At 46.4% G+C, this 68,321-nt stretch overlaps 2 protein-coding genes across 2 annotated transcripts; both read left to right on the plus strand.

The window, feature by feature from the left end:
* Positions 1–11,153: 11,153 nt before the first annotated feature.
* Positions 11,154–20,144, plus strand: myct1b (myc target 1b). Its single transcript, XM_056295809.1, has 2 exons — positions 11,154–11,297; positions 18,653–20,144. The coding sequence occupies exons 1-2, from the start codon at positions 11,243–11,245 to the stop codon at positions 19,141–19,143; spliced, it is 546 nt and encodes a 181-aa protein (XP_056151784.1). The 5' UTR covers positions 11,154–11,242; the 3' UTR covers positions 19,144–20,144.
* Positions 20,145–22,696: 2,552 nt separating this feature from the next.
* Positions 22,697–59,319, plus strand: LOC130126669 (tubby-related protein 4-like). The gene is made up of 17 exons (XM_056296280.1): positions 22,697–22,833; positions 28,083–28,352; positions 29,535–29,663; positions 30,000–30,161; positions 31,772–31,963; positions 32,027–32,171; positions 36,998–37,164; positions 37,722–37,946; positions 48,476–48,710; positions 49,061–49,202; positions 49,413–49,557; positions 50,550–50,643; positions 50,731–50,874; positions 51,314–51,756; positions 51,955–53,008; positions 53,087–54,588; positions 59,203–59,319. Exons 1-17 carry the CDS (start codon positions 22,816–22,818, stop codon positions 59,317–59,319), a joined length of 5,184 nt encoding a protein of 1,727 aa, XP_056152255.1. The 5' UTR covers positions 22,697–22,815.
* The last annotated feature ends 9,002 nt before the right edge of the window (positions 59,320–68,321 follow it).

The following is a 68,321-nucleotide window of genomic DNA, read 5'->3' on the forward strand; positions in this document are numbered from 1 at the left end:
AACAACGTTCCTACCAGATACCTATCTACTGGTTAACAAAGTTCCTAACAGATACCTATCTACTGGTTAACAAGGTTCCTAACAGATATCCATCCACTGGTTAACAACGTTCCTACCAGATACCTATCTACTGGTTAACAAAGTTCCTAACAGATATCCATCCAGTGGTTAACAAAGTTCCTAACAGATACCTATCCACTGGTTAACAAAGTTCCTAACAGATACTTATCTATTGGTTAACAAAGTTCCTAACAGATACCTATCTCCTGGTTAACAAAGTTCCTAACAGATATCCATCCACTGGTTAACAACGTTCCTAACAGATACCTATCTACTGGTTAACAAAGTTCCTAACAGATATCCATCCACTGGTTAACAAAGTTCCCAACAGATACCTATCCACTGGTTAACAACGTTCCTACCAGATACCTATCTACTGGTTAACAAAGTTCCTAACAGATACCTATCTACTGGTTAACAAGGTTCCTAACAGATATCCATCCACTGGTTAACAACGTTCCTACCAGATACCTATCTACTGGTTAACAAAGTTCCTAACAGATATCCATCCAGTGGTTAACAAAGTTCCTAACAGATACCTATCCACTGGTTAACAAAGTTCCTAACAGATACTTATCTATTGGTTAACAAAGTTCCTAACAGATACCTATCTCCTGGTTAACAAAGTTCCTAACAGATATCCATCCACTGGTTAACAACGTTCCTAACAGATACCTATCTACTGGTTAACAAAGTTCCTAACAGATATCCATCCACTGGTTAACAAAGTTCCCAACAGATACCTATCTACTGGTTAACAACGTTCCTACCAGATACCTATCTACTGGTTAACAAAGTTCCTAACAGATACCTATCTACTGGTTAACAAGGTTCCTAACAGATACCTATCCACTGGTTAACAAGGTTCCTAACAGATACCTATCTACTGGTTAACAAAGTTCCTAACAGATATCCATCCACTGGTTAACAAAGTTCCCAACAGATACCTATCCACTGGTTAACAACGTTCCTACCAGATACCTATCTACTGGTTAACAAAGTTCCTAACAGATACCTATCTACTGGTTAACAAAGTTCCTAACAGATATCCATCCACTGGTTAACAAAGTTCCCAACAGATATGTAATAACCTCAAAGAATGAAATAGTGAGATTAAGGTAATGGGTAAACTAGGAATATGTTTACTTTGGTAACCGGCAAACACATACAGGGCATGATCTTACTATTCGCTGGCCTAGAGTGTTCTGACTTCCTTACTAAGTAACCCTGTGCTCCACCCAGTGGTGGAACTAGAATATAACATTCCCTCCCACTTAAGATAAAACATAAGAATTGTAAGCAAAGCAAAACAAAACAAAAAACCCTCTCACATGGCCTATACCTTCTATATCTCCTTCTGGTTGATTTGAACTAAACAGTCACCATTTACCATGCAATTCACTAACAATGACGCCACCTTAAAACAGGTATTATCGCCACATGTAGTTAACAGGTAAGTATCTCCACAGATAGCTTTGGTAAATATCACCAGGTACACATCATTTATTGTCTGTTCTACAGTGCAAAGTCTTTCAGGTGGCTTGGCAGCTTTGTGAGTCTTTTTGTACGTCGGACACTTTGAGTGGTATCACTTCCCCCTTTCACTTGTGCGGTATCTGGTGGCTGCCTCTGGGCACTGACCTGAGTTTCTGACTCAGAGCTTGGATTTCCTTCAGTGGGTTGTGGTTGCCCAGGGAGATCCACCGGTTGTGGTGACACCATGACGGCAGTACCGAGAGCGTGGGTGCTGGGCTCCTCAAATACATCCAGCCCTTCTGCTGTCTCTTCATGCCTGGACAGGATCTGGTCCACATGTCGGCAGACCACTCTACAATCTCCCAGCATGACCTTATATGAGACAGGACCTGTTTCTGACACAATGAATCCTGGGACCCACCTAGATCCGTGGCTGAAATTCCTTGTCATGACAGCGTCTCCTGCCCCGAACCCTCTATTTGATGTGGCCACCCCCTTACCACATATTCATGTACTCTGGCTAGTACTGGATCTTTACTTGTCGGTGCCTTTACCTGTTCCGCTGTCACTGGTGTTGTGTCCATTTCCTCAAACATCAGCACTCTGTCCTCTGGCGCTGTGGTGATGGGCAGTCGGCTTAAAGCATCTGCGTTGCCGTGGTCTTTCCCCACCTTGTAGACAATGGCATATTCATATGCCCTCAAGCTCACTGCCCACCTGTGTACTTGTGGTGACACCATGTGTGGAACAGCCTTTACTGCACTGAACAGGGAGCGCAGTAGTTTATGGTCTGTGCAAATGGTGAACTTACGACCATAGATGTATTTGTGGAACTTCTGCACCCCAAACATTACTGCTAAACCCTCTTCATCCAATTGGGAGTAATTCCTTTCCGCCAGTGTCAGAGTTCTGGACATAAACCCTATCGGTCTCTCTGTTCCATCTCTAATTTTGTGAAACAGCACCGCCCCGACCCCATAGGGTGATGCATCCCATGAGAGGATGAGCGCTTTCTCTCTGTCGTAGTGCACTAGCAACCTGGATGACTGCATGAGTTTCTCTGACCGTTTCAATGCGTCCTCCTGGTCTTTTCCCCACTCCCAGCGTGTGTCTTTTCTCAGGAGTGAGTGGAGTGGTACTAACACCGTTTACAAGTTTGGCAGAAACCTGTTGTAGTAGTTCAGCAGTCCCGGATATGCCCTCAACTCTGTCACATTAGTTGGTGCCGGTGCATCCTCGATTGCTTCTACTTTGTTATTTTAGTGGGTGGAGTCCTGTTGCACCCACTCTGTGACCCAGGAATTCCGCCTCTGTTCCTATGAAGGAGCATTTGGTCCTCTTTAGACGCAGGCCTGCAGCATCCAGTCTGTGCAGCACTTCTGCCAACGTCTCCAGGTGTTGTTGGTCATTGCAGCCTGTCAGGAGGATATCATCTAAATACACTGCCACATTTGAAACCCCCTGAAGCACTGATTCGATAGTTCGTTGGAAGATATCTGGGCTGGACGACACTGCGAAAGGTAAGCGTGTGTATGTAAACAGCCCCTTGTGTGTTTATGGTCACCAGCTTCTTTGCTTCCTCATCTAATGGAATTTGTAAGTATGCATGGCTCATGTCTAGCTTTGTGGATTTCTTTCCTCCCATGACTGCGACTCGCTCTCAAAAGCAGCGACCGTTCCCACCGTGGCCATGTCCCGTCTCAGGTAGTGGTAGCCACGCACTAGCTAGCCAACTTCACTCGGTGCTGAAACATCCAGGAACACCGAATATCCTTGTTTTTCCAGGATTCCGTTTACCTCGTCGCCAGATGTGATAACCTCGAAGAATTAAATAATGAGACCAAGGTAATGGGTAAACTATGAATATGTTTATTTTGGTAACCGGCAAACACATACAGGGCATGATCTTACTCTTCGCTGGCCTAGACTGTTCTGACTTCCTTACTAAGTAACCCTATGCTCCACCTCGTGGTTGAACTAGAATAAAACAAGATATATATCTGCTGGTTAACAAAGTTCCTAACAGATATCTATGTACTGGTTAACAAAGTTCCTGACAGATATCTATCTACTGGTTAACAAAGTTCCTAACAGATACCTATCTACTGGTTAACAAAGTTCCTAACAGATATCTATCCACTGGTTAACAGAGCTCTATCTACTGGTTAACAAAGTTCCTATTAGAGCTCTATCCTCTGGTTAACAAAGTTCCTATCAGAGCTCTACCTACTGGTTAATAAAGTTCCTAACAGAGCTCTATCTACTGGTTAACAAAGTTCCTAACAGATACCTATCTACTGGTTAACAAAGTTCCTAACAGTTAACTATCCACTGGTTAACAAAGTTCCTAACAGATACCTATGTACTGGTTAACAGAGTTCCTAACAGATATACATCCACTGGTTAACAGAGTTCCTAACAGATACCTATCCACTGGTTAACAAAGTTCCTAACAGATACCTATCTACTGGTTAACAAAGTTCCTAACAGATATACATCCACTGGTTAACAGAGTTCCTAACAGATACTTATCTACTGGTTAACAAACTTCCTAACAGATATCTATCCACTGGTTAACAGAGTTCCTAACAGATATCTATCTACTGGTTAACAGAGCTTTATCCACTGGTTAACAAAGTTCCTATTAGAGCTCTATCCTCTGGTTAATAAAGTTCCTAACAGAGCTCTATCTACTGGTTAACAAAGGTCCTAACAGAGCTCTATCCTCTGGTTAACAAAGTTCGTATCAGAGCTCTATCTACTGGTTAACAAAGGTCCTAACAGAGCTCTATATACTGGTTAGCAAAGGTCCTAACGGAGCTATATCCTCTGGTTAACAAAGCTCCTATCAGAGCTCTATCCACTGGTTAACAAAGGTCCTACCAGAGCTCTATCCTCTGGTTAACAAAGTTCCTATCAGAGCTCTATCCTCTGGTTAACAAAGTTCCTAACAGAGCTCTATCTACTGGTTAACAAAGGTCCTACCAGAGCTCTATTTACTGGTTAACAAAGGTCCTACCAGAGCTCGATCTACTGGTTAACAAAGTTCCTAACAGAGCTCTATCTACTGGCTAACAAAGGTCCTACCAGAGCTCTATCTACTGGTTAACAAAGGCCCTATCAGAGCTCTATCTACTGGTTAACACATTTCCTACCAGAGCTCTATCTACTGGTTAACAAAGTTCCTGTCAGAGCTCTATCTACTGGTTAACAAAGGTCCTACCAGAGCTCTATCTACTGGTTAACAAAGTTCCTATCAGAGCTCTATCTACTGGTTAACAAAGGTCCTACCAGAGCTCTATCTACTGGTTAACAAAGTTCCTATCAGAGCTCTATCCTCTGGTTAACAAAGTTCCTATCAGAGCTCTATCCTCTGGTTAACAAAGGTCCTACCAGAGCTCTATCCACTGGTTAACAGAGTTCCTAACAGATATCTATCTACTGGTTAACAGAGCTCTATCCACTGGTTAACAAAGTTCCTATCAGAGCTCTATCTACTGGTTAACAAAGTTCCTATCAGAGCTCTATCTACTGGTTAACGAAGTTCCTATCAGAGCTCTATCCTCTGGTTAACAAAGGTCCTACCAGAGCTCTATCTACTGGTTAACAAAGGTCCTACCAGAGCTCTATCTACTGGTTAACAAAGTTCAAGACATTTCTTTTGACATCACTCATCGCTGTTATGTTGTCAAGTCATGTATAGCAGGATTCAAGAAGGATGTCGATGCAAACTGCACTTTTTGTGACCTGCACCCAGAGACGGTCCTGCACTTGTTTTGGACTTGTGGACACACTCGGAGTCCGTGGCATCTGTCGTTTCGTACTGGACTGTATCTTTGGTGCTTTTGTACTTTGCTTGAAGGATGTCTTGGTTGGTTTTACAAGCTATAAACGGGAGTGAGAAAATGAATATTTCTGTGTAATCTCGTCGTATTGCTTGCGTAGTTTCCTATCCATACATGTAGGGTGTTAAGAATTAAACTCTATTGTTGTACCTTTAAAAAGGAACCGAGTCCCGCATTACGACATTATCTACGTCATGCAATAGAAAAGCGGTGAAAACCTTACAGTTATGCTCCAAATTTAACATATTAGTATAATTTAATATATAGAAATTATTTTTGATGTGTTTTTACTGCACCCCTTCATTGTTGTAATTGTGTTAAACTTTGTTTGTAACCCCTGGCGCTGTATATTTGTTTGTTTGTTGTTCCTCTTACTGTTATATGTATTTTGTACTTCTGATATTGAATTTAAAGAAAAGAAAAGAAAAGAGAGATGCAGACACCATGACAGTGGTCATGTGACGGAAGGGCTGAGTGAAGCTGTGTAAAACAGTCCGGACTCTCCCCGGTCCGAGTCTACCCATATCTCGCTCCGGAACCACGGCTAACCTCCGTTTGGACGTGCATGTAAATATAGTACATTACACAGTCCGCTACTTTCTGCCTATACTAACTCAATGTTTGTGACCAGCGGTAAAGTACAATTACAACAAGCACAAATACTTCATTACGTTTATTTAGACTGTGAAATATATATTACACAGTCTAAATAGACGTAATGATGTATTTGTGCTTGTACTTTACCGCTGGTCACACATGTTGAGTCAGCAGAAAGTAACTAAGTAGTCTAACGTGCACGGACAAGTAGACCAGCCGAACGGGTCGGGCCCTTTCGTCGACGTTGTCGCCCGCGGTGCAGAAGATACGGGTTCGCGTCCCGGCTGTGTGGGTTCCCGAGAGCCCCGCCCGCCCGCCTCCAATTCACTACCGCCGCATTCGGGACGCGAACCTGTGTCTCCCTGTGCCTTCCTACTGCAGTGGGTGGTGTACATGTGCTGAAGCTGTGGCGGTGCCGCTCCCATGAGGTCTGAAGCCGTTTCTACCATCCTTCTCAGGTGTTTGTGGTCCTGTTCAGTCAGGTTGCCGAGCCATACCAGCGTGCTCCCAGTAAGGATGCTCTGAGTGGTGGTCTGGGAGAAACTGACCGGGGGTTTTGTGGACAGTCTGAATTCTCAAGACACCTCAGAAAGCACGGTCTCTGTTGTGCCTCGTAATGACACAGCTGGTGTTGAGAGACCAGGAGAGGGGGTCTGAGAACTGAAGGCCTCCGGATCTGAAGTCTGAAGACGTCTTACAGGTAGTGCTGTGAGAAGGACCAGTCTTCCAAGTATTTATCTTTACTCTGGATAACTACATACATTTTACTGCCATTACTTCTCTTCTTTTGCTAGGTGAAAGTCTGAATGTGGTTCTTTTACTGCAGTATTTATTCATGATGGCGTGCTTGCTGATATAAGAGCTTTCTCCACCATTGGCTATCATGTGTATTCGCAAAAAGAAGGGAAGTAAACAGTGTATTTACATGTGTACATATGCACATGTGTACATGTGTACATGTGTTCATGTGTACATGATTCATGTGTTCATTTGTACATGTGTTCATGTGTACATGTGTTCATGTATACATGTGTTCATGTGCTTATGTTTACATGTGTACATGTGTTCATGTGTACATGTGTTCATGTATACATGTGTTCATGTGTACATGTGTTCATGTATACATGTGTTCATGTGTTCATTTGTACATGTGTTAATGTGTACATGTGTTCATGTATACATGTGTTCATGTGCTTATGTTTACATGTGTACATGTGTACATGTGTTCATGTATACATGTGTTCATGTGTTCATTTGTACATGTGTTAATGTGTACATGTGTTCATGTATACATGTGTTCATGTGTTCATTTGTACATGTGTTAATGTGTACATGTGTTCATGTATACATGTGTTCATGTGCTTATGTTTACATGTGTACATGTGTTAATGTGTACATGTGTTCATGTATACATGTGTTCATGTGCTTATGTTTACATGTGTACATGTGTTAATGTATACATGTGTTCATGTATACATGTGTTAATGTATACATGTGTTCATGTGTTTGTATGTGTGCGTTCATCTGTATGTGTTCATGTGTTCATGTATACACGTGTTTGTGTACATGTATACGTGTTCATATGTTCATGTGTGCACTTGTTTGTGTACATGTATACACGTGTTCATGTGTTCATCTGTATATGTATACATGTGTTCATGTGTACGTGTTCATCTGTATATGTGTACATGTGTTCATGTATACACGTGTTCATGTGTTCATGTGTATGTGTTCATGTGTATATGTGCACATGTGTTCATTTATACACGTGTTCATGTGTATGTGTTCATCTGTATATGTGTATATGTGTTCATCTGTATGTGTACATGTGTACATGTGTTCATGTATACACGTGTTCATGTGTATGTGTTCATCTGTAATGTGTACATGTGTACATGTGTTCCTCTGTTTATGTGTACATGTATTCATGTAAACACGTGTTCATGTGTTCGTTTTTACGTTTTTATCTGTATATGTGTACATGTGTTCATTTGTACATGTGTTCATGTGTTCATGTATACACGTGTTCATGTATACATGTGTTCATGTGTACATGTATACATGTGTTCAGGTGTTCGTGTGTTCGTGTGTACGTGTTCATCTGCATATGTGTACATGTGTTCATGTATAGTACATGTGTACACGTGTTTGTGTGTACATCTACACGTGCTGATGTGTTCGTGTGTACGTGTTCATCCGTATATGTGTTCATGTGTTCATGTGTACATGTGTTCATGTGTACATGTGTACATGTGTACATGTGTTCATGTGTTCATGTGTACATGTGTTCATGTGTACATGTGTGTACATGCGTTGAGTGTTAATGCCCGTTGGTTGACCTGCGACACGTGTTAATGGATTCATCGGTCTCGCGCTGTACAGTTCACCATCTCTGTTACCGTGGATAATAGCGTGTGTGCGCGCGCGTGCGCGTGTGTGTTTCCATCCTCTTCTTCCTTCTAATCTCGAGCTGATCCAATTGATTGACACTTTGGGGAATCTGCATTGAAAGCGCCACAGCGCCCCCTGCTGTTACGTCCTCGTACTAGTTTGGCTTCGCCTCAGACGGAGTTGACTTGTTTCACCTGAACACAGTAAATGAGCTCGTGCACATCATGCCGCTGTCGTCCTGGTGACCTCTGACCCTACAGCATGGAGTTATAACGATAATGAGCGAACAGGATCGTATCATTATTATTGTTGTTGTAACGCTTTGGCCGGTATCATGATCATTACCCGCATACGCAGCGTTATAACTGCTACTGTGACAAGCTGTGTGAAATGTCCGCTGAGCAGTTCAGCTGACGGTACCGGTCGGCCTGAAAACCCGGAGAGGAACCGGGAAGGCTTCAACAATGGAAGGAAATGCCCAGAGACGCTGGACGTCCTGCAGAGGACTGAAGTGAAGCCAAACGGCCGAGCGGCTGTGGTTCCTCATCTCCTCCTGCTGCTCCTCATCTCCTCCTGCTGCTCCTGGCCCCTCATCTCCTCCTGCTGCTCCTCATCTCCTCCTGCTGCCGCTGGTTCCTCATCCCCTCCTGCTGGTTCTGGCTCCTTATCTCCTCCTGTTGCTCCTGAAGCTCCTCATCTCCTCCTGTTGCTTTTGAAGCTCCTCATCTCCTCCTGCTGCTCCTGGCTCCTCATCTCTTCATTGTTCTCCTGGCTCTTCCTCTCCTCCTGCTTCTGGCTCCTCATCTCCTCCTGCTTCTCCTGGCTCCTCATCTCTGCCTCCTGCTCCTGGCTCCTCATCTTCTCTAGCTGGCTCTGGCTCCTTATCTCCAACCTGTTGCTCCTGAAGCTCTTCACCTCCTCCAACTTCTCCTCGCTCCTCATCTCCCCCTGTTGCTTTTGAAGCTCCTCATCTCCTCCTGTTGCTCCTGGTTCCTCATCTCTTCCTGCTTCTCCTGGCTCCTCACCTCCTCCTGCTTCTCTTTGCTCCTCATCTCCTCCTGCTTCTCTTGGCTCCTCGTTCTCCTGGCGTGTCGTCTCTTCCTCCTGCTCCTGGCTCCTCATCTCCTCTTGCTGGTTCTGCCTCCTCATCCTCCCCCTGTTGCTCCTGAAGCTCTTCATCTCCTCCAACTACTCCTGGCTCCTCATCTCCCCCTGTTGCTTTTGAAGCTCCTCATCTCCTCCTGCTTCTCCTGGCTCTTCCTCTCCTCCTGCTTCTTCTGGCTCCTCATCTCCTCCTGCTTCTCCTGGCTCCTCATCTCCTCCTGCTTCTCCTGGGTCCTCATCTCCTACTCCTCCTGCTGTTGGCTCCTCATTGCCTCCTACTTCTCCTGGCTCCTCATCTCTTCCTCCTGCTCCTGGCTCCTCATCTCCTCCTGCTGCTTCTGGCTCCTTATCTCCTCCTGTTGCTCCTGAAGCTCTTCATCTCCTCAAACTTCTCCTGGCTCCTCATCTCCCCCTGTTACTTTTGAAGCTCCTCATCTCCTCCTGCTGCTTCTGGCTCTTCATATCCTCCTGCTGCTCCTGGTTCCTCATCTCCTCGTTGTTCTACTGGCTCTTCCTCTCCTCCTGCTTCTCCTGGCTCCTCATCGCCTCCTGCTTCTCCTGGCTCCCCATCTCTTCCTGCTGCTCCTGGCTCCTCATCTCCTCTTGCTTCTCCTGGGTCCTCATCTCCTCCTCCTCCTGCTGTTGGCTCCCCATTGCCTCCTACTTCTCCTGGCTCCTCATCTCTTCCTGCTGGTTCTGGCTCCTTATCTCCTCCTGTTTCTCCTGGCTCCTTATCTCCTCCTGCTCCAGCTCCTAGCTCCTCATCGCCTCCTGCTTCTCCTGGCTCCTCATCTCCTTTTGCTGGTTCTGGCTCTTTATCCCCTCCTGTTGCTCCTGAAGCTCTTCATCTCCTCCAACTGCTCCTGGCTCCTCATCTCCCCCTGTTGCTTTTGAAGCTCCTCATCTCCTCCTGCTTCTCCTGGGTCCTCATCTCCTCCTCCTCCTGCTGTTGGCTCCTCATTGCCTCCTACTTCTCCTGGCTCCTCATCTCTTGCTGCTGGTTCTGGCTCCTTATCTCCTCCTGTTTCCCCTGGCTCCTTATCTCCTCCTGCTCCAGCTCCTAGCTCCTCATCGCCTCCTGCTTCTCCTGGCTCCTCATCTCCTCTTGCTGGTTCTGGCTCCTTATCCCCTCCTGTTGCTCCTGAAGCTCTTCATCTCCTCCAACTTCTCCTGGCTCCTCATCTCCCGCTGTTGCTTTTGAAGCTCATCATCTCCTCCTGCTGCTCCTGGTTCCTCATCTCCTCCTACTTCTCCTGGCTCCTCACCTCCTCCTGCTTCTCTTTGCTCCTCATCTGCTCCTGCTTCTCTTGGCTCCTCACCTCCTCCTTGTTCTCCTGGGTTCTCGCCCCTCCCGCTGCTTCTGGCTCCTTATATCCACCTGCTTATCCTTGCTCCTCCTGCTTCTCCTGGCTCCTCATCTCCTCCTGCTGCTCCCGGCTCCTCATCTCCTCCTGCTGCTCCTGAAGCTGCTGTGATCAGCTGTCACATGAAACACACCACGTGTCCATAAGCAGACTGCTGGTTACAAACAGGGAGCCAAGTGTCCATTGTTGGAGGTTATTGATGGGGAGGAAATGATGCAACAGGAAGCGGGCCTGTTTCCCAGAGGCCTGCGTGTCCTGTACAGATAAGGACACCGGCCCATGTCAAGACGAGGGGAGGGAGGGAGGAAGCGGCGCAGCTCCGCTTCCTGCCTGTACGGGGGAGAACCGCTGCTGCTCCCTCCGTGCGCCGGTCTACACTCTGCGTGCTGGTGTAATGGTGGCAACATGGCGCACAACGAAACACATCCGTTCTGGGAACTGCTCAACTCCTTCAACCTGGGTGAGTGATTCTGTCTCGCTTCTTCACCGTTTCTGCTCCGCGGTGCTCCGTCAGGTCGGCCGCGGATGTAGACCACATGGTGCTGCGGTCCTGCGGGGACGCTTCACCTCCACACTCTCGCCTCCTTCCAGGGAAGTGCGTCTTATCCGTTCAGGTGTGTGCAGGTTCTGCTCAGCTCGGTTCGGGTTCGCTTTAAGACGACCTCTTCAGTGGTTTGGTCACCATGGACTGAGAGACGGACGGTGGTGTGAAGGCCGGATGTCTGTCTCCGTCTGTCTCCGTCTGTCTCTGTCCGTCTCCATCTGTCTCCGTCTGTCTCCGTCTGTCTCCGTCTGTCTCCATCTGTCTCCATCTGTCTCCGTCTGTCTCCATCTGTCTCCATCTGTCTCCGTCTGTCTCCGTCTGTCTCCGTCTGTCTCCGTCTGTCTCCATCTGTCTCCGTCTGTCTCCATCTGTCTCCGTCTGTCTCCGTCTGTCTCCATCTGTCTCCATCTGTCTCCTTCTGTCTCCGTCTGTCTCCGTCTGTCTCCATCTGTCTCCGTCTGTTTCCGTCTGTCTCCATCTGTCTCCATCTGTCTCCCCCGCTCGTGAAGGGACACCCGCTGAAAACAACGGTTTAACCAGTAACTTCAGCATTAACACACATCTGTGTGAGGTTTCTACACATACATCTGTGTGAGGTTTCTACACAAAGATGTGTGTGAGGTTTCTACACACATCTGTGTGAGGTTTCTACACACATCTGTGTGAGGTTTCCACACACATCTGTGTGAGGTTTCTACACATATCTGTGTTAGGTTTCTACACACACATCTGTGTGAGGTTTCTACACAAAGATGTGTGTGAGGTTTCTACACAAAGATGTGTGAGGTTTCCACACACACATCTGTGTTAGGTTTCCACACACATCTGTGTTAGGTTTCCACACACATCTGTGTTAGGTTTCCACACACAGATGTGTGAGGTTTCCACACACAGATGTGTGATGTTTCTACACACACAGATGTGTCGGGTTTCTACACACAGATGTGTGATGTTTCTACACACAGATGTGTCGGGTTTCTACACACACAGATGTGTGACGTTTCTACACACACAGATGTGTGAGGTTTCTACACACAGATGTGTGATGTTTCTACACACAGATGTGTGATGTTTCCACACACAGATGTGTGATGTTTCTACACACAGATGTGTCGGGTTTCTACACACAGATGTGTGATGTTTCTACACACAGATGTGTCGGGTTTCTACACACAGATGTGTCGGGTTTCTACACACAGATGTGTGAGGTTTCCACACACAGATGTGTGATGTTTCTACACACACAGATGTGTGATGTTTCTACACACAGATGTGTCGGGTTTCTACACACACAGATGTGTGATGTTTCTACACACAGATGTGTGATGTTTCCACACACACAGATGTGTGATGTTTCTACACACAGATGTGTCGGGTTTCTACACACAGATGTGTCGGGTTTCTACACACAGATGTGTGAGGTTTCCACACACAGATGTGTGATGTTTCTACACACACAGATGTGTGATGTTTCTACACACAGATGTGTCGGGTTTCTACACACACAGATGTGTCGGGTTTCTACACACACAGATGTGTGACGTTTCTACACACACAGATGTGTGATGTTTCTACACACAGATGTGTCGGGTTTCTACACACAGATGTGTCGGGTTTCTACACACACAGATGTGTGACGTTTCTACACACACAGATGTGTGAGGTTTCTACACACAGATGTGTGATGTTTCTACACACAAGATTCAATAAAGGACTGGTTGTTAACATCCTAGTGTTTGCACCGCCACAGGTTCGGTGGGAATCAAACTGGAGGTGTCTGCCAAGGGGACATTGCCACCACCAGGACACATCATCAGTTGTGTACCTCAGCATCACAGGGTGTTTCGGCCTTTTGTCACAAGACACCCTCTGCTGAGGCGGGCCCACCACAGGTTGATCGGTCCTGGGTGTGTGTCCTGTGGTTAGCTGTTCACCCTGGCAGCCCAGACGGCGTCTCTCCTTTTGATCCAGATCCAGTGGCTAGTCCTCTCAGCAGTGTCGGCTAGCTCTTTGGTCACTCTCCTGTGGGCCTGCCCCCTGACTCCTAGTTCCCTCAGGAGTTTTGCTGTGGAGCTGGCAACAAAGCCGCTACCACCCACCTCCACAGGGTGCACCTTCACCTTCCAGCCTCTGTCCTCTGCTTCGGCTGCTAGGTTCTTTTATGCTCGTACGCTTCATCGACTGCATCCTCCCAGGGGACTGTCAGCTCGATGATGTAAGCAAGCTGGTTAGAATTGGACCAGAGGACGAGGTCTGGTCGTAAGGTGGTTGTTGCGATCTCTGTCGGGAAGATGAGCTTCTGGCCTAAGTCCACCCGCATTTCCCAATCCCTGGCTGAGTTTAGTGAGCCTAAGTTGGGAAGTGAAGGGTTGGCCTTCAGTTTATCCCCCTCCCGAACGAAAGCTGGAAACCGCCGGGGCCCTTCCTGGTTGTTGAAGGGCTGGGCATTGATGGAAATGCTCGAGTTCAGCTGCCAAGCACCTGAGCACCTGATTGTGTCACCAGGTGTATGTGCCTTGGGTGAGGCTGGTCTTGCAGCCAACCAAGATGTGCTTGAGGGTTGCTGGGGCTGTACACAGGGAGCAAGATGGATTCTCTCCAAGCCAGAGATTTAGATTTGTGGGAGAGGGCAGGATGTCATATGTGACTTTGATGATGAAACTCAGCCTGTTTGATTCCATGCTCCAGAGCTCACTCCATGTGAGTTTCCTCTTTTCAACACCCTCCCACCTCATCCAGCGACCCTGTTTGGCTTGTGCTACGGCTTTAGAACATCTGGCTTCTTCTTCCTGTCGGCGAACCTCCTCTACCACCATAGTTCGCCGTTCGGTAGTAGTCGCCTTTTGCCAGGTAGGTGTTTTTGTTCCCAGGCCAAGGCCGCCTCTGCCTTGTTGAACATGGCCTACTACGTCTCGGTGGCGGAGGGCAGATTTCGCCTCCAGTACAGCTGCAGCTGGGGTCCATTTCTTTTTTTTTTTTTTTTTTTACATTTTATTTCTGATTTTTCCCTTTTTTCTCCCAATTTAGTGGCCAATTGATCCCTATTTTAATTCAAACACCCACCCTCGTATTGCATGCGTTCGCCAACTGCATCTCTCCGGCCGGCAGTCTCGAAGGAAAGCGCCTCCCCACTTTCGTGACAAGGCGAATCCAAGCCGAACCACTGTTTTTCCGACACACACAGAGACGCATTCACGTGACGAACACAAGCCGACTCCGCCCCCCTCCCGAAGACAGCGTTGCCAATGATTGCTGCTTCATCGAGTCCGGCCATAGTCGGATCTGACGAGACCGGGGCGCGAACCCCAGTCCCCAGTAGGCAACTGCATCGACACCAAGCCGATGCTTAGACCGCTACGCCACCGCGGACCCTCATTTCTTCCCTGTTGCTAGGGTTGGAGCAACTCCTCTCACTACCGGGTCTGTGAGGGACATGTCCAGCCTCACTTTGGAACATTTGAATTCCTCAACCAGGCTGTAAATTGGCAGTGTGAGGGCTCCATTGCCGTAGAGTCCAACACTGCTGAGGCACTTTGGCAGTCCAAGCCACTTCCTCACCTGCGAGTTCACTAGCCTCTCCAAGCGACTGGTATGAGATTGTGAGACCTCGTACATGGCTATTGGCCACATGAGTCGGGGTCGCAGCCCAAACTGAAAGCACCAGAGCTTCATCTTCCCGGGCAGCGCAGTGTTGTTGATTTGTCCTGACGAAGTTTCTCCAGTTGCTGGGTGTCTTTGAGGTCTGCATTGTACCACCGTCCGAGGCTCTTGATGGGCTTCTCCAGGACTGTGGGGATTGGTTGATCACTGATGTAGAACCGTTCACCTGTTAATTGGCCTTTAACAGTGGAGATGCTGCGGGATTTGCTTGGTTTAAACTCCATTCGTGCCCACTTGATGTTTTCCCGGAGTTTCTGCAGCAGGCGCTTGGTGCTTGGTTTCGTTGTTGCTATGGTGGTCAAGTCATCCATGTATGCCCGGATTGGTGGAAGACACAGGCCATTCCTGGACCTTTCGCCTTCCACCACCCATCGAGATGCACGAATGACAAGCTCCATTGCCATGATGAATGCCAGAGGGGAAACAGTGCAGCTCGGCATGATGCCTATTTCCAGATGTTGCCAAGTGGTGGTGGTGTTCTGTGTTGTGACACAGAACTGGAGATCCTGAAAATAAGTCTCGACCAACTCTGTGACGTTTTTGGGGACGTGGAAAAAATTAAACGCCGTCCACAGGATGTTGTGAGGAACCGATCCAAAAGCGTTGGCAAGGTCTAAGAAAACCATGTGCAGGTCTCTCCGTTCTTTCTTGGCAGCTTGTATTTGGTGCCAGATGATATTAGCATGCTCCAGACATCCTGAAAAGCCATGGATCCCGGCTTTCTGCACTGACGTATCGACAAAGTTGTTTCTTTGCAGGAATGTGGAGAGCCTTTGGGCAATCACGCTAAAGAAGAGCTTTCCCTCTACATTTAGAAGGCTGATCTGGCGAAACTGGCTGGTGCAGGAAGAGTTCTTCTCCTTGGGGATCAGAATGCCTCCTGCTCTTCACCATGCCCTGGGTATGACTCTTTTCTGCCTTGCCACTTTCATCAGCTTCCAGAGGTATTTCAGGACTCCAGGAGTGTTCTTATAGAGTCTATACTGAATACCATCGGGCCCAGGAGCTGACGTCGATCTTGCCTGCTTTACCGTCCTCTCCACCTCGCTCCATGTGGGGGGTCTTGTGTCCATATGGTGTTCAGGTGGGTAAATTGGTGGCATGTCATCCGGGATGGTGACTGGCTCATGTCTCCGGTCATCGGAGTAGGTCTTCTTTGGGTGCTCTTCCAGATCTCGTATGGGCACTTTGAGGCTCCCATTCTTCTCACTGTCAAAAAGGCTCTTGACAAAGCTGTAAGGGTCGCTGTAGAAATGAGTCCTAGCCCGTTCTTTCCTTTTATGCTGTCGTCTGAGGTGTTCTGCTCTTTGCAGTTTTGTCAAACGCTGCTTTATTTCAGCCTGCAGTGCGTCAAGCCCAACCCTCTCTCCCTCTGTGGCCTTCCTCCACTGCTTCCTCAGTTGTCTTCTCTCCTTCACCAACCTGTCAATTTCCCGCTGCCTCCTGGATTTGGACTGGGTTGAAGGGTCCTTCTGCCTACCGGGCGTCTTCTCCTTTACCCCAAATCTCTCTACGCCATAGTTGTAAATGATGGCTCCCATGTTCTCCAGTTTTCTTTCAGCTGTTCCCTTTTGTCCTTCTAGCGAGAGGACAAGGTCAAAGTTGATGGTCTCCCACTCTATCTTCTGGCTGGACTTGGGCCACAGGATTTGAGGTTTTCTTTCTTCCATCTTCCTCTCTGCTGCTGGCTGTGGCTGGCTGGGCTCCAGACCGGAGTCCACTGGAGGGTCTATGCAAAGCTGAGCGTCGTCTGGGGTGCTGATACCCTGACGACCGCGGGGGTTCTCCTGCCTCCGGGCTTCACTCGACTGATTTGACCTACTTCTTAAAAAGTATTGGTCAATGCGAGGCCCTTGCCGAGCTCACTAAGGCACTTCTTTTTGCCTTGGTGGATCTTGAGACCCTTCACTGATGTAACTTTTGACCAGCCACAGATGCAGCTCTGCAGCTTTTGTCCTGCCAGTGCTGATGATCCATCGGTTGCAGTGCTGGTCGTCCGACTCGTTGTCAAAGCCTTTCCTTGTTCCATTACCGTGTGATCCATCCGTGAGTTATCTTGGGGGTATTCTTCTCCTTGAAATTTTCGTAGCAATGTTGGGTGGATCTAGGAACGCTGACTAGCGCTGGGTCCCGCTGGTATGAGTCGCTAGCCCATACCAGCCCCGTTGGGGTCTATTCTCTTCTGTCAGCAGTCTTTCCAGGCCATCATCTGGTCTTTCCCTGATTGTCAGCTGCCTTTTCGCAGCGGTCACTGGTTTACTCCAGATATTCAAGATTCAATAAAGGACTGGTTGTTAACATCCTAGTGTTTGCACTGCAACAGTTTCGGTGGGAATTAAACTGGAGGTGGCTGCCAAGGGGACATTGCCACCACCAGGACACATCGTCAGTTGTGTACCTCGGCATCACAGGGTGTTTCGGCCTGTGATGCTGATGTGTGATATTTCTACACACAGAAGTGTGGTGTTTCTACACGCAGATGTGTGAGGTTTCTACACACAGACGTGTGAGGTTTCTACACACAGAAGTGTGAGGTTTCTACACACAGAAGTGTGAGGTTTCTACACACAGATGTGTGAGGTTTCTACACACAGATGTGTGAGGTTTCTACACACAGATGTGTGAGGTTTCTACACACAGATGTGTGAGGTTTCTACACACAGAAGTGTGAGGTTTCTACACACAGATGTGTGAGGTTTCTACACACAGAAGTGTGAGGTTTCTACACACAGATGTGTGAGGTTTCTACACACAGAAGTGTGAGGTTTCTACACACAGACGTGTGAGGTTTCTACACAACCCACGCAGTGTGATGTGATGTAACACTTTATGTAACTTCATACCACTCCAGCCAGCAGCAGACCCACACCTCCTATACACACACACACACACACACACACACACAGATAGACAGAGAAGAAGAAGAAGAAGAAGAAGAAGAAGAAGAAGAAGAAGAAGACAGTGACGTCAGAGACACTGGTGCTGCTCCAGGAACTGAATGAAGAGAGTTTAAAATGGTTTAAAATGGAGTGGCTGGCAGTACATCCACCCCAGCGACGTACACCTTCCTCCCCCCGGGATTCAGACTACTCAACTGCTCACACGGATAGAGAGAGAGAGAGAGAGAGAGAGAGAGAGAGAGAGAGAGAGAGAGAGAGAGAGAGAGAGAGAGAGAGAGAGAGAGAGAATAGATGATGATGGATGGATGGATGGATGGATAGATAGATAGATGATGATGGATGATAGATGGATGGATGGATGGATGGATGGATGGATGGATGGATGGATGGATGGATGGATGGATAGATAGATAGATGATGATGGATGGATGGATGGATGGATGGATGGATGGATGGATGGATGGATGGATGGATGGATGGATGGATGTGGGGTGTGTAGCAGGTTACAGAGCTGTACAGACATTCAACCCCCCAGAAAAGTTCATGACTTTGTTCATCTTCATTAGAATCACATAGTGTTCTGATCAACTGCTGCTGTGATGTGTGTGTGTGTGTGATGTGTGTGTGTGTGTGTGTGTGTGTGTGTGTGTGTGTGTGTGTGTGTGTGTGTGTGTGTGTGTGTGTGTGTGTGTGTGTGTGTGTGTTTTCCAGGTAACTTGATTCTGGCCTTCTGTCTGTCCATGCTGGTGGGCCTGCTCCTGGGAGCTCTGGTCTACGTGCTGCTGACGTGGGCGTCTCGGCGCCGGGCCTCGGCCCGGATCACCAGGCGCTGTAAGAAGCGGTCCGGGGCCTCGCAGACACAACACGCCGCCAACAACCCGCTGGGTCTGTACCGAAGCACCTTCCTCAGTGTCTGCCGTCAGCCCTCGGTGGAGCCGGTGGGCCCACTGGGGAGCAAGCCCGCCGCTGGGGCCTCCACCTTCCGCCCGCTGCCCAGACTAGGGGGAGGGGGCGGGGACACGGAGGTGGACATGCCCGACGACACGGCAGCTCCCAACTCATCCGATTCCACATCTTTGGTGCCAAACAAGAGGAACTCCTTCTGGTTGGGCGGGAACGGCCTCAAAGGCTTCCTGCCGTCCCAGACGCCGCCTCCCGCGTACGACAGCGTCATCGACGCTTTCCAAGAGACTCGAACCTGATGCTGCTTACCTGGATTTAAGAAGACCACGGGGGGGGGGCCTGGGGGGTAGAGAACGCGATTTTTAACATCAAACATTTGAACAGCTGAATGTGTTCCAGGCAGTGGCGGCTGGTCCTACAAATGTTTGGGGGGGGGGCAACTTAGCTTGGGGCAGCACCCCTGACTGCTGCTTTAACGTCCCCCCAGTCACACAGGTATTCAGAAGGACCATGTGGCCTATACATGTTATCAGGGTTGGTAGACGGTGGATGATTGACAGTCGAGACGAGGCGTGGCGGTGGGTGTGAACATGATTGACAGCCACGAGAATTGTCCAATCACATGAGATCAAAAAACACGAAAACAATACCAATTCACTGCCAATAAAAGTGGGCGTGTCTGGGGCAGCACAGAACAGCGCCCCCTGGAAAACCTGAACAAACCAATCAGACAGCAGCCTCAGGTCACCTGCTCGCCACAAGTCTGAGGGCTTACATAAGGTATGGTTTGGCCGGCGCCCCTCACCCAGGAAGTATATGTATTCAGACAGGAAGTATATGTATTCGGACAGGAAGTATATGTATTCAGACAGGAAGTATATGTATTCAGACACAAATCAACCGAACCCCATTTGAAGCAGTATTTGATGCTTCTGACAGGCGCTCACAGACTGACAACACTTGTATTTCATCATTAGTAAATCACTACACAACTACATTATATTTAACATGTAGCTTTTCATCTCTTGATATTTGAAGGAGGCAGCGCTCCCGCGCCCTCTACTGGTCAGCCGCCACTGGTTCCAGGACTGGTTTGTTGTGTTTTATTAAAATAAATAAATAAAGACTGACGGTTTTGTCCATCTCAGAGAGCGACTTGGCCCTCTTTGGGGTGCCGAGCCGCCGGTTGGGAAACAGCGCCGCTCACAGGAGGATTGTGTTGGTGGTGCGAGAACCACACAGACACTGGGTGACTCACTTACACCATGTTGAATAACAATAAAGACAAAATGTGATATTTTTCATGGCTGATTTATGACTGTGCAAAAAACAAAGCACATTATTACTCTCATTATCATTATTATATTTGTTGTTATTAAATTATTATTAATATATAACATCATTATCATTACTATCATGATTATGGTTGTTATTATTATTAAATTATTATTATTATATTATCATCATTATCATTACTATCATGATTATGGTTGTTATTATTATTAAATTATTATTATCTTATCATTATTATCATCATCATAATTGTTATTATTATTATCATCATCATATTATTATTATTGTTATATTGTGCTCTTTGGGAGAGAGGGTGTGACGTCATCATTCAGTTTGAGGTGAGGCGAGTCACTGAGGATAACCAGGTAGCTGAACCTTCACCTGCTCGGTGTCACGTGTCATTTAGCAGCATGACGGCTTGTTGTCGGACTGAAGGTCTTCCGTCAACTTGCATTAGAGGAGGCGACGCCATCTTCCGGTTGCCAGTATGAGAGACATCCCCCTTCTGAGGCGCAGCAGTCCCTGCAGCCCGGGTCTGCTGCAGTACCATCTGCTTGAATGCACGAAAACGTACTTCCAATTAACCTGGTTACACTTAACACATCTACTACTACTACTACTACTACTACTACTATCGCTACTACTACTACCACTACCACTACTACTACCACTACTACTACCACTACTACTACCACTACTACTGCTACTACCACTACTACTACCGCTACTACTGCTACTACCGCTACTACCACTACTACTACTACTACTGCTACTACTACTACTGCTGCTACTGGTACTACTATTACTACTACTACTACTACCACTACTACTACTACTACTACTGGTACTACTATTACTACTACCACTACTACTACTACCACTACTACTACTACTACTACCACTACTACCACTACTGCTAGTACTACTACTACTACCACTACTACCACTACTGCTAGTACTACTACTACTACTACTACTACCACTACTACCGCTACTACTACTACTACTACTACCACTACTACTACTACTACCACTACTACTACTACTACTACTGCTAGTACTTCCGGCTGCTCCCGTTAGGGGTCAGTTCAACACATCTCTATTGTGTAATTCTCATAATGGGCAAACTGCCTGGCATGAAAAAACTGACACCGTTTTCCGCAAAAGGCAACACTGTTTTTCTGTTCTACTTATTTTATTTTATTTTTTGATTTTCAGATGAATTAATTTTCAAGAGTAAAACAAATATGTAGGATTGTTGAGACCGAGAAAATTAAAAAGAAAATGTACAGTAAAATGTGTTTGACAAATGATCAGCAGTTTCCGCTAGAGAGAGAAACAAGATGGTAGAAATATATATATATATATATACGTGTATATATATATATATATATACGTGTATATATACATATACGTATATACACATATATATATACTATATATATATGTGTGTATGTATGTGTATATGTATATATGTGTATATATACGTGTATATATATACGTGTATGTATGTATTTGTATGTATATATATGTGTGTATATATATATGTGTATGTATATATATGTGTGTATATATATGTGTATATATATGTGTGTATATATGTATATATGTATATATATATATATATATATATATATATATCGGTGTATCCGTAGCAGTAAATACAGAGGTGTTTGGTGAAAGAGCGAAGGCGCCGGAGCAGCGTCACACGCCTCATTGCACCATGCATGGTGATGGTGCAGCACCATGCATGGTGCAGCTTGGCTGCAGGAGGTTTGCGGACATGGCAACCGCGGCTGAAGACACGTCACACGCACACGCCGCGTGCACGCGCCAGAGCGGAGCCGCGCCGTGGGCGAGCGGCCGGATGAGCCTCGCTGCCTCGTCAGGTATGTCGGACCAGAGCGTCGTGTTTTGTCCTCGTGCCGTGTGAACGCCTGTAACGCGTCTCGTGGCGCAGCTGCGGGTCTGGCTCCCGCGCAGCGCTGCAGGCCGCCGCCGCCGCTGCAGGACGCTGCAGGACGCCGCCGCCGCTGCAGGACGCCGCCTGAGCGCACTTCACGAAACGCCTTTCCAGCAGGCGTTTCATTTGATGCAGCCTCGGGCTTCTTGTAGCACGCCCGGACCGGATCCTCCAGTCCACCTGTGCAAGCCTGGTTTATGTCGCTGCGGCTGTTTCCTTGAAAGACGCGCCTGTGAGCGGCGCTGTGCGGGTGACGCGTCGTTGCTGGTCGGGTTGACGCCGAGATAAAACCGCTGCTCGGTGTGAAGGGAAGGAAACGGGTTGTTCCGTGGAGACGGACTCGGTCTGGTCCGTGATGCAGACTGAGGACGGTGGATTTCAAGGTTGATGCTGTGAACGAGAACAGCCCAGTGTGCTGGACCGGCCTTGCTTACTTGTTGAATACATCTCTCTGTCTGTCTCCTCCTGTGCAGGGAACCAGCATTGCCAGCTCCTCCAGGAGGACACGAGATGGACGGAGTTCTGATGGAGGCCGGCTTCTTTCTCTGACTAACGCTCCCATCTGCTGGAGAGGAGGAATTTGGAGGTGCAGATTGTGAATCTATGAATCCGCTCGGATTTGCTCCCAACATCTGGGAACAACACAGCTTTCCCCCTTCACGTCCTCATCTACACCAAGATATGGACCCGTCCAGCGCAGAAGTTTGGACTCAACATGCCCAGGAACTATGAGGTATGTTGAGTAATATTATAACAATGACACTAATACTGATCATCATCATCATCATCATCATCATCACCATCATCTTTATGTGTCCATATAGCGTTTTTTCTTAGGTGACATGCAGCTCGAGTCGCTTTACATTAGAAAGACGGGGGAAGATCAAATAATTAAACCCGCTTCAGAATAACTTCTACAATTAAACATCAGATAATAAAACAAAACATCACATAATAAAACATCAGACAATTAAACATCAATCAATTAAACACCAAATAATAAAACATCAGACAATTAAACATCAAATAATAAAACATCAGACAATTAAACATCACATAATAAAACATCAGACAATTAAACATCAGATAATAAAAGTAAAATATTACAAGAAAGAGATTGACATAAAAATGTAAACTGAATAAAAACTACTAACATGTCACCCAGTATCTGACGGTTCTGACCTGAGTATGAAACCAGTGGTGTGTTTGGTTCTGACTTGAGTATGAAACCAGCAGTGTGTTTGGTTCTGACTTGAGTATGAAACCAGCAGTGTGTAGGTTCTGACTTGAGTATGAAACCATCAGTGGGTTTGGTTCTGACTTGAGTATGAAACCAGCAGTGTGTTTGGTTCTGCCTTGAGTATGAAACCAGCAGTGGGTTTGGTTCTGACTTGAGTATGAAACCAGCAGTTGGTTTGGTTCTGACTTGAGTATGAAACCAGCAGTGGGTTTGGTCGTCCACACGTTCTGATATTTCCTCACATTCATGCAAACAAACACGTGACTAGTAAGGGAAAAACGAGTGTCTAAATCTTATTGAACCCAACGCAGCTCAAAGTAAGAGTGTTTGGCTCTACTGTGTTAGGAAACAAGTGGGATCTGTGAAGGTCTCCACGGATAAGATATAGTCCACCTTGTGCACTTTCCTTCACTCTTGTACGTCACCCTGTGTTCCTCCCTCTCCTTGAAACATGTTTTCACCACAGCCATTTCCATCCTTTTCACAAAATCCACCACCATCTGTCCTTCCACATTTCTCTCCTTGACACCATACCTACCCATCACCTCCTCATCACCTCTGTTCCCTTCATCAACATTCCCATTTAAGTCCACTCCAACAACCACTCTCTCCTCCTTGGGTACCCTCTCCACCACGTCATCCAACTCACTCCAGAATTCTTCTTTCTCTTCCATCTCACACCCAACTTGCGGGGCATATGTGCTGATAACATTCAGCAATACACCTTCGATTTCCACCTTCATACTCATCACTCTGTCTGACACTCTCCTCCCCTCCAGCACACTCTTGTCATACTCTTTGAAACCTTCTCTATACTTCTTCAACCCCCACCTCCTCCTCTTACTTCCTCCCTTCTCCCTGATGACTTTGCTAACTTCTTTGACAAGAAGGTAAACGACATCAGATCCTCCTTTTCTCCCCACCCGGTTAGTGCTGCTTGCACTATCCCACCCTCTGCACCCTCCTTCACCTCTCCACGTCCCACCCAATCCCACATCGCTTCCCTCTCCCCCGATGAGGTCCTCAACCTCATCACATCCAGTCGCCCCACCACATGCTCCCTTGATCCGGTCCCCTCCCCTCTTCTTCTGTCTATAGCACCTGAACTCCTTCCTTATCTAACCCACCTCATCAACACCTCCCTCCAGGCAGGATGCTTTCTATCTGCCTTCAAGACTGCTAGACTCACCCCCCCCTTCTCAAGAAACCATCACTTAACCCCTCTAACGTCAAAAACTACAGACCAGTTTCCCTTCTACCCTTTCTATCCAAAACTTTCGAACGTGCTGTCTTTAACCAACTTTCTTTGTACCTCCACCAGAACAACCTCCTGGACCCCAACCAGTCTGGGTTCAGGGTTGGTCACTTGACATAGACGGCCCTCCTTGCAGTGACAGAATTGCTGCACTTTGCGAGAGCAAACTCTCTCTCCTCTGTCCTGATACTCCTGGACCTGTCAGCTGTGTTCGACACAGTGAACCACCAGATCCTCCTCTCTACCCTCGAGGGGTTGGTTGTCGCAGGCTCTGCACTCTCAATGTTTGCATCCTACCTGACAGGTCGCTCCTACTAGGTGACATGGTGGGGACCTGTGTCGGAGCCTCAGAGACTGACTACAGGCGTTCCACAGGGTTCGGTTCTGGGTCCTCTCCTTTTCTCCCTGTACACGACATCCCTGGGTTCTGTATTCGCTCGCATGACTTCTCTTACCATTGTTATGCCGATGACACCCAGCTGATCTTGTCCTTCCCTCCCTCTGACACACAAGTAGAGACACACATTGCTGTGTGCTTGACTGACATCTTGGAGTGGATGGCGACACACCACCTGAAGCTCAATCTGGACAAGACAGAGCTGATGGTCTCCCAGGGAAAGGTTGCCCGCACCGAGACCTGGCCATCACCATGACAACACCGTGGTGACGCCAACTCGGACTGCAAGGAATCTGGGTGTGATCCTGGATGACCAACTGTCATTTGCTGAAAACGTTGCGTCGGTTGCTCGCTCCTGCAGGTTTCTCCTCTATAACATCAGGAGGATTCTCCCATTCCTCACCGACGAGACGGCACAGGTGCTCATCCAGGCTCTGGTCATCTCCCGGCTGGACTACGGCAACTCCCTCCTTGCTGGTGCCCCGGCGTCAGCCATCAGACCTCTGGAGCTTGTTCAGAAAGCTGCAGCTCGTCTGGTGTTCAACTGCCCTAAGTTCTCCCACACAACTCCCCTTCTCATGTCCGTACACTGGCTCCCAGGAGCTGCTCGAATCCAGTTTAAGACTGGTGCTAGCCTACAGGGCAGTGAAAGGAACAGCTCCTTCCTACCTCCAGGCCATGGTCAAGCCCTACACCCTCGCCCGACCACTTCGCTCTGCTGCCTCGGGACGCCTGGTTGCCCCGTCGCTCAGAGGCCTCTGCTGCCGATTGACCCGGTCCCAGCTCTGTTCTGTCCTGCCCCACAGTGGTGGAATGAACTCCCCAATGATGTCAGGACAGCGGAGTCGCTGCCCATCTTTCAGCGCAGGTTGAAAACTCACCTCTTCAAGAACTACTACCCTGGTACTTGCTCTTAGCACTTATTGTATTCACTCATTAAAAACAAAATCTCTTTCTTGCACTTTTACTTTAGCACTGGTTTTGCTCTTAGATGCTTGTTTAGATGCACTTATGACCTCTGATGACCTCTGATGCACTTATGACCTCCTGATCTCCTACGTTAAATGATGCTCTTATTGTAAGTCGCTTTGGATAAAAGCGTCGGCTAAATTACTGTAATGTAATGTAATACTCTTCCTTCAGAGTTACCCCTACCCCATTTCTCATCTGATCTGCACCAAGGTAGAAGAGTTTGAATCCACCTCTGATACTCCTGGCCTTACTCCCCGTCCACCTGGTCTCTTGCACACACTGTATGCCTACCTTTCTTCTCTCCATCATATCAGCCAGCTCTCTCCCTTTACCAGTCATAGGTCCAACACTCAAAGTTCCGACTCTCACCTCCACACTCCTACCTTTCCTCCTCTCTCATTGCTCTGGACATGCCTTCCCCCTCTCCTTCTCCTTCGCCCAACAGTAGCTTAGTTTCCAGCGGCACCCTGCTGCCCAACAGTACCAGGGCGGTCATTGGTAACCCGGACCTCGACCGACCTGGTATGTAAATCTGATAAATTTTCAATTATTAAATAACTTTTACATTTTCTCCAAAACTGCACCAGGTTACAGGACCTTCCCTCACTCAAATAAATCTCAAAATAAAAAAGTGCTCCAGATTACTGGACAGGGCTTATTTGTACAAATAAAACCCAGCTGAACATATACAGCACTTAATCTGACATGTTTTACTTTCCCAAAGTAAACGACAGTTTTCGAAGACATGTTTTAGCCGGAAAATGGTGGATTGCTCCCTCCGGGTTGGGGTTGAGTTGTTGCTCAAGTGAAGGAGTTCAAGTATCTCGGGGTCTTGTTCACGAGTGAGGGTAGGATGGAGTGGGAGATTGACAGGTGGATTGGTGCAGCATCAGCAGTAATGCAGACGTTGTACCGGACCGTTGTGGTGAAGAGGGAGCTGAGCCGGAAGGCAAAGCTCTCAATTTACCAGTCAGTCTTCGTTCCAACCCTCACCTATGGTCATGAGCTTTGGGTAGTGACCGAAAGGGTGAGATCGTGGATACAAGCGGCTGAAATGAGTTTCCTCCGTAGGGTGTCTGGGCTCAGCCTTAGAGATAGGGTGAGGAGCTCGGACATCCGGAGGGAGCTCGGAGTAGAGCCGCTGCTCCTTCACGTCGAAAGGAGCCAGTTGAGGTGGTTCAGGCATCTGATTAGGATGCCTCCTGGGCGCCTTCCTTTGTAGGTTTACCAGGCACGTCCAACTGGGAGGAGACCCCGGGGTAGACCCAGAACTAGCTGGAGGGACTACATGTCCAGTCTGGCCTGGGAACACCCTGAGATCCCCCAGGAGGAGCTGGAGGGCGTTGCTCGGGAGAGGGAGGTCTGGAGTGCCCTACTTAGCTTGCTGCCACCGCGACCCGACCCCGGAGAAGTGGCTGATGATGAGATGAGAGATTAGATTAGATGTTTTAGCGCGCGCGTGGGTATGCAGTCCATGCATGTAAAACTGACCGGCACAAAATCTGACATATCTGAGACTGACCGGTCGGTCACTGGTCAATCAAGCTGAAAATCGGCAGATTCCGGTAACCGGCCGATCTATCGGCGCATCCCTACAGAATAGGATGTAGGCTCTACAGGTTGATATTTGTCCGGGTTAAGTATCATGTTTTTCTCAAATGAAGTATACAGATTTGTAGGCATTCTACTGGCTTGAAAAATAGTGCATATAGCTGCCATAATTTGGAGAAAAAAATCTCCCCGGGGGAGCATGCCTCGAGCCCCCGTAAGTTTGTGCTAAGCCCCGAATGTTTACAACGTCTGGCTCCGTCCCTGCTTTAAATTACACACCAACCAATCAACCAACCAACCAACCAACCAACCAATCAATCAATCAATGTTTTATTAAACATGTTAAAAAAACAAATGCACCCAGAACTCAAAGCAATGCGCAAATCACAATTGAGAAACTGAATGCGTTAAAGCCAACAGACACTAATCCAACCGATCATTGAGAGGAAGCAGCAGCAGAGCTGCATGCTGCTATCGCACCTCAACCCTCGTTGTGTCCTGCGTCATGTATTCTCCTTTCTTCAACCCATTTCTATTCTGTCCCCTCTATAAAACCACAAAATTCAGCCTGGTCACTCAGTAGGGATGTTGGCTGCCGTGGAACATGGTCCCATCCTCTGCAGCGACTCCAACATCCTGTGCCTCTCGTGGAAAGGCCGAGTCCCCAAGAGCGAGAAGGACAAGCCCGTGTGCCGGCGCCGCTACTACGAGGAGGGCTGGCTCGCCACGGGCAACGGGAGAGGAGTCGTGGGTGTGACGTTTACGTCCAGTCACTGTCGGAGGGACCGGAACACCCCCCAGAGAATCAACTTCAACCTGCGAGGACACAACAGCGAGGTGACATCTGGACTCTACAGAGTGAAGAACTTGTTAAGATTGGGTCTTTCTATTTCCTGTGTAGTTGTTGTAAAACTTGTTTGTCACAAATTCAGCCTATGGACTTGAATAAGCCATATGTTTCCTTGTCCGATAGATGGTATATAGCATACTGTGAAAATGCTCCGCTTTCCTCCCACAGTCCAAAGACATTGTCCCTAGGTATGAATGTGTGTGTGTGTGTGTGTGTGTGTGTGTGTGTGTGTGTGTGTGTGTGTGTGTGTGTGTGTGTGTGTGTGTTGGCCCTGTGATGGCCTGGCGGCCTGTCCAGGGTGTCTCCCCGCCTGCCACCCAGTGGCTGCTGGGATAGGCTCCAGCATCCCCGCCACCCTGAGCAGGATAAGCGGTTTGGATCATGGATGGATGGATGGATGAGAATGCATCACTTCAAAAGAAAGAGAAAACGTTGCATTGTGAATACTGTGCATGTTTTCTAGAGAAAACAAATGGGGGTATACCCTGTGAAAAGTATGAAACGTCATTTTTTATCAAATTTGTGGGAATACATGTTAATAACAACAACAACTCGTCTTTACACGTATGAGCACTGTGCCAATGAATGCACACAATAGTACTTCATGACGTCAGCGGCTGGGTCTTCCCCACCATCCCTCCTCTGTGTGATAAGATAATTAGAAAAAATGGGGTGTCCGGGTGGCGTAGCGGTCTGTTCCGTTTTCTACCAACACGGGGATCGCTGGTTCGAAGCCCCGTGTTACCTCCGGCTTGGTCGGGCGTCCCTACAGAGACAATTGGCCGTGTCTGTGGGTGGGAAGCCGGATGTGGGTATGTGTCCCGGTCGCTGCACTAGCGCCTCCTCTGGTTGGTCAGGGCGCCTGTTCAGGGGGGGAGGGGGAACTGGGGGAAATAGCGTGACCCTCCCATGTGCTACGTCCCCCTGGTGAAACTCCTCACTGTCAGATGAAAAGAAGCAGCTGGTGACTCCACATGTATGGGAGGAGGCATGTGGTAGTCTGCAGCCCTCCCCTGATCAGCAGAGGGGGTGGAGCAGAGACCGGGACGGCTCGGAAGAGTGGGGTAATTGGCCAAGTACAATTGGGGAGAAGAAGAAGAAAAAAAGATAATTACAGCCCCCCCCCTTGTGTCTGAGGAGTGTAATAACAACAGTCTGGGCCTTTGCAGGTGGTGCTGGTGCGTTGGAATGAACCCTTCCAGAAGCTGGCCACGTGTGACATGGAGGGAGGGATTTTCGTGTGGATCCAGTATGAAGGAAGATGGTCTGTGGAGCTGGTTAACGACCGCGGAGCCCAGGTAACACCCGAATACCCTCAAATGACCTTCAGCTGAGTGTCTCTAGTACCTTACTACACATAGCAGGGAAATTCAGAGTCAGTGAATGAGTGGGAACTTGCACAATGCGAGCCAGCTCAAAAGATCAGTTCACACAGATTAAAATTAACTAGTTCCCAATCATGTTTAACAATTCTGAGCTAAATTCACAGTCCCAAAAAATGAAGTAGTTCTCGTTCATTTCTTTGCTTTTTTAAAATGAGCTGCTGCGACGGTTGGATGCTTTTTAACTCGCTGGTCGTTTCAAATTGGTTGCCGATGTGGCTGAGGTTCACACCTGAACTGCTCGTCCGCCAGGTGAGCGACTTCACCTGGTCGCACGACGGCACGCAGGCCCTCATTGCCTACAGGGATGGCTTCGTCTTAGTCGGGTCGGTTAGCGGACAAAGACACTGGTCCTCTGAGATCAACCTGGAGAGTCAAATCACCTGCGGCATCTGGACGCCTGACGACCAGCAGGTACCAGCAGTCGGAGTAAACACAAGCTTGTTGTTCAGTTGACCAAAAAGTGCATCAAGTTACAATCCTGAAGGGTTACATGCAAACAAGTTGCCTCTATGATACTTCACATTGTTGGTATATTCAAGACAACACTTAATCTACAAATCCACAAACCTTGCAGACTCTAGTGGTATTTGATGTGAGTGGTTACTGGTCACTGTGTGGTAGGACTTTACCAGGACAAATGAAAGGATGTATAGTGTTTTCCATCTTCTTCTTCTTCTTCTTCTTCTTCTTTTTTGATTTTTTTCTTAATCCCCCCCCCCTCAATTTTATCCGGCCAACTACCCCCCTCCTCCGAGCCATCCCGGTCTCTGCTGATCCGGGGAGGGCTGCAGACTACCACAGGCCTCCTCCCATACATGTGGAGTCACCAGCCGCTTCTTTTCACCTGACAGTGAGGAGTTTCACCAGGGGACGTAGCGCGTGGGAGGATCATGCTATTCCCCCCAGTTCCCCTCCCCACCGAACAGGCGCCCCGACCGACCAGAGGAGGCGCTAGTGCAACGACCAGCACACATACCCACATCCGGCTTCCCACCCGCAGACACAGGCCAATTGTGTCTGTAGGGACGCCCGACCAAGCCGGAGGTAACACAGGGATTCAAACCGGAGATCCCCGTATTGACAGGCAACGGAATAGACCGCTACACTACCCGGACGCCCTTTCCATCTTCATCATAGTAGCCAAATGAGGAAGAAGGCAGGTAGTGTTGAGTTTGAAGAAGTAAAGTTGTTGTGTCTAACCAGCAGATATGAGAGAACAAGCTGGTAGAAGACCTTTACCAACACATAGTACTACTTCAGTAAGGACAACTCAGGTTCCACCAGGTTTTTTTTTGGTTTGTGTCTGACACAACAGCCCTTCTGACTGTCATTCATTTGGAATGGAGCTCCAACAACACTCACCTTACCCGTCATCGGCGGGCACTCGGGGTCGAGTATGACTGTCCTCCTTCTAGGTGCTTGTGGGTATCCTTGTGGGAGGACGCCTGTGCGTGACAGCTTTTTACGTGGAGTGGCTAATGCACCTGCAGCCACCACATGGTCCTTGGCAGGGGGTAGCTAGAGTCCAATGACACGGAGAACCAAGACGAGTGGCGACCACCTTCTGTTGCAGCCTTCATCCACCTTCACTGGCATTATCTTCTGCCAGTTCTGCTGTTGAGGTCTTTGTTGGACCGCGCTTCGTCTGGAACCTCCCCCTTGACCTATCCGCCATGGGTGACCCTAGCAGGAGCCAATCCGGGCAACATAGCTCTTGGCATCATTAGTACATGCAAGCTTCTCCACCACAACAAGGTGGCGATCCAGGAGAGGTCACTTTACCAAAACCCACATAGGAGACACACTGTTACAATAAAACCACGAGTCTCAGGATTGTAACTTGTCTGTTGATCTCGTTCTTTTATTTAAAATGTTAATTTTATGAAAATAGGGGCTAGTTCAAGTGTAACAGATTAATACTGTTTTATTGTGCTTTTTTAACTTATTTGTGAGTTCATAGCCTTTCTAGCGCATCTATTTTTGCACCATCTTTTATGATTGAATGTCCACTGCCCCCTCAGGTGTTGTTTGGAACTGCAGATGGTCAGGTGATAGTGATGGATTGCCACGGGAGAATGCTCGCCCATGTTTTGTTGCACGAGTCTGACGGGATTGTGAGCATGTCGTGGAACTGCCCCAGTTTCCTGGTGGAGGACAGTACAGAGAGCGACACTGACTCGGACGACAATATCCTTCCTTTAGGTGTATACCCGGTCACATCAGTCATTTTGCTGCCTCTATGTCTGCCTGTTTCCTTTGTTAAATATATTGACAAGGCATGCTTATATGTTATGTTTTTATATTCTTTCCAAGTGCGAAGGGTCAAGCCTTTGTTGACCGTCAGCTTTTTATCTGGAGATATCAGTTTAATGAACAACTACGATGACCTTTCCCCTCACATCATCCACTCAGGACTGAAAGGTATGAACTCACATCCTGTAGATGTGAACACATGAAAAACAATTTCATTACAACAAAATCACGTTTTGTTTTTGCTTGTAAATGAGTTGGTGTTGCATTCATAACTGTAATTGTCAAAGGGAATGACTTTCTCTTTTCTTATTAGTGTCATCTGCATAGTGGAATAAATCAGGGATTCTCAAACGTTTGTATTCTGTCCCACCTGTGGAGATGCTTTTTGTCCCAGGACCCACCATTTTTTTTGTGCAGGATTCTATGTAAAACCTTAAAATGAATGAGTGTTAGGCTGGCACATGATGGGGGGAGTTAACCCGTTCTAGCGCTCCCTGCCGATAGTCACCTGTTAGCTCAATATCTAGTTCCTTCTGCCAGTGTGCTTTGATTTTCTGAGTTGAATGATTTTCTAAGCTTAAAGGATCTCATGTAAGAATGATATTCGCCTTTTTGAGCAGGGAGGATAGGGTTTAACATATTTTCCCAAGCGAGTTGGGGTGGAAGAGAAGGAAATGAGGGAAATTGTTTATGTATAAAGTTACGCACTGGACAAAAACTGAACATATTGGAGCGAGGTAAATCATATTTTTGATGTAGATCATGAAAGCAGGGAAATGTGTCATTGTGAAATAAATCTTGAAAACATTGTAGACCTACATCCTTCCACTTAGAAAAGGCAGAGTCAAGGGCTGAGGGAGGGAACAGATGATTGTTGTTGATAGGTCCTAATACAGAGGATGTTTTAAATTTGGATCCATAGTTTTAAAGTAGAAAGTACTATAGGGTTTGAGGTGTAGCGAGATGGTTTTATAGGGACTGATGAAAAGATTAATGCTGGAAGTGAAGACAAGCCACAGGATTGAGCCTTTAATGAGCACCAACTTGATTCCGGCGCAGGAGCCAAAATGATATTTTATGTATATTTGCTGCCCAGTAATAATGGATAAAACTGGGAAGACCTAAGCCACCCATTTCTTTGTTTTGTTGAAGAAGAAATAGTTTGGCTAATTCTGGGGTAATTGCCATAACATGGCTGATTGATTAATTATGAGAAAAAATTTTTTTAGGGAGGAATATAGGGAGACACTGGAAAAGATAAAAACTTCGGGAGAATGTTAATTTTTACTGATTGGATTCTACCAGTTAATGATAGTGTCAGGCCACTCCATCTCTTGAAATCAAGTTTCATTTGATTTAGCAGTGGGGCGAAATTTGCTGTGCGAAGAGAGGAAAGGGAGCGAGTAATTCTAATATGAAGATATTTAAACCTGAATAGGATAAGTGAAATGGGATTGAAGCTTGTCGAATTTGTAGGGCTTTCTCGTTGATGGAAAGCATTCACTCTTACTAAAGTTTAATTTGTACCCAGAAAATGACCCAAAATCCTCAAGGAATGAGACAATTGTTAATGTACATGATTCAGGGTCAGTTAAGTGCACTAATAAATCACCTGCATACAAAGCCACACGGTGCTCAACCCCTCCTCTTCTCACACCTTGCAATAATGGTGAAGTCCGTAGTGCTATGGAAAGTGGTTCAATGGCTATAGCGAAAAGCAGTGGGGATAGGGGGCACCCTATATGAGTTCCTCTGGAGAGATGAAAGAACGGAGACCTTATAGAGTTAGTGTAGACCGAAGCATGTGGTGAGGAATAGAATAAGACAGAGCCATGCAATAAGATTATTACCAAAACCAAATTTGTCAAATACTGTGAATAAATAGCCCCATTCATTTGCTCAAAGGCCTTCTCCACATCTAGGAAGATGACCACTTCTGAATAGTTGAGAATGAATGCCAATTTTTCTGTGAAGCCCGTTTGGTCATCAGAGATGACATTTGGAAGAATTGATTCTAAGCAGACAGCAAACACCTTTGATCTTGACATCTACATTAAGAAGTGAGGTAGGACGAAAGGATCCACAGTTAGCGGGTCCTTGTCTTTCTTAAGTAGAAGGGATATGGATGTTTGACAGTGTCGAAGGTAACTGAACTTTTTCAACTGAGGCTTGGAACATATTAAAGTAAGAGAGGAGAGAGCCTGTCAGCAAACTTATAGAAATCGGTAAAATAACCATCTGGACCCGACATCTTCCCACTCTGCATTGATCTTATAGCTGTTACAATTTCTGCCACACCTACAGACCTCTCCAAATCTGAGGCAAGACCCCCACGATGCTGGAGCCTATTCCAGCAGTCACTGGGCGGCAGGCGGGGACACACCCTGGACAGGCCGCCAGGCCATCACAGGGCACACGCACACACACACACACACACCCATTCATTCCTAGGGACAATTCAGTACCGCCAATTGACATGTCTTTGGACTGTGGGGGGAAACCCACACAGCCACGAGGAGAACATGCAAACTCCACATAGAGGATGACCCAGGACGGCCCCCAAGGTTGGACTACCCCGGGATTCGAACCCAGGACCTTCTTGCTGTGAGCCGACCGTGCTAACCACTGCCCCTCCGTGCCGCCAACAGACAGAATATTAGCTGTAATCAGTTTTGACCAGCTCACCTCGCCCTGTTACAAAGGATTTCCAGATTCAAGATCAAGATTCTTTATTTGTTACGTCTCATTATACAAGAGAGTACAATTCTTGTGTTGGGGCTCCTCAACACTGCAGCAAGAACAGTAATAAAATAGCACCAAACACAGCAAAAAGCAGTAATAATAATAATAAATAGTGTGTGGTGTATGTAAGGTGCTGTGTGTGTGTGTGTGTGTGTGTGTGTGTGTGTGTGTGTGTGTGTGTGTGTGTGTGTGTGTGTGTGTGTGTGTGTGTGTGTGTGTGTGTGTGTGTGTGTGTGAGGGTAGGCCCAGCCTTAATAAATGTGCATATGTGTATGTAGTTGTTTGTATATTTGTGTGTGTGTGTGTGTGTGTGTGTGTGTGTGTGTGTGTGTGTGTGTGTGTGTGTGTGTGTGTGTGTGTGTGTGTGTGTGTGTGTGTGTGGGTGTGTGTGTGTGTGTGTGTGTGTGTGTATATGCGTGTTTAAACTGATGATCCACTGAAGGCCATAGGTCAGTATCAGCCAGTCCGGCACCAGTCTTAGTGTCTTTAATGTTCTTTGTTCAAAAGCCTGGTTGCTTGGTGAAAGAGGCGTTGCTGTGCCTTTTTCACCACATGGCTGGTGTGTTCATCCCAGGTGAGGTCCTCGGTAATGTGGACACTGAGGAACTTGAAGCTCTTGACCCTCTCTACAGCAGTCCCGTTGACGGTGATGGGGTCCAGCCTCCCCTCTCTCTTCCTGGAGTCCACAATCAGCTCCTTGGTTTTGTCGACGTTGAGAGAGAGGTTATTCTGCTGGCACCACTTTGTTAGGTTGTTGACCTTTCTCCTGTACGCCGTCTCGTCATCGTCGGTGATCAGGCCCATCACCGTCGTGTCGTCAGCAAACTTTATCACCAAGTTGGAGCTATATGTGGCCACGCAGTCATGGGTGTACAGGGAGTAGATAGAGGAGGGGACTCAGGACGCAGCCCTGGGGGGCTCCTGTGTCGAGGGTCGGAGGTGCAGAGGTGTTGGAACCCATCCTCACCACCTGGCGTCGGCTCCACAGCAAGTTCAGGATCCAGCTGCACAGGCTGGGGTTGAGTCCTAAGTCCCTGAGCTTGGTGTAGAGTCTGTAGGGGACTATGGTGTGGAATGCTGAGCTGTAGTCTACAAACAGCATTCTCACATAGGAGCTCCTTTTCTCCAGGTGGGTGAGGGCGGGATGGAGTGTAGTGGCTATTGCGTCATCAGTGGATCTGTTTTGTTGGTAGGCAAATTGGTGGAGGTCGAGGGTGGGCGGTAACATTTTCCCTTTTCTTGCGAGTGATGCATTCCTTGACTTGGAAGCAGTGAAAACGCATAATAAAAGGTATCGCCCTCCCGTTTTCGGATGTCAGTGCTTGCCCAAGCCTGTGTGCACGGTCAACGATGGGCGGAGTGGGAAAAACGTCTTTTCCAAACATTTCCACGAGAAACTCTGATATGAGTTTCACCGTGTTGCCTCCTTCCACTTCTTTTTTTTTTAGGAATTCCAATAATTCGCAGGTTTGATCGGCGAGAGCTATTTTCAAGATCATCGGTGTTGGCCTTAAGCTGGGTGTTGTCCAACTCCAGAGCAGCGTATCTTCTTTCCAGGGCCACCGGTCTGTCACTGTGGGCTGATAGTTTGTGCTTGACCTCGTTTAATATTTGACCATGAGAGTCGGCTGTGGCTCGAATCTTGTCCAAAGATGCTGAGATGGGCGAAGGTGCACTTTCAAGTGCTTCTTTTAACACTGAGGTCATTGTTGTAGTTCGTTCCCTCAGCAGAATAGCACGAAGTGGATCTAGGTCGGCGGCTAGCTTGATGTGAGCTTCAATGTCAGACCCCTCACAGGGCTGGCAGCTTCTTGTGGGGTTAGCGTAGCCGCTTCACTTTTGTCTTTTCTGTCTTTCCTTGTCATTTTGTGGGCCATTGCGGGTGATATAGTCTTGTAGTCCAATGTAAAAGTCAAAAATAGGGGTAGAAATTACCAACAGAACTTGAACACTTAAAGAAATAAGTTGTTTGTAGGAGCCTCCCTCACATGCGTCTTGCTCATTGCATTTTTTAACCGGAAGTCCCCAGCACGCATCTCAAACAGGCTCCGAAGTTCTCAGGAAGTCAGAGAGACTATGATCCATGGTCATCAGACAGTCCATAAAGGAATAACAGTTACCATGGGAAGCGAGAAAGAGAGCGACAGAGAGAGAAGGGGACAGACGCACAACATGGGCACACATGCTCACAGACACAAAGAGTAGGTTGGAATGGTGCAATGCCGTCTTTCACTCATTTCACTCCTCTACAGATGTGGAGGTCCAGTGGTGTTCTCAGGGAGACCTCTTGGCAGTCGCTGGCATGGAGAGACTCGGACTTCCTGCTGATTCTGCCTGTGCGTCCGCTATGAGAAACGCCCTGGTTAAGTTTTACAACGTCCAAGGAGAACACATCTACACTTTAGAGACGCCTGCCCAGGTTAGTTCTGTACAGTGGAATAGGTACATGCCAGTGAAGACTTCACTGTCTTGTTGCTAATGAGGCCGCTCATAGAAAAAATCACATCAGAATATTACTGTACATACATAGTGAATTAAATCAAATGTTAGTTGGTTTGATAAGGCCATTACCACCTTTCATATTCTGTTAAAAAAACAAAAAACAAAAACAAACCTATCTTTGGACCAGCAGATAATGCTGGATCCACCAAAACTGAAGAAATTAAAGATAAGCCCTGTAGACAGAAATGACCTTCAGGATTACAATTTATTCAACTGAAATCATCCAGTAACACAAGAGTTCAAAGACCACAAATGCCTAACCAGTGGTTGTTTAGTATTGTTTATTTTTAAAAACACTTCTCTTTCAAAGAGAATTCACCAAAACCACCGATGTTGACAAAATATTGTAAGTATTTTTAATATATTTCTTTAAATTTATGTCTTTCAAAGACCCACGCTGAATACCATCGATGAACAGCCGGTGTTTGTCAGCTATTTATTAAGTATCTGTCTTTATCAATGGCTGTTTCTCAGCGACCCATCACCACCATCTGTTGGGGTCACAGAGACTCACGTCTGTTCCTGGCGTGTGGCCCAGCGCTCTATGTGGTGCGAGTTGAACACCGGGTGGCGAGCCTGCAGCTGCTGTGCCAGCAGGGCATCGCCAGCGCCCTGCGGGAGGAAAGAGACGTGGGGAAGCTCAACATGCCCTCCCTGCTCTGTTCCTACGTCACCACGGCCTTCATACCCACCATCAAGGTAAACTTGTCTCTTCTCGGGATGATACAGGAATAGACGTAGGTTACTGCATGGTTTTTGTTTTTTATCATCGCCTCAACCTGAAGACACCTACTGTGAAACTCCTAGCAATCAAGCCTCATATACACCTGGTACTAAAGGAAAAGTAAACTCATGGTAAATATAGTTAGGAAGATATTGCAGTGAATTCGGGGGGCAACCACAGGAACTACCGCAGCCGGGACGCGACTCTTTAGCTCCCGCATGGCGGGAGACATCGCTGACCGCTCGACTAAAGGGGTCGGACCCGTTAGTCGAGGGCCAACGTGTCTTCTTATCCATGCACGTTACACTATCCCCCTCCTTCGGGAAGCTCGCCCCGCGCTTCAGCATATCCGCTCCCTCACGCCTCTGGGCGCACGCGCTTCCGAGGACCTCACGGTCTCACCGTCCCACTTCTAACACCGATGTAGCGAATCAGGGGGGCAGTCCGGGAGACCGTCGCCACAGCCGGGACACGAACCCGTATCTCCCACACCGCAAGCGACAACGTTAACCAGTCGACTAAAGGGTCCGACCCGTTAGTCCAGGACCGACGTGTCTCCTTATCCATGCACGTTACGCTATATTATCATAAACAGAGGGCGCCGCGGACGGTAGCCTCGGTTCTGCGCTCTCTTGTACTTTTTCTGTTTTTGTTTGTTTAGTTTCCAGCGCCCACTCACTGATCACACACAGGAGGGAGGACCTTTTAGGCCTCCACCTGTCCACGGGAAAAACTGAGCAGACTTTTTTACCGACTTTAACGGAACGTTTTAATGAAAGTCTTGTCAAACCTTTGGCAAGGGCGGCTCTTTGTGGACTACGATGAAGATGAACCGTGCTACCAACTCACCTGGTGAATATCCGTTCTCTGGCCAAGAAGATGGACGAAATCCTACTCATAAACGGAAAAAACGCGGACTTTTCCAGATCTGCCGCCCTATGCCTCACTGAAACCTGGCTTAGTGAGCACATAACAGACAGTACACTTCATCTGCCACAGTTCCTCCTCCTCCTCCTCCTCCTCCGAACCGCAAAACTGAGCTATCGGGGAAAAAAACAGGGTGGCAGCATACGCTTCTACACAATCAAATGTTGGTGTACGGATGTCACAGTGTTGAAGAAAGCATGCAGCCCTCGCTTAGAGACCATTTTCATTGAATGTAAACCAGTCTATTCACTGTCGGAATTTTCATCATTTATTCTGGTCGGTGTCTATATCCCTCCCCAGGCGTTTGTTAAAGTGCTGTCAAGACACCTACTAGTACTTTCAGCGGCTCCTGTGGATTAAACACTTTCTGACAGACAGGAGGCAGCAGGTGAGGCTGGGGAAAATCCCACCCAGCCCCCGGACAATTAGCATTGGTGCCCCCCAGGGATGTGTACTCTCTCTTCTACTCTTCTCCCGCTACACCAATGACTGCACCTGAGGAGACCCACATGTTAAAACTCCTGAAGTTTGCGGATGACACAATCATCATTGGCCTTATCCGGGATGGTGACGAGTCTGCATATACGTAGATGCAAGATTGATCAGCTGGCCCTCTGGTGTGGCCATAACAACTTGGAGCTGAACGCGCTCAAAACTGTGGAGATGACAGTGGACTTCAGGAGAAGCCCCCCAACACTGCACCCCCCTCACCAAACTCAACAGCACAGTGTCTGTGGTGAAAACCTACAGATTTATGGGTTCCACAATCTCTCAGGACCCAAGGTGGCATCCAACATAGACACAATCATCAAAAAGGCCCAGCAGAGGATGTACTTTCTCCACCAGCTCAAGAAATTCAACCTGCCTCAGGAACTGTTTATTCAGCTCTATACTGCAATAATCCAGTCTGTCCTCTGCACATCCACCATTGTCTGGTTTGGATCAGCCACCAAGCAGGACAGGGAGAGACTACAACGGACGGTTAGGTCTGCAGAGAAAATCACTGATGCCAACCTGCCCTCCATTCAGGACTTATACACCTCCAGAGCCAGGAAAAGGGCAGGCAACATCACTGCAGCCCCATCAAACCATGCACAGTAAAATCCTGAGTTAAATTAACACTCAGTGTTTTACTGTGTGGTCACAACCTGTTCAAATGCGTCCCCTCTGGTAGATGCTACACAGCACTGTACACCAAAACAACCCGGATATAAAAACAGTTTCTTTCCGCGGGCAGTCATGCAAATGAACACTTAACATTGTCAAATAAATCAACAACAACAACTTAGTTTTGTTTTACACCTTAAAATTGTCCAAGGAAGCAGCATTGCGGATCTCTGCTGGAATAGAGTTCCAAAGGGTGGGGGCTGCCACACTAAAGGCTGTATCCCTAAAGGTCCACAGGCTGGTGTGGAGGATGGAATGCAGGCCCGTGTCTGCAGACCGCGTATGCCGAGATGGAATATAGGGGTTGAGGAGGTCTGATAGGTACTGGGGGGTAAGGGCATCGAGGGATTTATAGGTGAGGACGAGGATTTTATAAGAAATGTGTGATTTGACTGGGAGCCAGTGAAGGTGGACAAAGGTGGGAGTGATGTGTTGCCAGGGCTTAGTATGGGTGAGCACCCTGGCAGCTGAATTCTGCACATACAGAAAGAAGCTCGTCTAGGGGTTTGCTAGGTACCCCAGACATGACTCCATTGCAATAATCCAGATGGGAGTTGATGAAAACGTGAATGAGAGTCTCTGCCACGGAGTCTGAGAGTAATGGTCGGTGTCTGTCGATGTATTTGAAGTGAAAGAAATCAGATTTGGTGACAGATTTGATGTGTGACTATAATGACAGGGTAGAGTCTAGAATGACACCAAGGTTACGGACTTCTGGGGATGGGCACATGGAGCAGCCATTCACGTTGAGGAGCAGATCTCCAACCTTCTGCAGCAGCTCCTTGGAAGGCACAACCATGAGCTCAGTCTTATTGGTATTTAGCTTGAGTAGATTTGATGACATCCAGATTTTTATTTGGTGGAGGCAGCTAACAAGGGATTGTGGGGGGAGCTGAGAGGATGGTCTAGTGCTGAGAGAGAGAAAGCTGCATGTCATCAGTGTCGCAATGGAAACTTTAACCATGGTGGCAGATGATCTGACCAAGGGGGAACATGTAAGTTGTAAAGAGGAGGAGTCCAAGCATGGAGCCTTGTGGAACACCTTGGTTGACTGGGGCTAGGGTGGAACTGGAGTCTCTGGTAGTGACAAACTGTTTCCTGTTGGTGAGATATAACTGGAACCTGGAGAGAGCTACACCAGTGAGGCCTAGGTATTCATTCAGATAAGCGGTTGAGGAGAATAGTGTGGGAAACAGTGTCAATGGCTGCAGAGAGGCCCAGGAGGATGTGAATACTGATGTGGTTGGAATCAGCAGCCACGAGGAGGTCATTGGTGATTTTGATAAGGGCAGTCGCCATCCTCTGGTGTGCTCTGAAGCAGTGGTGGCTGGCCAGTACGGGGCGCTGGGGCGCCGCCACCTTCAAATATCAAGAAATTGAAATCTACTTAAACATGTTAAATATAATTTAGTTGTATAATGCAAATAATTATGAAATAAAAGTGTTTTTAGTCTGTGAGCGCCTGTCAGCAGCATTAAATATTGGTTCAAATGGTATTTGGTTGATTTCTGTCTGAATACATATACTTCCTGGGTGAGGGGCGCCAGCCAAATGATACCTTATGTAAGCCCTCAAACTTTGGGTGACCTGAGGCTGCTGTCTAATTGGTTTCTTCAGATTTCCCATGGAGCGCAGTTCTGTGCGCCTCAGACACTCCCAATTTTATTGGCAGCGAATTGATATTGTTTTCATGTTTTTTTATCTATTGTGATTGGACAATTCTCGTGGCTGTCAATCATATTCACACCCACCACAACACCTCATCTCAACTGTCAGTCATCCACCGTCTACGAACCCTGATAAAATCTATAGCCTACATTGTCCTTCTTAATAATTCTGTGACTGTGTAGACATTAAAGCAGCTGTCACGTGTGCTGCGCCAAAGTAAATTATACCCCCCCCCCAAATTTTTTTTTAGCACCAGCCGCCACTGCTCTGAAGCCAGATCGGAGTGGTTCATAGAGCTCATGGTTGGACATGTGCTGATGGAGCTGGGCAGCAACTACTCTTTCCAGGTTGGAGATCGGTCAGTAGTTAGTGAGGTCATCTGGGTCCAGGTCTGGCTTTTTGAGGATGGGGGTATGTGCATTTTAACTTCTGGAGTGATTCTGAATTGCTGGTTCATCTAGAATAAAGTAGTATCATCTTTCTTGCTTAACAAGTTGTTATTAGTCTTATTCCAGCTGCTTGAGTATTAGTCCTTTTCTCTATGCATCGGCTGCTGGTTCCTAGTGGGATCTTATTCTAGCTGTAGCTGTCTTATTCTAGCTGTAGCTGCTTTTTTTCACCTAGTGTGTCCTTAAATATTTCTTGTTGCCTAGCTGTTTTGACTTAGTTATCCTTTTAGCTTGTAAGTATATTCCTTGGTAACTTGCTGTTTGCAGTTTTAATAGTATTGTGTGAGGCTTGATAGGGTTTTACATAAGTGACCAGTTTCTGGGCGATAGGCCTATTTTCAGTGTACCTCTTTGGCCAATTGGGTCTTAAGTGACCAGGGTTTGGCCTACACTCCTGGCAGACAATTAGCAATCAGTGTTCTTTAAATCACTGCTGCTACAAGCCAAGGGTAAACAGGTCTAGGTTGAACAAAGGCTAGAGTGAACAAAGACAAGTGCGACTTTTTTTTCAAGCCAAGACTTCGTCAAGCATGGACTGCTCTTTTTAGATTCGGTCAGTCATATGTATTTTGTGTACCTAGTATAGACTGTGTTTCCTTCGCATTCCTGTCCTTTCCTCTTCCCCAGGCTTGCATAGCCACTGAGTCACTCCTAGGTGCTGTGACCCTACCAATCTCATCTATCCCACTCTCTCCACTCACGTTGAGCAAGTGGTGACGGGAGGGCTCTGGAATTGCCAGTCTGCGGTGCTGAAAGCTGAGTTTATCTCAGGCTACGCATCCTTGCTCTCTCTCAACTTTCTTGCTCTAACTGAGACCTGGATCATGCCAGAAAACACTACCACACCCGCAGCTCTGTCTGATGTGTACTCTTTTTCTCACACTCCCAGAGCTGGGAGGCGGGGTGGTGGTACTGGTCTGCTGATCTCCCTGAAATGGAAATACTCTCTTGTTGCCATTCCACAATTTTCTCCGCCCTCTTTTGAATTTCATGCTGTTACTGTCTCTTATCCACCATTGTGGTTGAGTACCACCCACCAGGCCCCCTTGGTGAGTTTCTGGAGGAGCTTGACACACTTGTCTCGCACTTCCCTGATGATGACTCTGCACTTATCCTTCTCGGTGACTTCAACATCCACACTAACAAGCTAGATCCTCTTCTCTCTTTCCTCTCCTCCTTTGACCTTCACCTCTCACCCGCTCCTCCTACCCACAAGGCCAGCAACTAGCTGGACCTTATCTTTACTAGACACTGTCCTATTTCCAATCTCTCTGTTACTCCCCTCCAGCTCTCTGACCACTATTTCATGTCCTACTCTCTCTCCCTCTCTTCTCCCCCCTCAGCCCCTTCCTCTACCCACATGGTTTCCATCCGTAGACACCGCCGCTCTCTCTCTGCCACTGATCTTTCTTCCTCTGTTACCTCTATCCTCCCTACACCTGAATCTTTCTCTCTCCTACCCCCTGACACTGCTACTGATCTTCTTCTCTCTACCCTCTCCTCTTCTCTGGACAATCTCTGTCCCCTCACCTCCAGGTCTGCACGCCCAGCTCCACCTGCCCCTTGGCTGTCCAACTCTGTACGTACTGACAGACGGAGCCTAAGGGTGGCAGAGCGCAAATGGAGAAAAGGCCAACTCCCCGAGGACCTTGTCAACTTCCAATCTCTTCTTTCTACTTTCTCCTCCTCCCTTTCTGCTGCTAAGGCTCCTTTCTATCACTCTAAAATCCTATCCTCTGCCTCTAATCCTAAGAAACTCTTTGAAACCTTCTCTACACGTCTTCGGCCCCCACCACCTCCTCTTACTTCCTCCCTTCTCCCTGATGACTTCGCTAACTTCTTTGACAAGAAGGTAAACGACATCAGATCCTCTTTTTCTCACCACCTGGTTAGTGCTGCTTGCACTAGCCCGCCCTCTGCATCCTCCTTCACCTCTCCACGTCCCACCCTATCCCACCTTGCTCCCCTCTCCCCCGACGAGGTCCTCAACCTCATCACATCCAGTCGCCCCACCACATGCTCCCTTGACCCGGTCCCCTCCCTTCTTCTTCAGTCTATAGCACCTGAACTCCTTCCCTTTCTAACCCACCTCATCAACACCTCCCTCCAGGCAGGATGCTTTCCATCTGCTTTCAAGACTGCTAGAGTCACCCCCCCCCCCTTCTCAAGAAACTATAACTTAATGCCTCTGACGTCAAAAACTACAGACCAGTTTCCCTTCTACCCTTTCTATCCAAAACTTTCAAACGTGCTGTCTTTAACCAACTTTCTTTGTACCTCCACCAGAACAACCTCCTGGACCCCAACCAGTCTGGGTTCAGGGTGGGTCATTGACAGAGACGGCCCTCCTTGCAGTGACAGAATCGCTGCACTCTGCGAGAGCAAACTCTCCTCTGTCCTGATACTCCTGGACCTGTCAGCTGCGTTCGACACAGTGAACCACCAGATCCTCCTCTCTACCCTTGAGGGGCTGGGTGTCACAGGCTCTGCACTCTCAATGTTTACATCCTACCTGACGGGTCGCTCCTACCAGGTGACATGGAGGGGATCTGTGTCGGAGCCTCGCAGACTGACTACAGGTGTTCCACAGGGTTCGGTTCTGGGTCCTCTCCTTTTCTCCCTGTACACGACATCCCTGGGTTCTGTTATTCGCTTGCATGACTTCTCTTACCATTGTTATGCCGATGACACCCAGCTGATCTTGTCCTTTCCTCCCTCTGACACACAAGTAGGGACATGCATTGCTGCATGCTTGACTGACATCTCGGAGTGGATGGCGACACACCACCTGAAGCTCAATCTGGACAAGACAGAGCTGATGTTCCTCCCGGGGAAAGGTTGTCCGCACCGAGACCTGGCCATCACCATTGACAACACCGTGGTGATGCCAACTCGGACTGCAAGGAATCTGGGTGTGATCCTGGACGACCAACGGCCGTTTGCTGCAAACGTTGCATCGGTTGCTCGCTCCTGCAGATTTCTCCTCTATAACATCAGGAGGATTCACCCATTCCTCACCAACAAGACGGCACAGGTGCTCATCCAGGCTCTGGTCATCTCCCGGTTGGACTACGGTAACTCCCTCCTTGCTGGCGCCCCGGCATCGGCCATCAGACCTCTGGAGCTTGTTCAGAAAGCTGCAGCCCGTCTGCTTTTCAACCGCCCTAAGTTCTCCCACACAACTACCCTCTCATGTCCCTACACTGGCTCCCAGGAGCTGCTCACATCCAGTTTAAGACTCTGGTGCTAGCCTACAGGGCAGTGAAAGGAACAGCTCTTTCCTACCTCCAGGCCATGGTAAAGCCCTACACCCCCGCCCGACCACTTCGCTCTGCTGCCTCGGGATGCTTGGTTGCCCCGTCGCTCAGAGGCCCCTGCTGCCAATCGACCTGGTCACGGCTCTTTTCTGTCCTGGCCCACAGTGGTGGAATGAACTCCCCACTGATGTCAGGACAGCGGAGTCGCTGCCCATCTTTCGGTGCAGGTTGAAAACTCACCTCTTCAAGAACTACTACACTGTTACTTGTTCTTAGCACTTATTGTATTCACTCACTTAAAAAAACAAATACAAAAAATAAATCTCTTTCTTGCACTTTTACTTTAGCACTGGTTTTGCTCTTAGATGCTTGTTTAGATCCACTTTTGACCTCTGATGACTAGTAGTTCTCCGGACTCCTACGTTAAATGCAGTTATTGTAAGTTGCTTTGGATAAAAGTGTCAGTTAAATGACTGTAATGTAAATGTAATGTAATGGGTTACTGCAGCCATTTTGAAGCTGGAGGGTACCATGCCAGATTCCAATGAGGAGTTGATAATGTCCACAATTATGGGGCACAGGGTAGGTAAACATGCCTTGACTAGGACAGTGGTATGGGGGCCGGGAAGAGCTGGAAGCCTTGGCCATGGTGACCAACTTAGCAACTTGAGGAGCATCCACAGGGGAGAAAGAGGAGAGGTAGCACTTAGATAGGCACACAGCGGGGGGAGCAACATCCTGCAACTGAGAAGCATGCAGTGGGGAGGGGGCAGGTACCAGAATCTGCTGATTTATAGAATCCACTTTGGCCTGGAAGAAGTCCAGGAACTTGGGAGTAGAGGTCAGGGGCACCTGAAGGATGGGGGCATCAAGGGGGCGAAGTAGTTGGTTGATCCTGGGGTGATTTTGCTGGTTGCCAATGATAGTCAAGTAGTAATGCATTTTGGCCTAGGAGAGAGCTTCTTTATAGGTCTTCACGTGATCTTTAAAGGCCTCGAGGTGGACGGTGAGAGGCCAGACCTTTTATAGAGCCTCTCCAGTCGACGACCAGTGGCCTTTATGATGCTGAGTTTGGTGGTGAACCAGAGAGCAGGGTGGGAGAAGGAGACAGACCGGGTTTTGAGGAGGGCAGGAGAGTCGAGGCTGAGACAAGTCTGCGTTGTAGTGGGCTACCAGGCCATCCCTCGTAGTGTCGGGGGGGAGGGGGAATCTGAGGCTAGATTGGACAAGAGTCTGGGGGAAGTACTGTCAGCGAGGCAGTTTGGAGTGATGTGGCGGCTGAGGTTCGGATGTTCCAATACAAGTATTTTATGAATGCCATATCAGCAGCAGAGGTGCAGCAGCTAGCTACTGAAGCCGGTAGCCAGAGAGGAGGCACTCTGCCCTGAACCGTAGCAGCAGCGCAGTAGTGAAGCCAAAACAGGATGACGGGTCCAAAAGGGAGGTTGGGGATACTCCTGAGATAATGGCATAGAATAGTCCGGTCGGGGTGTACCAGAGGAGATAATCTACGGTTTGTTGAGTACGCCAGTGGATCTCTAGCATGCTAGCAGGCTAACAGGTGGTCAGTGGAGTAGGTGAGTAAACAAGCTGCAGGTGTACAACGATCAACTGTTGGCAACACAAAAACTAAAAAATGTTGGGATAAAATAGGATGTGATAGACAGCCAACCATCCGTAACAATCCACAATAGACCCTACGTGCAGAGAAAAGCACAAATCTATTCAGGTTGAGAGGCGGCGACATACATGCCAGCGTCCTCTCACTCTGACAGTCTGCTTCTGTCAAGCAGCTAAGCAATCCTTGCCTCCTGCTTCTCCCCTCCCGCCAGCTCTGCTCAGCTCCTACGGAGTGCCAAAACTAAACAGCACTCCATTTTGTATATACTGTACTGTACATTGTACGTATACTGGTATGCTGTCATGTACATCTACCTCAGGCATGTATGTAAGTAGACTGCTAACATCTATTTCAGCATCTCTGATATATTCTCTGCACCATTGCACTTTATCACCTCTTATTTCACCTGTATAAGTCAATCCTTGTGTATATATCTGAAGATTGTTGTGTTGTAGTGTTGTTATTCTATGTTAAGTACACTGAGAGAGCCACGAAACCAGAGTCAAATTCCATGTGGGTGCACACCTAAATGGCCAATAAACGTGATTCTGATTATTATGATATAAACTAATGATTAATAAAGAGCTCATCCAACTCAGATCTGTGTCTCTGAGAGTCAGTTTTAGATCAGAATGTCCTCATCATGGAGGATTTTATGTAAACTATGTGAAGGTGTCAGAGAAATCCCCCGAATGTCTTGCGTTAATGATCTGACTTCAGTAAGACTGGGAGCACTGTGATGGTAGCTCATTACATCAAGCATTTTGTTGTTGTTGTTTTCTTTAAAGGAAACTGTCAGTCTAATTCATACTGGCTGCCTTCCCAGTCTCACTATCCACCATCTGGTTTGTGGAAGTTGGTTTGGGCTTTGTGCTTTGTCTCTTCTGTATTGAAGAGTGACACCAGTGGGGTTTCTCAGTATAGAGTGTGTGACGGCACCAACCAAACCAATGTTTTCATGAGTATATGCAAAAACCTTAAAATCAGACTATAGTTTCTGTTATACACGTCATCTTCCTCCGTAGAAGAAGACGGATATGTGTATTATGGAAAAAGTTTCAAAGTATGATCTGATTTTTATGGTTTTGCGTATACTTATGAAAATGTTGGTCAAGGAAATCTTTTAACACTAGGCTAACAAGTAAAACTTATTAGCGATCAACTTGGGAGAAGGTGTATTTCTTTTCTTTTGAGAGGAGCTGCTATTTATTGATCCTGGTAGACATCCAGCAGTTGAGCTAAGCTAGGCTAAATTCACCATTCAACTTGTGTTCATACTGCATGCAGACATAAAATAGAAATCCACGAGTTTGTCTGACTCTGTGTACATTGGACACATAGTAGAAACCCTAGAAACTGAACTATCCCTTTAAGCGACCACCAGATCTAATTTAACTCTGTTCACTTTAATCTAGCCTCCAATTCCAGACCCCAACAACATCCGTGACTTTGTCAGTTACCCTACGGCAGGAAACGAGAGGCTCCACTGCACCATGAAGCGTGCAGAAGACAACCCCGAGGCAGGGGGGCCCTGCTACACTCTCTACCTGGAGCACCTGGGGGGTCTCGTACCCATCCTGAAGGGACGGCGCATCAGCAAACTACGGCCAGAGTTCATCATCATGGACCCAAAAACAGACAGCAAAGCCGGTGGGTGATTTAGAAGTATAAGCGCCAAGTGAGGCCAGAAAAAAGAGGAGAAATTTTGAATTATGAAATTTTGTCAAGTGTGATTATTCCTCACACCTCAGCAGCCATTTTTCACATGACTCCCACAATCTTGTTCTTGTTATTAGAAAGTAGGACATATCATCAGCACAAATGCACCCGGGGACTGAATCTGACGGACAGGATCGGGTGTTCTTGTGGTAATGATCTTTATGAGTGGACCCTGATGTCCACATGAGATTAGTCACCAAGAGAAAGAAGCAAGCCGCCTGACTCTCAAATCCACTTTTTGCTCTTTGTAACTGATTTTCTTCTTCTTTTTTACTATTCAGAGGAAGTGTGTGTGAATCCGATGGTCTCCTACACAGACAGCTGTAACTGTTCGGACTCCAGTGACATTGAGCTGAGTGACGAGTGGGTCGGCAAAAAGTCTCCCAAATTATCAAGAGGAAACCGATCACCCAAACTCTCCAGGTCAGTGTGGTTTATGATTATGTCACCCCATTCATTCAAGTCATCCACATCCAGGTCAAACTGGCTTTCAAATGATTGTTGGCATTTGTTTTAAATCATGATGGGGACAAAAGTGTGTGTGTGTGTGTGTGTGTGTGTGTGTGTGTGTGTGTTGTGTGTATATGGACGGATACTGTGATGGATACAAATATTAAATTTGTCATTTCAAAGAATGAACATGGAATCGAGGAAGTCTCCCAAAGTGTCGCGGGCTAACCCAGAAGGCTCTCGCTCTCCCCGTTTGCCCATGAAGAAGCCTCCAGCCCGCTCCCCCAGCCTGACCCGCCGCGAGTTCTCCATGGATGGAATCACTGAGGTAGTAGCACACCGGCCACCCACGAGTCTCTCCGAGTTAATAACGGTCATTAATGATCATAATAATATGAGGCTTATTAATGATCATAATAATAATAACAGGGTTGAAGCATGTGCAGCACGAGGGAGGTGTGTTGCGACATGTCTCTTCCACCTCCGTCACAACACACCTCCCGCCATGTTCAGGTCCGATAGCGGCACACGGTCTCGCGCCCACGTGAGTCTTCTTAAGGTATCCCTGTCTTACTGACATGGAGAGTTTTAGGTGAAGAGGCATACCGTGTAGCCCATCAGCGGCTGACCTGACATATTAACACTTCTCATGAAATAACGACCCGACCAGGTTGTTCTGAACACCGACTTCACGTTTCAAACCATGAAGCAAAACCACATCAAACTCGCTAATGAACGAGCTAGACACTTGATCGGCATTACCGCAGGCTTTATTTGGGCTTTGTTGGAATGTTGTTTGGTAATGAGTGTTATTGATCAAAATAAATTAATACATTAATTTAAAATAATTTATAGATCAATTTATTTTATACCTTTTATATAAATCCATCCATCCATCCATTACCCAAACCACTTACCCTGCTCTCAGGGTCGCGGGGATTTTATTATACTATAATATATTATATATTATTATATCAAATATATATTTATTTTCTAAATTTATAAATAATTTATAAAATAAAATAAAAATAATTTAAAATAAACTAATGAATAAATAAATAAATGATTAAAAATAAACTAATGTTACAATGTTGTTAAAACAAGAGTGCTGAGGAAAGTGTTGTGTGTATCACAGAGGGAACATAATGATCCTTATAGAAACATAAAGTGTATATTAGTTCCTCCTGTGCTAATCACGTAGCCTCCAAATGTAGCTCAGCTCTTCATTGTTGCTTCAATCTCTTTGTCACAGTTGTCAGTTACTGATCTGAATTACAAACCTGTCTTTCTATCCATCTGTCATTTGTTTTTGTCTCACAGCATAATTACCTGGCTCAGGTAACATCCAACATCTGGGGAACAAAGTTCAAAATTGTTGGGCTCGCATCTTTCCTGCCAGCAAATCTCGGTGCAGGTAAATGGAAATAAAGCCAAATATGAGACCTTACAAGGACCAAATGGGAATGTCTGACAAATGTTCCTCTTTATCTTTCTGTTCTAGTCATCTACAAGACCAGTTTGCTTCATCTGCAACCAAGGCAGATGACTATCTACCTTCCAGAGGTGCGAAAGATTTCACTCGATTTCATGAGCCTGCCTGTTTTCAACCCCAGTGTCTTCAGCGAGGATGAGGATGACCTGCCAGGTATCAATGAATGAAGTAATATAAACACTATTTTTTGGGCCTACATTTATGTTTGTGAAGTTTCAAGGGGTCATCAGTCTTTTCAATGTGCAGAGGTTTACCTTTCTATGTTCTGACTAAATAAATGCAAAATAAACTCTTACAAAATAGGCAGATTTTTAACAAACAAGTTGTTAAAAAAAATCCCAATTATTTGCAGGGCACTCAGCTGACTGTAGTCAACATTTTTGATTTGGCTAAAATTCCATCAGTAATGACTTTTCTTTTTCTAGTTATAATGCAATACAATTTTTATCGAGTAGAAAGTTCATTATAACACAGAATACTGAGAAATTAAGAGATATTGATCTACAAGGTACCCAGCTCGTTGTATTCAACATTTTGAACATGCCTAACTCCCACGAGTTCTTAAGCATCTATATTCTCTGTTTTCTTTAAGTGATGGGTCCATCAGGAGTTGGTGGAGACAATCCTCCCTGCACAGTCAATATCCCCATCGCTCCCATCCACAGCCCGGCTCAGGCCATGTCTCCTACACAGAGCATTGGCTTGGTCCAGTCCCTGTTAGCCAATCAGAATATCCAGCTCGATGTCCTGACCAATCCCACAGCCACAGCGGCAGCAGCTGCAGTGGCATCTGCAGCTACCGTCCCGGTTGCAGAAAGAAGCCAGGATCCAGTGGCAGCACCATACCCAGTTCCTGCAAGATACTCTAACCCAGGACAGGTGATCTTCAATGGCCTGGAGATGAGTCCTCTCCTTCCTGGTACCCTACCTCCTCCTCCACCGCCACCCCACCATCTCCCACCCCATCCTCACCCACAGCGCTCTCACTCACAGCCGCTGCATCAACAGCCATTAAAGCAACTGCAGCAGTTACACGCACAACAGCAACAGAAACAGCAACATCAGCAGCTACAACAGCAGCCACATCATTATCATCAGCAGCAGCAGCAACAGCAAACACAGGCACAACAACAACAACAGCTACAGCAACAACAGCTACAGCAACAACAGCTACAGCAACTACATTCCCACCAATCAATTCACCAACAACAACATCATTTGCAACAACAACAGGCCCAGCAACACCAACAAATGCATCAAAACCAGCAGCAGATACTGAATCCACAGCAGCAGCTCCAAGAGATGAGGCAGCAGCAGCAGGAGCTCCGCCAGCAGCAGCAGCAGATCCAGAGACAGCAGGAGCAAATCCAGAGGCAGCGCCAGCAGATGCAACAGCAGCTGAAGATGCAGATGTCCCTGCCCCCTCCTCCATCCGGCTACCCGACCATCTCCTTGCAACAGCTCCACCTCCTGCCTCAGATCCCACCCCCAGCTGCCACGGTGGAAACCAGGCTGGAGAGGGTGGAGCATGGGTACACTCTGAAGCCGAGTCTGCCCCGAACTTTGCCTCCATCATTTGTGGATAGTGAAGGGTCTGTGGAGATTCAGATGAGGAAGGTGAACCCTCCTCCTCCATACCCTGGTACTGCAGTGTCCGCAACTGGAACGGGGGCCTCAGCTTCTGCCATCCCTCAAACCCTCATCACCAACTGTGACAGCCCCAGCATCCTGGCACCAGAGCCCTGCCTGAAGAAGGAGGAATTCCTGCTCCACCCGGTTACTTTACAGTACCAGACACCTTTGGGATATGAGAGGATCACCACCTTTGACAGCAGCGGTAATGTGGAGGAGGTTTGTCGGCCGCGTCGACGTCTCATTCGTAACCAAAACACCTACACCATTCAAGGCATCAGTGGTTCTGCAACCCTTAAAGTAACCTCGTCTGAGAGTAAGAAGATACAGCTTCCTTACAGCTCTGCAACTTTAAGCCGTCTGTCTGTCCCCCGGTATACTATACCCAGTGGAGACCCTCCCCCTTACCCGGATCCGGCCAATCAGGTCACTGCAACACTTCCCCCTCCTCAGAGAATTGACAACAGTCTGATTCATGCCACCCTGAGACGAGAGCGCAGGGATATAGGCCTTAAAGTACCACAGATGATTGAGAGTTCAAGAACCTTGCCCACCAAATCGAAGATGAACAGTGCGCTGGCACTCTCCTACCAGCAGAGGGTCCCCACTGCACTGTACACATGCACCCAGTGCAGCAGTAACAGCAGTAGCACCAGTGTGAGCGTCAGCGGTGGGGGAACTGGTAGTAGCGGCATTGCAGGAGGTACAGTGGTGAGGCAGGACTTCCCAGCAGGGAAAGGTGCGCATCACAGCACCATCATCGTGCACTCCAAAAGTGCCTCAGCGCTGGCCTCCCAGTCCTCTTACAACTTGCTGAGCCCTCCAGACAACAGCAGGGACAGGACTGTGTATGTCAACTCTGCCTTTACTGAAGACGAGACTTTGAACCAGCAGTGTCACCTCGAAAAATCTGTACATCACCTGACTCTCGGAGATGTTGGGTTGACTGTCAAACGCCCACCACCTTACCAATGGGACACCTCACCCTCTGAGGAGTTCTGGCTCTCCCCAGAGCAAACCATGTTATCTCCTCCGCCAGGAGCACACAAACCCCCACCCATGATCTTCAGTCAGTCTCAGCACTTAGACATGACCCGGCTGCCTTTTGTGCTCACAACCAAACCTCCCAACAGTCCTAGTACAAGTACACTTACTTTCCCATCAGGTTACCAGATAGCACTCTCGCCTTTTCCTCCAGGTGTGGGCCACAGTGGACCCCCTTTACAGACCCTGCAGAACCCTTCACCACCTCAGTGCACTCCAAACGAGATGGTTGCTCCAGTGTCGTTTCCCCAGCAGGAACCAGCATTGGTCTTACCACCAGGATACCCACCCAACCTCACTAGCTTGGCCTGCTGCCCCCTTCCCCCAATGTACCCTGGGACAAGCGCATGTGCTGGGCTTCAGCTACACCCCATAAACCTACACCCCTGGAACCCCTACCCCTGCCCACCTCCCATGCAAGACCCGCCATCGCATCCAGCGCCCCCCCTGCCTGCCAAAACCCATCAGATGATAGAGAAGCCGATCCTTTCCCCTCCCCCCCCGACAGCACCACCTCCCCCACCCCCCCTCCCGCCCCTTCCTCCTCCTCCCACAGAGCCGCCACCATCCAGAAGTGTTACAGAGGATCCAGCAGAATCCGCCAATAATTTCCCAGAGCCGTCATCGTTGAATGAAAGTCCTGTCCCACAGGAGCCAGATCGCTTCAACAAGAAGAGCCGCAAACGTCTTGACAGCCGAGCAGAGGAGGCCAACATGCCTGCGGTGTCCGAGGGCAAGTCCAGAAAGGAAGGGCGCGCACTTTCCGACTTCAACACACTCATCTCCAGCCCCAGACTCAGCGGCAGAGAGAAAAAGAAGCCCAAAAGCCAACGAGAGCAGCTCAACAAAACCAAGAAGATGAGCCGGACCGCAAATGAGTTCCAGGACAGCTCTGAGAGCGAGCCTGAGCTGTTCATCAGTGGTGATGAGCTCATGAACCAAAACCAGAGCAGTAAAAAGAGCTGGAAGAACAAACGCAGCTTGCGGATGGCAAGCGAGCTGGAGGAGATAAAGTGCCGAAAGGCAAGTGAGAGAGAGGACCGTAGTTTGGGAAGCCAGGGCTTTGTTTACGTCATGGCCAATAAGCAGCCATTATGGAATGAAGCAACACAGGTCTACCAGCTGGACTTTGGAGGGCGAGTTACTCAGGAGTCCGCCAAGAACTTTCAGATTGAGCTGGATGGCAGACAGGTACTCCTTTACTTTGACACTAGACATACTAAGTCATGCGGGGTTATCTGACTTACAGTGATGAAACCATGGCTTTAATTGTCTATATTATTTCACCAGTTTTTTTAAAACTTTTTTAGATTCTTAAACACAAGCCCTTATGGCCTACGTCTATCGATAGAAGGGTGAAACCATTGAAAATACAGTTTAGCAGAAGTCTTAATTCTTACTGATCAGTTGATCCATCACTTTGTCTCTAAATCTTCATCAATAGGCCTTTTTCTCAGAAAGCAGAAGTGATTAGACGTGGTGTATATTGATTTCTGCTTAGCCGCTGTGGCAGTGATTCACCAGATGGATAGCAGTCCAGTATTTTCAACTTCTCTCTCGACTTTGCCCAAATTTAATGTGCTGATGTCATAAAGATTGTGGAGTTTCATTCTTCAAAAAAGGGCGTAAACTCAATAAGAGATTTCAAATTTTTCTAAAGAATTTGTGCACAATTATCAAGTTAAATAACATTTGATACTAGCTAAAGCTGGGGAGGTACGTTTTTTTATAGTGTGGTTGGGCAAAAATTTCACAGGAACCTTTCAGCATATGTAATACAAGTGGCCTGAGGGAAAACTAGACTTCTGCACCCCCTCTTGGCTCTGTATTCAGGCTTTAAAAGATCTAGCCTGGGATGGAAGATTTTTAGCCAATCACGCTATCGGCTGTTCTACAAATTCGGATGCGTGTGTACGTGATCAATTCGTGTCCGGCCCGCCCCGCCGGTCGCTTGTGGTTGTAACCCTAACCCTAAAAATCAACAAGACCAACTCCAAATTCATGCAACTAAGAGAGTCGCTGAAAAAACTTTTTTTTTTTACATGGATAGATTATCAACTACGATAAAAGTTTCACGAGTCTCACTTCGACATTTCCCAGTTGGACGTGAGTGGAAGGGGCTGAGGAGTGATGCGGAGGTCATTTGGTGGGCGGGGCTTAGCGGAGTGATACGAGGCAGCAGAGAGAGGCGGGGAAGGTTTAGCATTGCAATTTTCAGTGTTACCGACTGCAGCTTTAACGTCACCTCACTATGTTCGCCTTACTGGATGTTTCTCTCCTACTCTGAATCTAGGCTATTTCTATATATATATATTTCTCCCCAATTGTTCCCGTCCAATTACGCCACTCTTCCGAGCTGTCCTGGTCGCTGCCCCCCCCCCCCTCCGCTGATCCGGGGAGGGCTGCAGACTACTACATGCCTCCTCTGATACATGTGGAGTCCCCAGCTGCTTCTTTTCACCTGACAGTGAGGAGTTTCACCAGGGGGACGTAGCGTTCCCCCTCCCCCCCAAATAGGCACCTCAACCGACCAGAGGAGACGCTAGTGCAGCGACCAGGACACATACCCACATCCGGCTTCCCACCCGCAGACACAGGCAATTGTGTCTGAGGGGACGCCCGACCAAGCCGGAGGTAACACGGGGATTCGAACCAGAGATCCTCGTGTTGGTAGGCAACGGAATAGACCGCCACGCTACCCAGATGCCCCCAGAATCTAGGCTACATTAACATTATTTATTTATCACAATTTTAATCCGCAATGGTTAGTACGGTTGCCTCACAGCAAGAAGGTCCTGGGTTCGAGCCCCGGGGTAGTCCAACCTTGAGGGTGGTCCCGGGTCGTCCTCTGTGTGGAGTTTGCATGTTGTCCCCGCGTCTGTGTGGGTTTCCTCCGGGGGCTCCGGTTTCCTCCCACAGTCCAAAGACCTGTAGGTCAGGTGGAGCACCCATGCTACATTGCTCCTAGGAATGAATGTGTGTGTGTGTGTGTGTGTGTGTGTGTGTGTGTGTGTGTGTGTGTGTGTGTGTGTGTGTGTGTGTGTGTGTGTGTGTGTGTGTGTGTGTGTGTGTGTGTGTGTGTTGGCCCTGTATGGTGGCCTGGCCTGGCGGCCTGTCCAGGGTGTCTCCCCGCCTGCCGCCCAATGACTGCTGGGATAGGCTCCAGCATCCCCGCCACCCTGAAGCAGGACAAGTGGTTTGGATAATGGACGGATGGCTGCAGGACAAACTTACTGTGCTTTGTGTTTTGTTCGGTGTTGAACGTGGATGGACAGGTGGTAGTCAGGGCTATGCTAGATGCTACAGCTACATGCAAAAGAACAGGGAGCCCCACAAACTTGGGGTGTGATTAGACTGCTGGTTGATTTAAATCTTTCGTTAAGTCGGCAGTTCGTTTTGCTGCCTTGCCTCTTGAGTGAAAGGGTAAGCACGGTTGTTTTTGTGTGGAAGATGAACACTAAAGTACACAACAAAAGCTCCAGTTTCCGGATTCTGCCGTTGTTGTTATTATTGTGACTGTACTGCTAAACCTACATGTCACCAACTAGTAACTACTTCCAAACAAAAAAAGAAGAGTTTCAGATCTATAGAAAGGTCAAAAGAAATTACAGGGGGCGCCCGAGTGGCGTGGTGGTCTGTTCCGTTGCCTACCAACACGGGGATCGCAAGTTCGAATCCCCATGTTGCCCCCGTCTTGGTCGAGCCTCCCTACAGACACAATTGGCTGTGTCTGCAGGTGGGAAGTCGGATGTGGGTATGTGTCCTGGTCGCTACACTAGCGCCTCCTCTGGTCAGTCAGGGTGCCTGTTCGAGGGGGAGGGGGAACTGGGGGGAATAGTGTGATCCTCCCACGCACTACAACCCCCTGGCGAAACTCCTCACTGTCAGGTGAAAAGAAGCGGCTGGTGACTCCACATGTATGGGAGGAGACGTGGTAGTCTGCAGCCTCCCCGGATCAGCAGAGCGGGTGGAGCAGAGACTGAGATGGCTCAGAAGAGTGGGGTAATTGGCCAAGAACAGTTGGGAGAAAAAGAGGGGAAAATCCAAAAAGAAGTTCGAGATCTATGGAAAGGTCAAAGGAAATTACAGATTGAAGTATTCCTAATGACATGATCACATTTTCTGTGTGTGAGTTAACCCCAACCTCCACCAGCCTCCACCAGCCTCCACCAGCTAACCCAGCCTGTGTCCTGCCCTATACTGCCCGTTAGCACAGTCACATAGATGCTAACACATATGGACTTGGCTTATATAGCAACCAAGGTTTGTCCTCACTCTCACCACACAGACACGCACACACACACACGCACGCACGCACACACACACACACACACACACACACACACACACACACACACTCACATTCTAACACTGTCTTAGCTTTAGCATAGGTAAAAGCTGCTACACTACACAGCGTTTTCATGTATGTCATCTATAAATACATTACATTACATGACTTGACATGACATGACATGACATGACATGACATTACATTTGTCATTTAGCCGACGCTTTTATCCAAAGCGACTTACAATAAGAGCATCATGTAACGTAGGAGATCAGGAGAACTACTTGTCATCAGAGGTCATAAGTGCATCTAAACAAGCATCTAAGAGTAAAACCAGTGCTAAAGTAAAAGCACAAGAAACAGATTTTGTTTTAAATGAGTGAATACAACAGTAAGTGCTAAGAACAAGTAACAGGGTACCAGTAGTTCTTGAAGGGTGAGTTTTCAACCTGCGCTGGAAGATGGGCAGGACTCCTCTGTCCTGACATCAGTGGGGAGTTCATTCCACCACTGTGGGGCCAGGACAGAACAGAGCCGGGACCAGGTCGATCGGCAGCAGGGGCCTCTGAGCGACGGGGCAACCAGGCGTCCTGAGGCAGCAGAGTGAAGTGGTGGGGTGGGGGTGTAGGGCTTGACCATGGCCTGGATATAGGAAGGAGCTGCTCCTTTCACTGCCCTGTAGGCCAGCACCAGAGTCTTAAAGTGGATGTGAGCAGCTCCTGGGAGCCAGTGTAGGGACATGAGAAGGGGAGGTGTGTGGGAGAACTTAGGGCGGTTGAACACCAGATGAGCTGCAGCTTTCTGAACAAGCTCCAGAGGTCTGATGGCCGACGCCGGGGCACCAGCAAGGAGGGAGTTACCGTAGTCCAACCGGGAGATGACCAGAGCCTGGATGAGCACCTGTGGCGTCTCGTCGGTGAGGAATGGGCGAATCCTCCGGATGTTATAGAGGAGAAATCTGCAGGAGCGAGCAACCGATGCAACGTTTGCAGCAAACGACAGTTGGTCATCCAGGATCACACCAAGATTCCTCACAGTCCGAGTTGGTGTCACCACGGTGTTGTCATGGTGATGGCCAGGTCTCGGTGCGGGCAACCTTTCCCCGGGAAGAACATCAGCTCTGGCTTGTCCAGATTGAGCTTCAGGTGGTGTGTCACCAACCACTCCGAGATGCCAGTCAAGCACACAGCAATGTGTGTCTCTACTTGTGTGTCAGAGGGAGGAAAGGACAAGATCAGCTGGGTGTCATCGGCATAACAATGGTAAGAGAAGTCATGCGAGCGAATAACAGAACCCAGGGATGTCGTGTACAGGGAGAAAAGGAGAGGACCCAGAACCGAACCCTGTGGAACGCCTGTAGTCAATGTGTAAATACAGTTTTTATGTATGTCATCTATAAATACAGTCTTCATGTATGTCATCTATAAATACAGGTTTTAGTTGACACGTTGATAATTTTCTCATGTAACTTGGTGCTGTCTCGTCTCTGGTTGGTCTGTTTTTTTCTGTCGTTTTAGGTGATGCAGTTTGGGCGTATAGATGGGAATGCCTACATCCTGGATTTCCAGTATCCTTTCTCGGCTGTGCAGGCGTTTGCTGTTGCCTTAGCCAACGTGACTCAAAGGCTGAAGTGAAAAGGTGCTTGGATGGGTGGGTAGGTCACTTTGTGGTAGTGGATGAGCTGGTTTGAAGGTATATGAGTGGTCCTCATACGCCTCAGTGTGTGATTTCATGTCAGGGACATTAAGCATGAGAGAAGAGGCTTGTTCCTGGACAAGATTGTAACTTAAATTGTTAAATTATCGAAATGCAAATAATTTACAAGTGGGAGAAAGATAAAGTTATTTAGGCCTTCATCAAAGCCAGTCCATTTGTACGGAAGACTATGTCACTGAATGTCGAGCTAGTTACCTGAAAAACTACTGTTTTCTGAGCTTGATGAAGGTCAAAATAAACACAAGTTAAAGTTAACCCTAAAATAACCAAATTTTAAAGGCCCTTCTGGAACCATAGCTCTGCTTGTCGGTAGTGCTGACACTGGTTTTCAATCTCAGTTTTATTGGTTATGTTTATGACAGAAGCACTGACATGATAAGACTGCTGATCATGAACTTCAAATATTTTTCAAATCTGTAAGTTTTTCGTTTGCATTTCTCATTTGCAAAAATGGAGTCAATCTAAAGTTGCGTCAGATAAGTTTTAGCAGCAAACTGACTTTTTTGACACTCAGAAAAGATGGATCCGTGCTTAACCCATGTTAAGTCACTAAGGAGTATTAAAGATACAATCCTGAAGATTTACATACTGACAGTGTCCTGTCTGATGCTCTGTGTCTCTGGTGTGTTTAAGACAATAACTAGTCCACAAACATCACATCCTGCAGACTGTAGCATCACATCCTGCAGAGCGGTGTAGCGGTGTGTGATGTGGATGGTTGGTGTCCGCAGACTGTATTAGGATGTGATGTGGATGTTTGTTGTGTGGTTGGACTTCACCAGGAAAAATGACAGGGTGCATAGTGTTTTCATCTTCATCATAGCAGCTGGAGAAGACCTTCACCAACACATAGTACGACATCAATAAGTACAACTCAGGTTCCAACAGGTTTTATGTTTGTTTCAGACACAACAGCCCTGTTGACTCTCATTCATTCCGAATGGGGCTCAAACACTCACCTCACCACCACCTACACATAACATGTGTAAGTTAAACTAAAATGGCGATCTTCAGGATTGTAGCTTGAATTCTGGTAGTTCAGTCTTAGCTTTCCAGTTTACTGAAAAACAACTTTTTTAGCTGTATCATACAGATTTCTATTGATTTCACTGATGTTCCTATGGTATATCTATTCATTCATAAATTCCTGAACTTTGTTCAAAGACTAGTTTTTTAATGTTTTGTATTTTAGATTTCTTCTGTTGTCTGTTTAAAATCCTTGATGTGCAATAGGAGACCATACTGATTGTGTAAATGAAAGAGTTGAGCATTTGAGAGAGTTGAGAGTTTGTCTCGTGTTCTTTTCATGAAATGGGAGCCAAGTGAAGGGATTTCACTGTCTTTCTCCAGAGCTCTATATGGTAATTCACTCATTCATAATGTACTGACAATATCTTCTTCATTTGGATGTGTGTACTTTTAAATGAATGCGTCACACGATTTGCACATATTTATGTCTTTGAACACCCTCCGAAATGGTTCTTATGGTAGAAAATGAAAGTGCAACAAGTCCACATGTGATCAAATTCGTGGATGCATGGAGCAAGGATGTGGAGAAAAATACTGGATGACAGCTCCTGTGACCAGAACTGCTTTAAGACCCAGATTCTCTGTTTTTCTTGAGCTTGTTGGGCCCTGTGTTGTTGTTGATGGGTGTTAATAATGCTACTTGAAAACTGTCAATGAATGTGAAGTGCTTTGTTTATTTGGATACTGCTGTAGATGAAAAGAACTTGTCTGCAATTATGTTACTTTCTGAGAATTAAGGCTAAAATTGCAAAACTTAATATGAAGCTGCTTGCACTGTCTATTTAGTAATTAGCCTATAACATTCTAATATGCTTAAAAGGTTAAAGTATATGTTGCTAATTTCTGTAATATGCCTTTGCTTAGCGATAGCTCTGGGGTTTTTGGATGTTGCGCTAGAAAAAAGACTGATTAAAATGTTCAAGTATTTTTTTCTGCAAAGCAAAAGTTTGATGTAGTACATGTTACTAAAATATTGTTACTTGAAGTCATATCAGTATAGATTTGCTGGTAGCATAAAGATAAATTTGTGAAGACATCCTGAAAAGTGTCTTTTGTGTTTATCAGGTTAATCTAAAGATACACACATTATTCATTGCGGAGGGGTTTTTTCAGTGCATCTTAAGAGACGTAATGGCCAAATGTCAGCAATGTTCCCTGATAAACATGTGTTGATGCATGCTCAATACTGCAGGTGAGGAAATCACAGAAGGTGGGATCAGTTCACCTGGACACAGTGTTTAATGAGAGAAACCTTTCATCATCACCTAAGTGACCTCTTCAGTCTCACCTGACTGCAGGTGTCCCCACCCTTATAACCAATACAGGGACTGCAGGTATCCCACCCTTATAAACAATAGCGTGACTGCAGGTATCCCACCCTTATAAACACTACAGTGACTGCAGGTGTCCCCACCCTTATAAACAATACAGTGACTGCAGGTGTCCCCACCCTTATAACCAATACAGGGACTGCAGGTATCCCACCCTTATAAACAATACAGTGACTGCAGGTGTCCCCACCCTTATAAACAATAGAGTGGCTGCAGGTGTCCCCACCCTTATAAACAATACAGTGGTATAACGACCCAAACCAACCGCCAGTGTCATATGCAAATATGTGCGTGACCATTAACTAGAGTTACAGTGGCCATGTGTACTATTCACAGAGACTGGGGAATGTTTGCAATCACAGCATTGTAAAATGGTGACAGGTGTACTCAAGGCTGGATTAGTACTCCCACACACCCCACGCCACCCACCGCACCCATTAAACCCCACCTTAATTATTCTGAGTTTCCAGTTAAGCTGGCATGTGAAATCAACCACACCACAATCACACACCTATTGGTCAAAGGCTGAATAACCAGTCCAGCTGAGCAGGTATGCCTACAGTTCAATAGACCAAGTACTGCAATTTCACTCACAAATCACAAGACAAGGAAGCAACAGATTAAATCATCCTGAGGCGGTGTGACTCTAGACCAGTGGTTCTCCACCTTTTTGGGGTCCTGGACCCCCTGCGTATTTTTGATCTACCCTGAGGACCCCTCCACCTGATCTTGGGGGAGGGGGGTTGCAATTTGATAGAAACCGTAGAAACTGCATTTTAAATTGCATTACAGCATTTATTCACTCTTTGGGGCAAAAATAAGAGCTTTCAGTTGTAACTTAGATATAGTTAACAAAACAGAATTCTTATGCAGTAACTTTCAGATATATGTAACAAAACAGAATATGTATTCAGTAACTTTCAGATATATGTAACAACACAGAATATGTATTCAGTAACTTTCAGATATATGTAACAAAACAGAATATGTATTCAGTAACTTTCAGATATATGTAACAAAACAGAATATGTATTCAGTAACTTTCAGATATATGTAACAACACAGAATATGTATTCAGTAACTTTCAGATATATGTAACAAAAAAGAATATGTATTCAGTAACTTTCAGATATATGTAACAACACAGAATATGTATTCAGTAACATTCAGATATATGTAACAACACAGAATTCTTATGCAGTAACTTTCAGATATATGTAACTAAACAGAATATGTATGCAGTAACTTTCAGATATATGTAACAAAACAGAATATGTATTCAGTAACTTTCAGATATATGTAACAAAACAGAACATGTATTCAGTAACTTTCAGATATATGTAACAAAACAGAACATGTATTCAGTAACTTTCAGATATATGTAACAACACAGAATATGTATTCAGTAACTTTCAGATATATGTAACAAAACAGAATATGTATTCAGTAACTTTCAGATATATGTAACAAAACAGAATATGTATTCAGTAACTTTCAGATATATGTAACAAAACAGAATATGTATTCAGTAACTTTCAGATATATGTAACAAAACAGAATTCTTATGCAGTAACTTTCAGATATATGTAACAAAACAGAATATGTATTCAGTAACTTTCAGATATATGTAACAAAACAGAATTCTTATGCAGTAACTTTCAGATATATGTAACTAAACAGAATATGTATGCAGTAACTTTCAGATATATTAAACAAAACAGAATATGTATTCAGTAACTTTCAGATATATGTAACAAAACAGAATATGTATTCAGTAACTTTCAGATATATGTAACAAAACAGAATATGTATTCAGTAACTTTCAGATATATGTAACAAAACAGAATATGTATTCAGTAACTTTCAGATATATGTAACAAAACAGAATATGTATTCAGTAACTTTCAGATATATGTAACAAAACAGAATATGTATTCAGTAACTTTCAGATATATGTAACAAAACAGAATATGTATTCAGTAACTTTCAGATATAAGTAACAAAACAGAATATGTATGCAGTAACTTTCAGATATATGTAACAAAACAGAATATGTATTCAGTAACTTTCAGATATATGTAACAAAACAGAATATGTATTCAGTAACTTTCAGATATATGTAACAAAACAGAATATGTATTCAGTAACTTTCAGATATATGTAACAAAACAGAATATGTATTCAGTAACTTTCAGATATATGTAACAAAACAGAATATGTATTCAGTAACTTTCAGATATATGTAACAAAACAGAATATGTATTCAGTAACTTTCAGATATATGTAACAAAACAGAATATGTATTCAGTAACTTTCAGATATATGTAACAAAACAGAATATGTATTCAGTAACTTTCAGATATATGTAACAAAACAGAATATGTATTCAGTAACTTTCAGATATATGTAACAAAACAGAATATGTATTCAGTAACTTTCAGATATATGTAACAAAACAGAATATGTATTCAGTAACTTTCAGATATATGTAACGAAACAGAATATGTATTCAGTAACTTTCAGATATATGTAACAAAACAGAATATGTATTCAGTAACTTTCAGATATATGTAACAAAACAGAATATGTATTCAGTAACTTTCAGATATATGTAACAAAACAGAATATGTATTCAGTAACTTTCAGATATATGTAACAAAACAGAATATGTATTCAGTAACTTTCAGATATATGTAACAAAACAGAATATGTATTCAGTAACTTTCAGATATATGTAACAAAACAGAATATGTATTCAGTAACTTTCAGATATATGTAACAAAACAGAATATGTATTCAGTAACTTTCAGATATATGTAACAAAACAGAATATGTATTCAGTAACTTTCAGATATATGTAACAAAACAGAATATGTATTCAGTAACTTTCAGATATATGTAACAAAACAGAATTCTTATGCAGTAACTTTCAGATACATGTAACAAAACAGAATATGTATTCAGTAACTTTCAGATATATGTAACAAAACAGAATTCTTATGCAGCAACTTTCAGATATATGTAACTAAACAGAATATGTATGCAGTAACTTTCAGATATATGTAACAAAACAGAATATGTATTCAGTAACTTTCAGATATATGTAACAAAACAGAATATGTATTCAGTAACTTTCAGATATATGTAACAAAACAGAATATGTATTCAGTAACTTTCAGATATATGTAACAAAACAGAATATGTATTCAGTAACTTTCAGATATATGTAACAAAACAGAATATGTATTCAGTAACTTTCAGATATATGTAACAAAACAGAATATGTATTCAGTAACTTTCAGATATATGTAACAAAACAGAATATGTATGCAGTAACTTTCAGATATATGTAACAAAACAGAATATGTATTCAGTAACTTTCAGATATATGTAACAAAACAGAATATGTATTCAGTAACTTTCAGATATATGTAACAAAACAGAATTCTTATGCAGTAACTTTCAGATATATGTAACTAAACAGAATATGTATGCAGTAACTTTCAGATATATGTAACAAAACAGAATATGTATTCAGTAACTTTCAGATATATGTAACAAAACAGAATATGTATTCAGTAACTTTCAGATATATGTAACAAAACAGAATATGTATTCAGTAACTTTCAGATATATGTAACAAAACAGAATATGTATTCAGTAACTTTCAGATATATGTAACAAAACAGAATATGTATTCAGTAACTTTCAGATATATGTAACAAAACAGAATATGTATTCAGTAACTTTTAACAATGCAAACGGGAGCGAGATCTCTTATTAAAATACAATAAATGACACTTGTGAAACAGATGTAATTAGAGAAAAAAGTCCTGTTACCCTTTATATTTTAGGTAGATAAAGGTCTCAGTCACATTTGAGTAAAATAATCCTATTTCTATAAATGTCATAGGATCTTTTTTTTTAAAGATATTCTATTTTCACGGACCCCTTGCAATTACACCACGGACCACTAGGGGTCCGCGGACCCCCGGTTGAGAAACACTGGTCTAGACTATAACAGTGTTTGTGTTCATGGAAAACCACCCAAGCAGACAACACAGCACCAGTTATTACTGATACACAATAATGTGACTGACTCGGACTAGGCTTACAACAATGTCACCGTCAGGTAATCACACAGAACAGTTGAATGCAGATTTCAAAATAAGGCTCACAGGCAGCTTCACACAGGACTGCAAAAGCCAACACATAATGAACTTGACAAAGTGACTCCAACACAATATAGCAGCGCCACACCACAGTGATGCAATACACGTTATGCAAACAGCCTATCCATTAAAGTCATCCGCAAAGTCCACAGCAGCGCACAGTCGCGACAGAGAACACTGCCCAGTGCACCGACGGCACAATCTGATGGTTCCTACAGCTGGAAGTTCTTCTTTCTGGACTCTTTCTTTGCGAACACTGTGATCAAGTCCTCAAAATCCAGCTGTGCATTGCTGCAACTGTGGGTAGACGCTTCCAGGCTGCTGTTTCAGTTCATCACTCTTTAGTCGAATGGCTCACGAGAACAGCGCGCAGCATTATGGGTCTCGGATCACGTAACAGGCCACTAGGTGTCGCTAAGCGCTCAATATCAACATCCATAACAGCTGGCGCTGTGCTAGTGTAAACTACTAATAAGACACGTTAGCCCCTAGCTAGCTAGTGGGTCTGACCCTTTAGCCGAGCGGCTAGTGACGTCGCCTTGTGGTGCAGTATACCCCGTATCGAATCCCGCGCCGGGCAAGAATATGACCGGTTACACTAGCTAGCTAGCTAGCATCCATGGTCGGAATGCCCTCTTCTTCACTTTGTTTAGCTTTTTTTAAAAAGCGACTTATTAGTGGAACCTGTTTCCCCTTGTGGCCGCTTCTTTCACTTCCTGTTCTTGTCTTTTCTTTCTTCCGGCAGCCCCGCTGGGCTTTTGGTGAACACCGTCCATTTCCTGCCGCTTGGTACGGCTTCCCGCGCACTTCCCACTGAGTCAACCTAACTGATCGTGGGTCAGGTAAAAATCACTTCCACTGTTTTTAACCCTCGCCGGGCTTGAGAGGAACTGATCTTGAAGCCCCCTGCTCTCTATGGCCACCCACCTTGACCGTTAGCCATTAGCATTGCCGCTTGCTCACCAATAAAACAACCGCAGCGCATCCAGGACACGAACCTGGTAGCCAGTCAGCTAAAGGGTCCGACCTGTTAGCCAAGCGGCTAGCGAGTCTAGCCACTCGTGGTGGTTACGCAGTCAATCATGAGACTTGGTTTTCCTGGAAACGTGTTTCATTCTGATTTGATGATGATCCAGACCAAGAGAACGGGTCCAGTTTTGTGTCATATTTCCATGGAGCTCAAGGTAAAGAAATAAATACAAACCGTAAGGAATTCTGGGGGGGCGGGGGGGGGCAACCGCAGGAACTGCCACACCCGCGAGGCGAACCCGCGTCTCCCACTCCGCAAGGGACAACGTTAACCCTTTAGGTGACTGGTTAACGTTGTCGCTTGCGGAGTGGGAGACGCGGGTTCGCGTCCCGGCTGTGGCGACGGTTTCCCAGCCTGCCCCCTACTTCGCTACAATACTCCCTCCTCCTATCGCAGAGGGCCCCTCTGAGACCAGGGGCCCCTGGGCATGTTCCTAGGTTGCCCATATGGTAGACCCGGCAGCGGATGTAGCTGCCTGGATTATGTGAGTGACAGGTGGGTGAGGCCGTATGAGAGAGCTGCTCTCGGGTGTTTCTGTTGTCAGGAATGTGGACATGTTGCTGCAGTGTGTAATGGGGTCAGGAGATGTGGGAAGCACGGCTGCAACAGGGGAGATTTTAAAGCTCAGAAAGCGCAACTGAACTCATGATACGGGGTCAGCACAGGGTGCCAAAAGAATTAAGCAAGAGAAAGTGAAGAGATGAGAGCATAATGGGACTGTCGTATGCTGGAGCTGCTAAAAGAATGGAGAGACACGACGAGACGGTCGAATTGAAAGAGAACCGGAGCAGAAACGGGACGGAGCGCACCACAATACCTGCATGGACAAGAAGAGAAAGACATGGCATGGCCATGGCCATACGTGGTGCTGCTGAAATAAAAGGGGGGGAGGAAAGAGTCAAGATGGGGCTGGACACTGCCCGGAGATATTTGGATGTGGAAAAAGGGAATGTTTTGGAATATCTGGAGAAGATCTAGATATTATACTGCGGGAAGGATTTGCATCAACTCGGTCTGGGTTATTAATATACCGGAATTTAAAAAAAAATGTGTATTTAGGAGAGCTGTTTCTGGATTGTGTGTGTGTGTGTGTGTGTATGTGTGTGTGTGTGAATTAATTGCAAAGCGCTTTGAGTGGCTGTTGCAGCTAGAACAGCGCTCTATAAAATGCAACTTGATTAATTGATTGATTGATATAGAAAGACAACATCTTGACTGGAATAACTTTGGGTGTACAATGTAAATAATTAGTACTGTGAAGTTCGGATGCAAACCGCCAAAAAAACCAAAAAGAAGAAAATAGTAACCCCCCCCCCAAACACACACACTCTTCGCCGGCCGGTGCTGCGTAAATTGGC

This window comes from Lampris incognitus, chromosome 16 (assembly GCF_029633865.1).
Source record: "Lampris incognitus isolate fLamInc1 chromosome 16, fLamInc1.hap2, whole genome shotgun sequence".
Lineage (NCBI taxonomy): Eukaryota > Metazoa > Chordata > Actinopteri > Lampriformes > Lampridae > Lampris > Lampris incognitus.

Bases quoted from the DNA above. Each gene is read 5' to 3' on its own strand.
- myct1b (XM_056295809.1), top strand. From the start codon at position 11,243: ATGGCGCACAACGAAACACATCCGTTCTGGGAACTGCTCAACTCCTTC. The intron at 11,298-18,652 runs GTGAGTGATTCT...TGTGTTTTCCAG, and splicing joins GCTCAACTCCTTCAACCTGG to GTAACTTGATTCTGGCCTTC.
- LOC130126669 (XM_056296280.1), top strand. The intron at 49,203-49,412 runs GTCAGTGTGGTT...GTCATTTCAAAG, and splicing joins CGATCACCCAAACTCTCCAG to AATGAACATGGAATCGAGGA. The intron at 54,589-59,202 runs GTACTCCTTTAC...CTGTCGTTTTAG, and splicing joins TTGAGCTGGATGGCAGACAG to GTGATGCAGTTTGGGCGTAT.